Source organism: Protobothrops mucrosquamatus, unplaced genomic scaffold, assembly GCF_001527695.2.
Source record: "Protobothrops mucrosquamatus isolate PMUCROS unplaced genomic scaffold, P.Mucros_1.0 scaffold4175, whole genome shotgun sequence".
Taxonomy (NCBI): Eukaryota; Metazoa; Chordata; class Lepidosauria; order Squamata; family Viperidae; genus Protobothrops; species Protobothrops mucrosquamatus.
In genome coordinates, this window is record NW_015390100.1 from 1,780 (window position 1) to 65,028 (window position 63,249).

Sequence of the window (63,249 nt, forward strand, 5' to 3'; positions counted from 1 at the left end):
ACTGTGTTTGATCACACAAGATGGCCCTGGTTGATCCAAAAAGCAGACCCTGCACCTGCAGGGGGAAAAATGCTAGGAACAGTGGGGGGGGGAGGTAAGAGTGGGTGTGAGAAGTTCAAAAGTGCTTAGTTCATGTGTAACCCTATTGTACATCCTTTCTGTATCAATATTTATCACATATCATAGTCATACTCAATTAAACTGAGAAATGTTTTAAGTATTTCCACTGGAATATTAATGTTTCCTCCACTTCAATTCTTCTGAAGGCTCTCCCACGCTGCATGGACATGCATCTATTTCGAAGTCTGGTGAGTCAAACCGAATTTATTTTAGGCAAAGAAAACCACTTAATTGTTAAACATTTTGTCCAAATATTAGATTTCAGCTAGGCAACCGTACTCCCACACAATTTGTTAAATGCTTTTCTTCTCATGAACAACTTTTAAGCTGATGGAAATAAATTGGAAACCTTTATACATCATTCAAATTTTTCTTCAATAGTTCCTCCATTGAAATCTTGCTGCCTGATTAATAGAAAGCTCTATTACTTCCAATGTTGCTGCTGTATACTTTACCACTGGACTATGAGGCATCAGTTCAGTTTCACAAATCAAGGGCTGCACTCTTCAGGGACTCATGCAAAAGAATACTAGTTTGGTGGCTTTTAGCATAATCTTGAGCCCATTAGAACCAAGCTTTTTGCAACATTGTAATAGGGTTATGTAAATTGCTGAGAGACCATAGTATTTAGTGATACAAAAAGTAAAGTAAATTGTACAAATATTGCAAATCAGCATATGCATAAAAAGAAAAAAGTCAGAAACTTAATAGTGCTTTTTTAAAAAAGCTTTTGGTTAATTTCCCCCCCCTTTTATTGTGTGTTGTGGATATCATATATTCTCTCTCTCTCTCTCTCTCTCTCTCTCTCTCTCTCACACACACACACACACACACACACACACACACACACAACAGAGACTTTGATATTAAGTAATTTAAGACCAAAACTTTTATAGGTAGTCCTCGACTTACGACCACAATTGACCCAACATTTCCATTGCTAAGCAAGGCAGTTAAGTGAATTGCACCTTATGCCACGGTTGTTAAGTAAATCACTACAGTTGTGGTCGTTAAGTGAATCTGGCTTTCCCCACTGACTTTGCTTGTTAGAAGCCAGCTGGGAAGTGGTTGCAAGTGGTGATCACATGACACTGGGACAGGGCAACTGTCAGATACATGCCGGTTGCAAAGCACTCAAATTTTTGTCATGTGACCACGGGGATGGTGCAATAGTTGTAGATGTGAAAAACGGTCATAAGTCATTTTCTTCACTGCCATAACTTCGAATAAATGATTATAAATCGAGCATTACCTATACTGTATAACAAATACCTTAATGCAAGTCACGGTGTGTTCATTTTTATTTTTTCTTTTCCAATATTACATTTCAATGAAAAAGCCAAATAATTATAATGCTCATAACATCGATATCTTAAATTTTACCTTATATTTATATAATATCTACTTTTTCACTTTAATTTCCAGTTTTCAAGTTATCTAATTAATAGAATGTAAAAAAAATTGTAATCATTTAAATATCATTGTATTGAAATAATGTATCAAGACTTATAACACAATTTAAAAAATGGGAATAAAATAAACAATCATAAAGCATACATGTTAATGCCTGGGCCTAACTCAAAACATCATCAATATGCAGATATGATATCAACTCAGTTGGGAACATCCATGGACTCCAACTCGCTGCCATTCAAAAAAGAGGCACTTTGATTAGATGGGAACCCTGGGAAGGACTTGAGCACCACAGTCTGCTGGAGAAGCAGCAGTTGTGAAGGCAAACAGAAGAATAGATGCTAGATTTTATCTGGAAATATCCTTTCTTAAGCTGAAATTGTCAGAATGCTAAATTAACATCCAGAGACAAGTTTCTGTTGAGAGTAGATTAGAGGCGGGGGTATATGAACAGCCCTGCTTAATTGTTCTTGTAAATAAAAAATTGTTCAGTATAATTTCTTAATACACATGCAGAGTGTTGTAAAGATTTGCACTGATATTCTTCTTTCCTTGCACCCCCCCCCTTTTTTTTTGGTTAATAAAAGCTGTCCTTGCATCTAGCAACTCAATAAGAGCAAATCCTTTTAAGGTGAGAACTGATGATTTTAATTTACCTTACTTTTAAGTAAGATATTTTTGAGGTGCTGTAGGGGGGAAATGAGTTCTTAAATCTCTTGCTCCTGTAGGTATCCAGTAGCCAAAAAGATGCATTTATTCACTCACCCAATATTCTGGATAACCTGATCAGGCTGCCTAAGAAAAATCCCACGATGAATGGTCAAGGAGCTCCAAACAAGAAGAGTCCAATTATCAAACCGTTGATGCCCAAGCCCAAGTCAAAGCAGGTGATGTATTAGACCTTTATCATGTTTTATGGAAACAGAGCTTGGCAAATTTATTGTTCTCGGGTGTAGTAAGTCTTAGGAATGTAATGGAAGCAGAAGGACTATCCAAAGACTGATTGGCAGGAAAAAAGATAGGAAAGGGTGGGGCAGGATATTGGTATCAAATGGACTTCTCTTTTTTTCCTATCAAGTTGGAAAATAGCTGGTAGTAATATTAATTAAGTAGTAAAAGGAAATTTCCACTTGATGGCCACTTAGGAAATGTTTACAAGATGGTCCAGATTGGGGGGGGGGTGTTCCTTCTTTCCCTGTCCTGCAGTGGCTGAATAAGAAAGGTAGGCAAGAGGATGAAATAGACAATTTGTATATTTACACTTGGAAGTGGCCCAGACATGATGTTTAATAATTTTAACTTTGTTTAGATCACATAAAAGAATATTAGCGATGTACTATATATTACATATTTGGATTACTCTAAGTATATACAAGTACTCTTAATATACATACTCACACATACATACATATGTATATATGTTAGTATATATACAAGCTGGCAGGAATAGCCAATGCTCCAGAAGATAGGCTTAGATACAGGAGGATCTTGACAGACTTGAACATTGGGCGCTATCTAACAAAATGAAATTCAGTGGTGAAAAAAGTAAGGTTCTACATTTAGGCAAGAAAAAACAAATGCACAGGTATAATATGGTACTTCGCTCAACAGTAGCAACTGTGAGAGGGATCTCGGAGTCCTAGTGGACAATCACTTAAATATGAGCCAGCAGTGTGCTGCAGCTACCAAAAAAGCCAACACAGTGCTAGGCTGCATTAACAGAGGGATAGAATCAAGATCACGTGAAGTATTAATACCACTTTACAATGCCTTGGTAAGGCCACACTTGGAATACTGCATCCAGGTTTGGTCACCACGATGTAAAAAAGATGTTGAGACTCTAGAAAGAGTACAGAGAAGAGCAACAAAGATGATTAGGGGACTGGAGGCTAAAGCATATAAGGAATGGTTGCTGGAATTGGGTATGTCTAGTTTAACGAAGAGAAGGACGAGGGGGGACATGATATAGCAGTATTCCAATATCTCAGGGGCTGCCACAAAGAAGAGGGAGTCAAGCTATTCTCCAAAGCACCTGAAGACAGTACAAGAAGCATCGGATGGAAACTAACCAAAGAGAGAAGCAACCTAGAACTAAGGAGAAATTTCCTGACAGTTAGAACAATTAATCAGTGGAACAACCTGCCTCCAGAAGCTGTGAATGCTCCCAATGCTGGAAGTTTTTAAGAAGAGACTGGACAGCCATTTGTCTGAAATGGTATAGGGTTTCCTGCCTGAGCAGTGGGTTGGACTAGATGACCTCCAAGGTCCCTTCCAACTTTATTATATGCACCTCACAGGGTTGTTGTTGTGGGAAACAATAGGAAGAGGAAGGTGTGTTGGATATGTTTGCCACCTTGAGTTATATATAAAAATAATAAAGGTGGGATTTAAACAAACAATACGCTTCTCATCTGGAAGCTATTGAGAAATAAACTTTATGTATTTTTTTTCTAGTCAGAGGCTGCACTCTAAATAGTCGGCAATCAAGAAAATAGGTGGACCCAGAGCAAAAGTTACATCTGTTTTATTTTAAATTAAATTGGAATACAGTTAACATGCTTACTTTCCATTTAAATCATAGTTTGCTGCACTGCCTAAATCCTTATGTATTTCTTTATCTCATTATCTTCTTCCCTTGTAATTAATATTACTGCTTCCAAAACTATTGAGTAAATAATTACTGCAGAAATATTTTCCCTTAGAAGATGCTTACCAAAATTAGAGGTTCTTGCTCTGAGAAACTTAAGAGTATGAAATGCAATGTATAGAGAAACCATTTACGATGAATTACTGAAATACATATTTTATTGCTCAGTCTGCAGCAACTGCCTTTTTCCAACCCCGAGCACTTACTACTGAAAAGAAAGTCAGAGAAGAGAGAGAGGACAAAAATGACACGGTAGCCCCTGAACTTCAAAGTGTGACTGACAACAAAGACAATAAAAGGTCAGTGTGCCCAAAAGTCTTACACCGCTATTGTGAGGCGACTGACTTCTGGGAATAAAAATGTTCTCAGGTAGTATAAAGATTTTATTTCAAAATCTTTTCTTTTTTTTTAGGCCAAAGACTGGATTCCAGATATGGCTAGAAGAGAACAGAAGCAGTATTTTATCAGATAATCCCCATTTTGAAGAAACAGAAATAATAAAAGAAGGCATGGTTCGATACAGAATTCTCTCTGCTGAGGAAAGGATGGTAATGGAATCTTCTTCTGGAGGATTATGCCTTTGTTTACCATTTAGAAATGCATAAGTGGTCCTCAACTTACAACCATTTGTTTAACAACTGTTCAAAGTCACAATGCCACTGGAAGAAGTGACCTATAACTGCACCTTACACTTAACAACTGTTGCAGCGTCCCCACAGATTTTGTTGTTGTTAGTTGCGAAGTCGTGTCTGACCCATCGCGACCCCATGGACAACGTTCCTCCGGGCCTTCCTGTCCTCTACCATCTTCTGGAGTCCATTTAAGCTCACGCCTACTGCTTCAGTGACTCCATCCAGCCACCTCATTCTCTGCCCTCCCCTTCTTCTATTGCCCTCAGTCTTTCCTAGCATTAGGTTCTTCTCCAGTGAGTCCTTCCTTCTCATTAGGTGGCCAAAGTATTTGAGTTTCAACTTCAGGATCTGGCCTTCTAAAGAGCAGTCGGGGTTGATCTCTTCTAAGACTGACCGGTTTGAACGCCTTGCAGTCTAGGGGACTCGCAGGAGTCTTCTCCAGCACCATAGTTCAAAGGCCTCAATACCTGTTCAGAATTCGGCTGCTTGGCAACTAGCATGTATTTACGACAGCTGCAGCAGCCCTGGGCCGCATGGTTGCTCTTTGTGTCTTTCCCAGCCAGCCTCCTACAAGCAAGGCCAACGAGGAAGTCAGATTCATTGAACGATTGCGTGCTTCACTTGACCACTGCAATGATTTGCTTAACAGTTGTGGCAAAAAGGGTCATAAAAATCAGGCATGACTTATTAATTGCCTTGCTTAGAAACAGAAATCCTGGTCCCAAGTGTGGTTGTAAGTTGAGGACTGCATGAATTCCTTTTTTTCACTTTTACAAAGTGAATTTTACAAATAAAAAGCAGGAAATAGAGTGTAGTCTTTTTTTTTTTTTTTGCAGAGATATGTGAGGAGTTCCTCCCCTGGATGCATGCTTGACTAATAATCCATTTTGTATCTCTTGCCTCTTCTCCAAGAAGTTCTTTCCTCCTCTCCCATTGCAACCCTGCAATGATCCTATGGAGTAATTCAGCAAAGAGAGTGATTGGCCCCCCAAAAAATTCATTGAGATTTATGGCTGAATGAAGATTGAACATGATTATCTCTAGTACTACTTCGGTACCAACTTTGAAACCACACTCAGCTGAAGTACCTGGAACAGGATGCAGTGAAAATGTGCAGGGCCATTTCATGCCATTACTTTAGTGCCAGATCATTCAGCCACATGGGTCTTATTCTTTCTCTACCTGATTTCTGGGAAATTAAGAATAACTTTGTTACCCTTCTAAAGATTCAAAATTGACCAATTCCGGTATGGTTCCATTGCTAATGTCTTCAAAATTATTATTTGTTGTTCAGTCACTAAGTCATGTCTGACTCTTTGTGATCCTATGGATCATAGCACGCCAGTCTGTCCTATCTTCCACTAGCCTTTTGATACTGTTCATGGGGCTTTCTTGTCAAGGATACTGGAATAGGTTGCCATTTCCCTCTCCAGTGGACCACATTTTGTCAGACATCTCCACTATGACTTGTCCATCTTGGGTGGCCCTGCACGGCTTAGCTCACAGCTTCTTTGAGCTGCGCAAGCCTCTTCGCCACGACAAGGCAGTGAAGGGGCTTCAAAATTATAGTCTCCACTATACATATAGAAAGAGTACAGAGAAGAGCAACAAAGATGATTAGGGGACTGGAGGCTAAAGCATATAAGGAACGGTTGCAGGAATTGGGTATGTCTAGTTTAACAAAGAGAAGGACGAGGGGGGACATGATAGCAGTGTTCCAATATCTCAAGGGCTGCCACAAAGAAGAGGGAGTCAAGCTATTCTCCAAAGCATCTGAAGGCAGGACAAGAAGCAACAGGTGGAAACTAATCAAGGAGAGAAGCAACCTAGAACTAAGAAGAAACGTCCTGACAGTTAGAACAATTAACCAGTGGAACAACCTGCCTCCAGAAGCGGTGAATGCTCCAACACTGGAAGTTTTTAAGAAGAGACTGGACAGCCATTTGTCCGAAATGGTGTAGGGTTTCCTGCCTGAGCAGGGGGTTGGACTAGATGACCTCCAAGGTCCCTTCCAACTTTACTACTCTCTCTCTCTCTCTCTGTGTGTGTGTGTGTGTGTGTGTGTGTGTGTATAGGAGCTTAATATTTATGGGAAGGTCACATTAATTGATAATAATTTAGTAGCGATTGTAGAAGTCTTATTGTTTTGTTTTTGTTTCCATTAATGTAAGGTGTGGACTGAGAAAGCCAAAGGAAGAGAAACCAGTGATCCATCTGAAGGTAAAAAGCGAAAGCGCCCAGAGGATGTTAACAATAAAAAGCAAGAAAGCCAAGAACAAAACTCAGAAGAGGATGTGGGCTCTGCTAAAAAATCCAAATCATTTAATCAGTCTACCTTTGCAAAACTGTCAACATTTGCATATAAGCAGAAGTAAACAAATATTTTACTTGTCAACATTAGCCTGTAGTATTAAAACATTTCCAACAGATGGATAAAGACTGTTCCCCTAAGGAAATGTGCGTCTGTTTTGAACATTCAAGAAAAGGAAGTTTGTGGAAACATGGCAATGAAGATACGCAGAATACCTTGATTTAGGAGTGGAGGTTCAGCATACTCTGAAGCAAGCTGACGCGTTATGAAACTGTGAAATATTCTGTTGCTGTGCAAGTACATCCTTGATGGCTGTATAGCTTAGCTATATTGTGTTAGCTATATTTGCCTTTATATGTCTCAAGGTGTTACCATTGTAACCATTGGATGGGTTCCAACTGATGTACATTTGTGACCTGAAGCCAGATATTCTCTAAATTGCTCCTTTGGGTAGCGCATGCAAGTAGTGCTTTATAGGGCATTAAAGCAGAAGAGGGCAGGATGGAGCAAGGAGAGAAGGAAATATGAGCAAGGAGAGAAACTGTATGCTACCTTGACACCAAGTTGTGATTCCAGGTTGTTTTCTCCATTCCCTCCGTACCCACCATATAACAAGGATTGTTAATTTTTGTGCCTCATTGTCAACTGAACTTTATAATGGAGCCAGCTCATTATTCCCTTGCCATTCAAGTTAAATCCTCCAATGGTTTGTGTCATTCAACTTCCATTCTAGAAAAATCCATAAAGAATAGGTTTTAGTTACCTGGGTTCAGATTCCTGCCAGACTGATATCTGCCATATAATTCATATTTCACTCCCAGGCAGCATTGTATTCTGGAAGCTAAATCAAAACCCAGTTTGGGGAAGGATCCTAGTCCCTGGGCATTAAAGGGTATCCTTTAGTTCTGTGTAGTCAACAGAAAAAAACCCAGGCTCAGACTATTATGCCATTGTTCTCCAGATTTTAACAATGCTTTATTTTTATGTTAACTGCTGTTTTAAATAAAGCAAGAATTTTTTCTATTTTGAATGTTGAACACTTTGTTTCCATTTTCAACATCTTACACAGGTAATCCTCACATAGTGACTAGAATTGAGACGGGCAACTTCATTGCTAAGTGTTGTGGTTACTGGGGAGAAAATCATTTTCTAATAAGTGCAAAGGTTGCAATGGACTTACAATATTACTTTCCATTTGGTGGTTAGGTAGGTCAGCGCAGTCATTAAGAGAAGCATCACATGATGACAAGTTATGATTTTACTTCTGTATTCATTAGCTCTGCTTATCACAAGCCAGTTGGGAAGAACAACAATGGTGGTCGTGTGACACTGGGACACTGCGCCGGTTGTAAATGTGCTAGTTGTGAAATGCCCAAATGGCAACCATGCGACAGGGACACTGACAGTCATAAATGTGACGGATCAGTCGCAAATTTTTTTCCTACTGTTCCAACTTCAATGGTCATTAAACAAGTTGGTAAACAAGGACTACCTGTATTGCAACTGCTCCAGAAGTTAGTTTATATAATTTATTTATTTTTCCTACATTGCTAGAAGTAAGTGTACCTTTGTCATTTCTGAGGTCAGGAACAAGATAATAATTTTTCCCCAGAATAATTGTCACTGAAAAATTGCTTAGGTGGTATCCCTTTTCACACCAAGAAAACAGTTGCAAAAACTTTGATATCCCCAAATTCCTCCAAAGCCTTTTAAATCAGTCATATAATTGTCTTTACTTCCAGCTACCTGAGAAGGCTGAGAATACATTGAGAATGCTAGGAGCCAATCAGCGTTCTCTCCACCTGACCCACAGGATAGTATAAAAATACAGTTCAGTGAGTGGGCTGAGGCAAGATTTCAGTTCACTGCTTATATACATAGCAACCCTCATAGATAGATAGATAGATAATTTAATTTGTATACCGCCCTTCTCCCATAGGACTCAGGGCGGTTCACAGCATATTAAAAACAAATAATATACACAAAATACAAAAAATACAAAATACAAAAATACAGAAATACAAAAAATAAACCTCGATAAAAGCCGAATTAAAACCAAATATTACCAGCTGTGTTTCCGATTAAAATACTTTTAAAATTATCCCTACCTAAAATCCTCCCTAGGTCAGGCCCGCTTGCTGGAAAAACCATGTTGGACAAGTTTAAAAAAACAAATATGCATAGGTATAGAAACTGACTAGAAGGATTAACATGGGATTTAATGACAAGATTCTGCGCATCCCAGAGTTACTTAAGATTTGGGCCATATGAATTGTTAAATAAATAAGACTCTGTGAAATCTACAAGTTCAAGCAATGGAAGGCAAACTGAAGCAAGAGTGTTTATCAATTGGGAAACAGTCTGTCACCAAGCCTGTGTAGAGCATCCATTTTGCAATTTCGGCTATGCTACAATTGATTGGGAAGAACAAAAGATGGGCTGCACAGGGTGGAATACATGGAAATTTGGCAGTCCGTGTGCTGGATGAGTGAAAATGTCAGGTGAATGTGCTGCAATGCTCTCAAATCAATAGTTCCATGTGAACCACAATTATGGCACAGGGTTTTTGTTTTCTTGTTTTATTCTTGTTTTATTTAGATGTTTTATTTTGGTTAGATGATTGTTGTAAACTGCCCAGAGTTGCTCAATATTAGACAGTCAGATAAATCTTTTAAATAAATAAAGCTAAATGGGAAGCCTCAAATTTAACAAATATAAGTACAGAGCAAATAGCCTGCAGTAAAAGAGTTCAGCAACATACTGTATCTTCCTGTATTAGAAAAGCATTTTTGGATTTTTCAAGCAGGACTGGAAAGATTCCCTTAAAGTATTAGACACTAACAGCTAAGTCACAGTGGAGTACGTGTATTAATCAGTGCTTCATCTCAACAGAAGGCAGTTTTTGACTGATGCCCGAATCGCAATCAATACAGTTTTATGTGTTCCTTTTAAGAAGCAGTTTGTGAATATTCAGTTTATTCTTTTTTGCATCATTAAAACAGGAGATGCATATTTGGGCAAATGAACAATGAGTAGTAAACACGTAAAAAGATTTATTATTAGATTATCCTGCCTTTATTACTTTATAAGTAACTCAAGGCAGTGAATATACATAATACTCCTTCCTCTTCTTCTTTTTCTTAACAACAACTCTTGTTAGGTGGGTTTGGCTGAGAGAGAGAGCGACTGGCCCAAAATCACCCAATCAGCTTTTATGCCTAAGGTAGGATTAGAACTCACAATTTCCTGGTGATTGGCCCAATATCACCCAGCTAGCTTTCGTGTCTAAAGAGAAACTAGAATTGACAGTCTGCTGGTTTCTAGGCCAACATCTTAACCACTACACCACGCTGGTATAAGGCATTACCTTTAGCATAGATAAGTGAGAATATGGATTTCTGCCTGAGCCTTAATTGGTAGTACTGCCAATCCAGATAGGCTTTAAAGGTACAATGGAAATCAACACCTCTTTTTCTTCCTGCGTTAGCACTTCAGTCTAGTATTTTTGAATAGTGAAAGGCTCCAATCTTGTGGAACATCACTTTCACCTAATAGATAACATTTAACAGCAATTTTTGCTGGACTGAAGTAATCCAGGCATTTGTTATAAACTGTATTGAAGTATAAATCACTTCATCAATATCAAAATAATATGTCCAAATATAAACAAATAAGGAAATGCATGAACACAGCTATTTTGATCCATAAATTGAAAAGCAGGCCTTTCTTTTTCTTTCTTTTCTTTTCTCTTTATTCAGAGGAATTTTGAGAAGATGGTTGTTTTTAAAAAGCAGGAGACCTTTGACAGTTTAGTAAAACTGAGTACGCTCTATGTCAGAAATATTCAGTTTAAATTTCACCTGTACTGTAAATGGCTTGCTTAAGGCCTGCTGCAAATTCTCAATATAATATATCTCACCTTACGTGGCAATATAAAGGTTACTGGGATGACTGCAGATGAATACTTTCTGTTAAAGCGATATACAAGCATAAACATTTTTTGTAGCCAAGTGAAATATTCAGTTGGGAGTGGAATTCTGGTCTTAATTTTGGAAGTGGAATTCTGGTCGTAATTAAAACTATATCAATCAATATTCATGATCCTATTTTATTTTATTTTTGCATTTGTTAGTATACAAGCATTATTTTTCCAGATGAATCCAAGGAGAAAGATGTTCCATAGGGCAGGGACTACCACAGAAAAGGCATCCTTCCTGGGTCCTGTAAGATGGCAGCATTTATGGGAAGGGACTTAAGAATACCTGTCAGGGATACTTTAATTTGGATTTGATTATTGATGTTCTATTTTTAAAACTGCCTGTATTTAACAAATAGTTAATAGTCACTCAACAGTCCTCTGAATAGCATTTGATCATCAAGAATTTTCTTTCCTTGAAGCATTGAGATACACTGGACCTAGAAACAAAAGTATTTAACATTAGATAATGACCTTTGCTTTGGGTAAACATAGAACTCTGGCCATAGAGAAAGATATTATTGACCAACGCTAGAAGTGGCTTTAGCACTTACGGTTCCTGGAATGGGGAGGGCAGGACACCAGGGAGAGGGAAACTTCAGAATAAAGCAAAGCTCAATGTTTGGAGAAGTTCAATATTTGGGGACTGGAGCATTCTGTTTATTGATTAAACAAGGTTCAGTAATATTTGACCTTAAAGCAGCCGCTACTCAGAACCCAAGGTGAAAAATATATTACATCACAACATGCCAAGTTTCCCACAAGTGACTAAAGAAATGTAAATGCAGTCAAACTCATCGTTTGAACTGACCTAGTTAAAAGGAAAAAAGGGTAGTGTAGTTGTAGTACACCAGTTTGGTGTGGCAGTTAAGGTGCTGGCCTAGAAACCAGGAGGCTGTGATTTTCAGAGACATGAAAGTCTGCTGGGTGATTTGGGGCCACTCTTTCCCAGCCCAATCCACTTCACAGGGTCGTTATTGTGGGGACAATAGGAGAACAAAGAAGTGTTAAGTATGTTTGCTGCCTTGACTTACTTACAATATAAAACAATAAAGGTAGGGTAAAAATCTAATAAACAAGCCAATTAAATAAATACATTCGTAGGATATCAATTTTTTTAGCAAACACATATCTCAGTAAATGACCTGGGAATAATAAACACTGCAGCTTCACTGAATTAGTCATTGGGGTAGTGCTATTTGGGTAGAAGATGTACTAAGGGCTTCTACCAAATGTTTATTTCTAAATTTGTACCTACTATGCTACTAAAGCCTCACTGTGGCTACAGAAAACACAGTTATAAAAACAAGAAAGCAACTGAGAAAAATCAATTTTGATTTGGGGAAGATGGAAATAAAAAGGGTAAAAGTAATCAAACAGCTTTTAACTTCTAAGATCAGGCTGGATTTTGCTACTGTATGTTATCACTAATAAGAATCATGGGTAGGACAATATTAATTATTTCTATAACAGTTCCTGCTGTAGAACATTCTTTCTCTGCATTGTGAGGAAAGGACAGAGAGAACGTGCTTAATTTTAAAAAATGAGTTAAATTAGAATCCTACATATACTTCTCAGAAGAAAGCTAGTTGAAGCTGCAATTCTGATTGCCTTTCCCATTATTGGGCAAGTGCTGGTAAAATTAGAAGCAAAGCACCAGAGAACAAACCAGTCCCTCACAGTAAAAATGCCCAGGTGACAACTACTTCTCCCACTGACAATCTGTCATGATAGGAAGGCAGGAAAAAGAAATGTAAAATTTTAATTTGGGGAAGCTATATAGGCAGGGTTTGAATCCCAGGGTCTGAAGTAGTTGCTTTTCATCATGATAAAGGACTCCCCTAATATCTGCATTAGAAGTAGCTTATCAGAGATGTGGCTTTGAATCTCTAGCTCAGGGGTTCCTACCCAGGGGTGCTCACACCCCTGGGGGTGCGAGATGATATTCCAGGGGGTGCAAAAACGTGATTTTTCAAAACTATGGTGTATAGGCATAATTCATTGCCGTTATTTGACAGAAAATTAAAATTAATGAAAATAAGGCACATTTCAGCAATTATGTGTTTCCACCCCCTCCAAATGTTTGTAACTTAGTTCAGAGGTCTCCAACATTTCTCAGTTGGCGGACCGGAGGGAAAGGGAGGGGAAAGCATTTTATGCACACGCGCGTACGCACACACAAATGGGACCACAAGCACACGTAACGCAAATGGTGCAGTGCTAGCACCCACGTGACACTCGCTAGCACTGCCCCATTTTTGCCATGCGGGTGCTAGCACTGCCCTGTTTTTGCCACACGGTACCCCGTTTTCACCACATGGTTCCCTGATTTTGCCTTGGCAGCGGTGCGAGTGGGGGTAAGCACGCACACACATGTGTGTGCCATGGCTAGCCTGTTCTGCGGTCCACTGGCCAGCAGGCCATGGCCCGGTAGTGAGCCACAACCCATAGGTTGGGGACCCTTGACTTAGCTGATGTACACTAATGCCATAATCGTTATTTGTCTGTTGGTTTGCCTTCTCACCATAAAGTTTTACTTTCCTAATCCTTAAATCCATACAACTAGTCCCCAATTTACAACAATTCATTTAGTGATCATTCAAAGTTACAACAGCATTGAAAAAAGTGGCTTATGCTTGTTTTTCATGCTTACGACCATTGTAGCATACCGATGGTCACATGATCAAATTTCAGATGCTTGGCAATTGGTTCATCTTTATGACAGTTGCAGTTTCCCGGGGTCACGTGATCATGTTTTGAGACATTCTGCTCAGCAAAGCCAATGGGGAAGCCAGATTCACTTAACAACCATGTAACTGTGTAATTGCAGTGATTCACTTAACAGCTGTGGTAAGAAAGGTCCTAAAATGGAGCAAAAACTCACTTAACAAATTTCTTGCCTAACAATGGAAATTTTGGGCCTAATTATGGATGTAGGTCGAGGACTACCTGATCTCTGCTATCCTTGCCATCTATGTTTTTTTTTAAAAGGTCCATTTTGCTTTTTTTTCCTAGGGAAAAAAAATATGATAGTAGCAGTGCTGAGTTTTAAATGGAGAGTTTGGGGGGGTGGGTGATGGAGGGCAGTCAGCAAATAACTATACAGAGTTCCCCTCTGGCTTAGCACATTGGTAGTAATGAGTAGGACATCAAATAGCTTGTTCTTGTGATCATTGTTATCATTATTACTGTTGTTTCTTCCTTGCCAAAATAATTTAACCAGCCATAGATATTCTGACTGTAACCTGAGAGAGACTATTTACAATTTGGTTTTTAGCTCTTATTCTTATGTTATTCTTTTTTCTTTCTTAGCTGTTATTCCTTTTACTTCAGCTGCAGAATTACTGCAAACTTTCCTGAATCTCAAGCTGGCCCACTTGCTGCTATTTTCTTTTTTTCTTTTTTAATTCTATTAGTGACTCATTTCCTCACCAGCCTTGGGCACTCATATGCATTTGTGACATTTCATTGGCTCTGCCTTTTTGACAGCCTACAATTTCAGCTCTTCCGTGTGGCAGCCCATAATGCTGACCACCGATTGATGGGCAGGAGTTATAGAGGGAAGGATTCTCTACTGTTGTTTTTAAAGGTGTCATGATTTCTTTTAAGTTTGTATGGTGCTTCTGTGAAAAAGAAATATCCAGTCAGGCATCAAAATAAAGATTCAGCTGTGATGTTCTGATATATGAAACACTGGAAAAAGTTTTCAAAATTAAGTTCAGAGGAAGTATTCAGTGACATCTGTAGGGGAAATTTAAAAAAGGCAAGATAGTGATTGTGACAGTGTGACTGAAGCTCAGTGTTTTTGTAGGTGTATGTTCAAAAGTGGTGGGGCTTTGATCTTACTGCCACAACTATTAACTCAACTTTTTGAACCTTCCCACCCATCACTCATCTCCTGGATGCACAGAAAGTGTTCTACATTGGATTAAACTATTATCCACAGTTGATCCAATGACTCCTATTTGCTACAATGGCCAATTAGACATTTATGGCAAGCCCAACAATAGGACATGAGCCCAATTATGCGGTGTGGTTCTTGTTCAATAATAATAATAATAATAATAATAATAATAATAATAATAATAATAATAATAATAATAATAATAATAATAATAGTAGTAAAGTTGGAAGGGACCTTGAAGGTCATCTAGCCCAACCCCCTGCTCAGGCAGGAAACCCTATACCATTTCGGACAAATGGCTGTCCAGTCTCTTCTTAAAAACTTCCAGTGTTGGAGCATTCACCGCTTCTGGAGGCAGGTTGTTCCACTGGTTAATTGTTCTCGCTGTCAGGAAGTTTCTCCTTAGTTTTAGATTGCTTCTCTCCTTGATTAGTTTCCACCCGTTGATTCTTGTCCTGCCTCCAGGTGCTTTGGAAAATAGCTTGACTCCCTCTTCTTTATGGCAGCCTTTGATCATAGAAGTAAGTTAGCATCATCTTGAATATTGCCCACTCATTGTCTTATGCTCGCTATGAATTTTTGTTCTTTTTAAAACTATGTAAACTGATGATTATCATTTCTAATGGATACGGTGATTATAATAGCAATAGCAATAGCACTTATACACCACTTCACATTGCTTTACAGCCCTCTCTAAGCAGTTTTCAGAGTCAGCATACTGCCCCCAACAATCTGGGTCCTCATTTTACTGACTTTGGAAGGATGGAAGTCTGAGTCAAACTTGAGCGGGTGAGATTCAAACTGCAGGCAGCCGGCAGTCAGCAGAAGTAGCCTGCAGTACTGCATTCTAGCCACTGCGCCACCAGGGCTAATTCTCATAATGTGATCAGACATGATGGACAAAGAGAAGAACTAGAGGTGTCATGATATGTGACATATTTGAGAGGCCATCCTAAAGAGGGGGACAAAGCACTTGAGGTCAAGACAAGAAGTAACAGACTGAAATTATCAAAGAGAAATCCAACCAAAAATTAAGAAGAAATTTCCTTATCAGTGAGAACAATTAATCAGTGGAATGGCTTGCCTTGTGGGTGCTCAAACACTGGAGGATTTTAAGAAGAAATTGTCCGAAATAGTATAGGGCAGGGGTAGGCAACCTTGGCTCTTTTATGACTCGTGGACTTCAACTCCCAGAATTCCTGAACCAGCTATTCTGGGAGTTGAAGTCCACGAGTCATAAAAGAGCCAAGGTTGCCTACCCCTGGTAAAGGGTCTCCAGCAGGGGGTCAGAGTAGAAGATGTCCAAGGTCCCCTCCAACTCTGTTATTCTGTGTGCAAAAAACTAAGCCATCGCAGAAGAAATAAAGACCTTTAAGTTCCATCAAAATAGAAGTGACCAGGTGTCAAGTGAGGGTCTTGTGAGTGGTCTTGTGATGGGTCAAGTGTGAGTGTGTCAAGTGAGGGTCTTGTGATGGGTCAGATGTGGGTCATCAATTACAGTACACCTGAGTTACAGATATTCACCACTATTGCAGATTAGGATTTATTAGGATTTGCTTGGCTTATAATTTATGAACTTTAATGTGAGATAGTTAATAAGAAGTCATTACATTTCCATTCAGGCTAAGTGTCTAGTCAGATGGTCCTTGATGTATGACCATATTTTAAGCCCACAATTTTATGAGAGTTGTAAAGTGTGTTATCAGGTGACCATGTTGATTTTACAACCTTTTTTGCAGCTGTCGTTAAGCAAATGAAACTGGAAGCAAATGCCAGTTTCCAGCAAAAATGTCATAAATTACACTGCACATGACTGCAAATTACACTGCAAATGCAGGGTAAATTACACTGCAAATGCAGGGTAAATGCCAAGCACCCAAAATGCACGTGATCACGGAGGGGAGAAAGGACATCAGAACTTTGAATCCAGGTTGTAAATCCATTTAGGGGGAGTCTGTTGTAACTTCAAATGGCCACTAAGCAACCAGTCAAGGAATACTTGCATTCTCACAGGATGAAATTTGGGTGCCTGAATCATCAGGAAAGAGTATGTGATAAAAGTAGAATAGTAATTGACACACTCTCCTCAGCCGAAAGAATTTTTTTTTCAAAAAAATAAATACGTAAGTAAACAACTGGTGCTATTTTACAAATAAAAGAATTGTTTTTAGTATGTTCATTGTTCTAATATAGGTAAATAAGTTTATCTCAGTACACATTACACATGCATTTCTTTCTATCTGTAACCAGACTGGAGGAACAGAAAGTGTAAGGGCAACTTTTTACAAGGAGATTGCAATTAAATGGCAATTTCCAGGTTAAGGTTTGGCTAAAGCACTTTAAAAAAAAATGCTATGCCCCCACTCAATCTTGACTCCTGACAACTGCCTGGACAAATCCCTGCAGATTTTGAAAGTAGTTTCAATCAATCAATCAATCAATCAATCAATCAACCAACCAACCAACCAACCAACCAACCAACCAACCAACCAACCAACCAACCAACCAACCAACCAACCAACCAACCAACCAACCAACCAACCAATCAATTCTTGTTACAGACCACATTTGAAGTAGTTTACCATTGCTTTCTTCTTCCTAAGATGCTGGGGGGGGGGGGAGAGAGACTGCCCAAAGTCACTCAGCTGGTTTTGTGTCTAGGGCAGGATTAGAATTCATGATCTCATGGTTTTTAATGCTTTAGCCACCACACCAAAGTGACCTTCGTTGGTTAGACTTCTGCTTAGTACCTATTTTATAAATGTTTAAATTGTAAGTCAGTTCTATAATCGCCACTGAAACATTTTCAAGAAGCTTTTAGTATAACGTGGTATAAAATCGAGCTAAATAGTAATGACATGATGTTTCTCAGTGACTCTTTGTCAACCTGGAGAACAATTGAGGGTTCTGTGAAGTTCTTTTCTCTTGTAACTTATGTAAAAATTATGTATATACTGAGGGATGCTCATTCAATCTACACTTGGCTCCAAACTTGAGAAGAGAGCAGCTAAGGTATTAAAAACAGGATTAACGGTCAGAAGGGTCCAAAATGAATAAATGGAATGATAAATGTAATGTTTTGCAATGTACATTATAGGTGTGCAATGAGTGACATCTGAATTTACAGCCACATAGGAGAAAAACGATGGACAGGATGAAGGAAAATCCTCAAGCGTCCTGGGGCAGAAGCCAGAAGAGCAAAGTCCAAATTTTGCCAGTGTATGAGGTGGCATAACTAATGCTTCCGTTTACCCATTCCGCTAAACTACAAACACAAAGTGGCTTAGGCCAGTGTTGTAACATAACAACACGGTCCCAAGGTTTGAGTAATCATTTAAGTACTTTCCCAGAAGGAAAGTGCTCGGTGGTCATGCTTTCCTATAACTCAGCCAATCTAAAGCAGCTCCTCCGCCGGCCGCGGCTGAGAACGGGGCGTCTCCTTCTCCCGGCCACCGGCGACCTCTCGCAACAGGAGAAGCGCTCGCCAAGCTTACGCGGCCTGCGGCTTCCGGCGCTCGGGCCTCTGAGAGGCTGCCGGGCGGGGTGACGCACGGGCAGAAGTGCCCAATGAAAGAGGCGCGCCGTGCCCGGGACCGAAACCGGGCGATGTATAAAGTGGGGCGCGCCGCTTGGAAAGAAGGAGCGAGAGGGTGGAGCGCATTGCGAGGGTCTCTGTGGGGCGGCGACGGCGGCCTTTTTCTTTTCCTGCTTGTCGGGGTGGGGGAAGCCTTTTGGCCGGGCACCACGCGGCAGACACGGAGGTCGGCCGGTGATTTTTAGAGGCGATTTCTTTAGTTATCAGTTCTCACTTCGGCCGCGGGACCCCGTGAGAGGAGCCAGACGTTTCCTTTGGCTCCAGGCTGGGCGCACGAGCTGTCAGGAAACGCCTCTCGCCCCTCCCTATTGCCGGTATAGTTTCTTGGGGAGTGGGTGAGCCCACTTTCAACTTCTAGCGGGGTCCGCATCTAGTCTCTGCTCCCTTTCCAGCGTGCCCAGGAGTCTCTGAGGAGCACCGGCTCTCCAGGGCTGGGCGCCGTCCTGGACCAAATGGAGAAAAGGAAGCCGCGGGCCGCGGTGGAGCAGTCCCTGCGAACCGCCAGCTGCAATGGGTACGCGCTGGCAGAGAAGCCGCCGCCCCTTCAGCGGAGTCGCTCGGGAGAAGCGCCGTCCCGTAGCTGGAAGACCGCGGCTGGCGGGCATCCCTTAGAGAGCTGGAAGGAAGAGCGGACCCGCAGCGAAGAGGACAACGAAATGAACTTGCCCGGCCTGGCCGCCGCTTACACCACCATCCTGAGTGCCTTGGGCGAGGACCCGCAGCGCCAGGGGCTGCTCAAGACGCCCTGGAGGGCGGCCACGGCCATGCAGTACTTCACCAAAGGCTATCAGGAGACCATTACAGGTGGGGTCCGGGCGGGGGGGGGGGGCGCGCGCGCGCGACCCGTGGCTTTTTAAGGCTCGTAAAGCATTGAAATGGGGAATCTTCACAACAATCCTGTGGGGTAGACCAGTTATTACAGATTATCCAGGAGGAGCTGGTATAACAGTAGGGCTCAAGTGAATGATCACAGTTTCTGGAGCCCTGCTTACATTTAAGGTATACATAGTGTTAAGAAGTTTAACGGCTTTCCTTGTAAGGCAGGTAGTGCCTACAGTTTGTCTGTTGGAGATAACGGATGAGAGAGAAGTGAGAATCAAAGTCTCGAGTACACAAAGGCTTGTTGGAGGCTGGTGCACCCAGCTTCCTTCCATTGAAATCCACATGACTTAAAAGATTTTTTTTTCCTTTCAATCTAGCTCGGGGTAGTCAACCTTGGCTCTTTTATGACTCGTGGACTTCAACTCCCAGAATTCCTGAGCCAGCACAGCTGGCTCAGGAATTCTGGGAGTTGAAGTCCACGAGTCATAAAAGAGCCAAGGTTGACTACCCCTGATCTAGATGGCCTGTTAACTTTTTTGTAGTCTTTTACAAAGCTGAAAGAGGTGGGGCCATGCCACCAGGATGCTTTCACCCAATTGCTTCATAAATAATAGTTAAAGGTGCTGGATTAGGAGCAGGCAGACAAGTTAGAGTTCTCATCCTCTGGTAGGCAGAGAAGCCAGCTGAGTGATTTTGGGCTGGTTGTTTGCTCTGAGCCCGAGACTGGAAAGTTAAGAAATATTGGGACTTACGCATAGCAAATCCCTTCTGAAAATCTTGCCAAGAAAATTGCATGGATCTGCCCATGTGGGTCACTAGGTGTTGATATCCACTCTCGCCAACAACAAGGGCTGGAGTTGTACCAGCAGGATCCTCTCCTTCAGTTGCATCGTAAGTAATAAGACTGCCCTGCTTTTTCATAATCCTGACCAATACAGCAGTACTGAAGGCCTGGGTGGCATCTTGCCCTAGGGCCTAGTCCAAAGTATGGTTTGCTTGTTTATGGCTTAGTACTGAATGATCTTGGTCCCTGTGATTTGCAAATCATTGTTCAGGGGTTAGCATGTTGCACAGGAGGAAGGAATATTATGTATGTTTGCCACCTTGAGTTACTTTTGAAGTAATAAAGGTAGGATAAAAATCTGATAAATAAACTATGCTTTGCCAAATAAACATTAAGCATGATTAAACAAAACATGGCTTACTGCCTAATACGAACATAGCCAAAACATTCATAATACTGGATACTTTACAAAAATAGCATTAATGCTTTCAAATATACTGAGATGATGGAAGTCATACTCCAGTACAAAAGGAGGAATATCAATTGTAGAATATCAATTTATTACTATCTTTAATCACTCTGTAATTATTTCCTTTTCTCTCACATGATTTAGATTTAAACTTAGGTCTAGATTTAGATCCTGTCTTTCCTGCAGGAATGGACAATGTCTGATGTATTCCTATTTTTTTCTCCACAACAGCAACCTGATGAAGTAGGTTGGGCCAATTCTTTCTCAGCTCAGCCAGTCAGTGAGTTTCCATGACTGAGGGTCAACCTGAATCTCCATCACTTTGGCCATAGGCCACTAGCTTAATCACTCCACCACACTGCCTCCTCAAGAATGAAACAAAAGTCCTCCTAGCTTAGCAAATATGCCTTTACATATTTAGTGAACAAACACTAAAACTCTTTTTCTATGTGACTGGAGGCAAGAAATTTATGTTCTGAGCTAAAATTTCCATCAATCTAATGGTTACAATATATCCAGACCCTAGAAAAGAGAATCTACCTGTCATCTATTCTAGTTTTTCTCAGCTTTGGCAACTTTATGATTTGTAGTCTTCAACTCCCAGAATTCCCCAGCCAGCATTTTGTTTTATCCTATTAGGTTGACAAGATTGGGATCCCTCTCCTGTAACCAACAGTTTTGAGGCAGAAACTCTAAAAGGAAATTTCTCAACATGCTACTATAACTTTCACCACTGATTAATTGCAGTGCATAGTGATATGAAGAGCTGGAAAATCACGAAGTCAAAGACTTTTTCCCTGGCTTTGTTATCTCTGTCTCGGTCATTTTCACAATCCTTGTGGGAGAGTTGGGACATAGCATTAACTCTACATAAAAGATTGCAGTTGATGTATCCATTTCAGGATTGACTGTCCTAGATCAAATATGGACTTTGTGCTGCTGATTTTTTTTGGGGGGGGGATGTGGTGTTTTTCCATATAAAAGAATGACTGAGTATTTTTTTAATACTCCCATGTAATTAGCACATCAACAAAATGAGAATGAGGTGGCCAGTTTCTGTCCAGCAATTCATGTGATCAGAAGCTGTTGAAGACATAAAAATGAGCAAGATGTTTCTGCAATATTATGGAGCTTTACCAGGTTGAAATCATTTAGATGAAACTTTCCCTGTTGTATCTTTATGTAGCAGACGTCTTGCAATTGTTTTGTAGGAACAATGTGAAGATAGATTTTCCCATTCTGCAGTCCAGGCTCATTGGACTTAACAGCCTCCATCACATTCAATCATTGAGATTTGGTTCACAGGAATTGTGGGAGTTGCAGTTCAACAGGCCTGAAGGATGGTTTCATTCCAACTTACCTACATTTTCTTTAAAGTTCATATGCAGTAGCTGGTACAGTAGTGTGTCTTATGTAGCACTGCATTGTTATGTAGCATTTAGGAGGAGTAAGTTTTGATTCAAGCACTATAACAACAATATGAAGATAAATATGGGAATCTATTGGAGTGGGTGGCCATCATAAATTTAATAAATCCTGAGACAAAATAAAGTGACTATGGGCATCACTTCCTTACAGCCAATATCCCTATGTGATACTTTCATGTGTGTTTAATAAACTCCTGTCATCCCAGCCAGAATAAAGAAAATAGGAATTATAATCTATCTGGTGGGTTCCAAGTTGGAAAAGGTTTGTTAAAGTCAGGAAAATTTTAGGAAGCCAAATGAAAATGATCTTAATTGCAATATTCTTTTTTTTATTATGCAGTTTTCTGAACTTTATGAGGTGGCGGGCAGGGAATCATGCTGATATCATATTCCATTTGTAATTTTTCTATATAATTGTGTCTTCTTTTTCCTTACTGAAAAAGAATGTAGTTAAGGAGGCAAAAGTGGAAAGCCTGTGAAATACCAGGTAGCAATATCATATTTGGGCTGAAAATACCCGAATGACATCTAGATGACAATAAAGAGTTAGTCTTCTGGATCTCTTTGCCTCTAAATAATGATTATAAAGAACAGGTTTAGTAGCCCTAACATCAGTTGCCAACTCTCTAGAAAGAGCCTATTTTGTTCAGAATTGTGTTTCTCTGGTGTTAAGTGAACAATGGGTTAATGTTTTCTACACAAAAAGCCAATATGAACATATCCCAACTATGCCAATGACTCATGAGATCTTGCTAACTGGTTACTTATGTACCATCAAATTATCAACCACATAGATAAGACCTGACTTCCATGATTCCACAAGACAAATAGTGGAGGAAGGGCTAAAGATATAGGGAACTTCTTTAAACATTCAGACTATTAGCAGATGTTTTGTAAAAATAACCAGTTGTGAACCCTACTTTTCAAGGTTTTATGGTGCTTACCAAGCTGTACTTGTTCAGGCTGACTCAAGGACACAAATGCTGATGTATGGTCAATCCAACACACGTGAATGTTTCCTAAAATTGGAAGGGGAACGTAAACTCTTGTTCTGATCAGATCTGTTCCAGCACAGTGGACAGGGGCAGCTCTCACCCTGAAGAGAAAAGGCTGATGCCCCTGAAGCAGGGAAGGAAGCAAGACTTTCAATGATGCACCATTGTGATCAAGTCTATACATCTTACAGCTTATCATCCTCTTTTTCTTTTTTCTTCCACCTTTCCCACCATTATGGACTTCTCAGTGTAGCTAATTTTTCACTCAATGTGTTCAAAATATGATTGTTTGAGCCTGGCCATTTGTGTACCAAGTGAGAACTCTAGATTGATTTTTGTTGTTGTTGTTGTTGGCTATCATGGTCTTCTCCAAGAGTCTTCTCCAACACCAAGGCTCAGACACGACAGTACTCTATCCCTTTTCTTCAAAGTCTAACTTATTTGATGTGTCTCTCTGCCAATTTACTGTGCTTCTCTGAAGGGAAGATGACCCTGCATTTATTAAATCCCCCCCAAAAAATTGAACAAAATACAATTTGAACAAAAAAAAAAGTGCAATATATTGCTTCCCTACCCTGTCACCTAACCCAGTTCTAACAAATTAATCCTGGGGAATCTTTTTCATCCCCAAATGTCCATGTATGTATTTTTTAAAAAAATCTTATAATATTCAGAAAAAAAGAAATATAACAAAATTGCTAGATCTAAGGGGAAAAAGAAATAATTAAATTATATTCACACTACCAATAGCACTTAGACTTATATACCACTTCACAGTGCTTTACAGCCCTCTCTAAGTGGTTTACAGCATACTACAAAACTATGAATGAAACCTAACCAATAAGAAATACATTAATCAACCATATTGAAGAGTATTAGTCAGACTTTTTCTTGCATTGATATGAAACAAGTAAGGAAAGTAAGCAAATCTTATCAATGCATGATTTAACTTTGGGTTCAAGGTAAAGCCATTTTTTTGAGTGATAGTCCATATACAATAAATCCAGAGTTCTTTATACATCATTAAATTTCACATTTTTCATATATATTTCAGCAGGACATTAACATCTTTCAACATTATTTCTTTTTCCAATTTCATATTAACTTATTTGCATGTATTACTCCAAAATAGGGCAACCATTTCCAAAACATGTATCAATGTCTCCTCCACCATTTACATTTCCAACATACTAAAGTTGTCAGCCAGTCTTTAAACATCCTTTGAGGTGTTCAATATAATTTTAAAAACCCAATATTTTGTTGGGTTAAATGCATTTTAAAGACCAGAGACACATATTTAACATTTTTAAAAAACCTTAAGACGTTGTTTTGCTAAAATAGGATATTCTAGTTCTTTGCATACTTAGAATGTATTGCATACAAATCATATAGTCAAAATATATTTGAACTGTATACATATAATCATTCCGTTATTTTAGGAATAATGTGACACGTACTTGAATTTTATATATGTATGTGTGTGTGCTATGTGTATGTATTTCTCTCTTCCCCCAAAAAATGATAGGCCAGGACAACAAAAAGGATTTGAACTGAATTAATACAGTAATAATTGTTTCAAAATAATTACCTGTATAATAAAGTGTCTCATTTATACAAGTAATTGAGCTCCTCTCTGCTAATACACCAATCATTTTTTTAAAAACACAGACACAGACACACAAAAAATTTCCATTGAGGAAAATGTTAGGAAGGAGGTAGGATATGGGGAAAGACTGAGTAGAATGTTCTCTGGGAAGAGAAGATAAAGTATATAATGAACCTGGATGGAGATGAGGTTTAGGGAAGAGACAGCTGGACAGAGTCTGCTGGCTGAGTTCACAGAACACGCTACACAAGTTAATATTTGGTTTCCCTAACATACTGAACAATAAGTTCACATTAGCTGAGTCTAGTTGTGTGAATCTAGCAGCCAAACAGCTTCTTCCTCATAGACTATTTCACTCCCAGTCTGTATCAAGTTTATTAACTTATCTTGTAGTGTTATTGCAATATTATAACTGGCTATCAAGGGAAATACGCTGAACACTGAAAAGCACTATACAATGGTTAAGCTTTATTAACTCCAAATCTTTTCTGAACGTGTAAAATGTTATCAACCTCACTACAAGCCTTTGTGCTATCCTTTCACATAACTCCATCACTTGGAATACTAAACACACTTGGAATACTGCATCCAGTTTTGGTCCCCACGATGTAAAAAAGATGCTGAGACTCTAGAAAGAGTATAGAGAAGAGCAACAAGGATGATTAGGGGACTGGAGGCTAAAACATATAAGGAACGGTTGCAGGAATTGGGTATGTCTAGTTTAATGAAGAGAAGGACGAGAGGGGACATGATAGCAGTGTTCCAATATCTCAGGGGTTGCCACAAAGAAGAGGGAGTCAAGCTATTCTCCAAGGCGCCTGAAGGCAGGACGAGAAGCAACGGGTAGAAACTGATCAAGGAGAGAAGCAACTTAGAACTAAGGAGAAACTTCCTGACAGTTAGAACAATTAATCAGTGGAACAACCTGCCTCCAGAAGCGGTGAATGCTCCAACACTGGAAGTTTTTAAGCAGAGACTGGACAGCCATTTGTCTGAAATGGTGTAGGGTTCCTGCCTGAGCAGGGGGTTGGACTCGATGACCTCCAAGGTCCCTTCCAACTTTCTTCTTCTTCTTCTTCTTCTTCTTCTTCTTCTTCTTCTTCTTCTTCTTCTTCTTCTTCTTCTTCTTCTTCTTCTTCTTCTTCTTCTTCTTCTTCTTCTTCTTCTTCTTCTTCTTCTTCTTCTTCTTCTTCTTCTTCTTCTTCTTCTTCTTCTTCTTCTTCTTCTTCTTTTTCTTTTTCTTCTTCTTCTTCTTCTTCTNTCCTCCTCCTCCTCCTCCTCCTCCTCCTCCTTCTTCTTCTTCTTCTTCTTCCCTGAGCCCAATATCTATTTCTGAAGAGTTGATTTTTAAATCCAAAGTGGGCCTGCCCTTGTAGCAGCCCAAGAGTGCAAAAGGGGTCATGTTTGTCCTTGAAACTCAAGAGGAGAGCAAGAGAGAGAGATAAATTTGCAAGGCTTTTCCATCTTCAGATGGCAAATTCAGAGAAGTGGAGGCTGAGGTTTACTGGCTTACCATGCTCTAGAAAATGGTGAAACCATCACCAGAGTCAGCCAAGGATCCTTTTCTTTTAAGTTTTTTTAAATGTTCATGCTAAGAGTTGGATTATTATATCAAATTGGAATTCTATAAAGCAATTTTCTCCCATGAGCATCCAACTAATCTCTTAAAATGGGGATTTTTCAAAGCTCTGCCTAGCTCCATTGAGCTGTTGTCTCTTCCGAAAAATTACTAGTGACCTATTAAGCTGAGCAACTCTGCCTCGCCTTCCACTCAGTCATGGATAAGTCACTGATCTTTGCCACCTGTATCTCCTACTTTCAGGACTTTCTAAAGCAGGGGTTCTCAACCTTGGCAACTTTAAGACTTGTGGACTTCAACTCCCAGAATTCCTCAGCCAGCAAAGCTGGCTGAGGAATTCTGGGAGTTTAAGTCCACAAGTCTTAAAGTTGCCAAGGTTGAGAACCCCTGTTCTAAAGCATCTACCGGCTACAGTCATTGTATGGGTGGCAGGCTGTTTTCAGTACAGTATGTTGGTTTATAAAGTTTGCAAGGCTGCCATTGTCTCTTGTTTAATGGCTGTTTTTGTGCCAAATGTTTTGCATAGTTTTAAAATAGCTTGATCTGAATCCATTTTAAAAGTGGCAAAATTAGGCTAAGGTTCCCCCCCCCCCGCAGTTTCAGTCTGAATTTTCCTTGGTAACATAGTATGTGTTAAATTATACCTTTTTTTTTTCATTGCTGTTGGTGATGAAATTACTAGATATTTTCCAAACAATTGATTCCACTTGGGCGAGAAGAGACAATATGTGTTTGCAGACCTTGTTAGTGTTGGAAAATTACTGTGGGTAATTTCCGATTTGGTTTCCACCCAGCACACTCCCAGTCATACTCTGTATCCGGATCAGAGCAAACAAGCAGAGCCATTCCTTTCAGTTAGCAAAAATATTGGTTGGTTTGTAGTTCTTAAACAGCAATAAACATTTTAAAAAGCCCCAGTTAACTGGCAAAATGGGATGAAGGGCAGGGAAAGGCAGAGAGACTGAAAGACATGAACAATGGACAATAATTTACATTTTTACCTCTACCAAAATGCACAAAACTTTCTAAATCAGAAAGACTGTGTAATTAGCAGGAACAACTCAAAGGGAGTAGCTTTTAGTTATTCCGCCCTTAACCATTTTATGTACATAACAATAACACAATAGAGATGGAAAGATCCTTCTTCCATTCTGCATCATTAAGGATGGCAGGGATGTATCTGACAATTAGAGATTGTGATTAAAGAGCCAAATTTTGTGGTTCTTGTCTCTCTTAGAAATAATGTTTTCACAGGTGCTGCAACTTGGACCTGTTGTCACTTAAAACATTTTGTTTTATTTAGGTTGTTTCCATGTTTATTCTGCCATGTTTTCACCTTATTTTATCTGCCTTATGGGGCCTCTGATAAGTACTAATACATTTTTGCTCTTAATGCTTCCCTCTCCTACCAAATGTGGTGAAGTTGTAATGAAAGAGCAAAAAAGATGATTAGGGGACTGGAGGCTATAACATATAAGGAATGGTTGCTGGAATTGGGTCTGTCTAGTTTAATGAAGAGAAGGACAAGAGGTGACATGATTGCAGTGTTCCAATATCTCAGGGGTTGCCACAAAGAAGAGGGAATCAAGCTATTCTCCAAAGTACTTGAAGGCAAGACAAGAAGCAACGGATGGAAACTAAGCCATAATGTTTTTTGGGCATGCCCTACTATATGAACACAACTGCATTTTGTTAACTTGGAATCGCCTGTTGAGTGAAAACCCAACCAATTTGATTCTCTTTGGATGAATTCTGTGTCCCACAAGCCCTCTTTGGCATACTAAGTACATTTCTTACTTCTATAGTTTAAGCAGAGACAATCAAAAGGCATTATTAAGCAGTAAAGCCTTCTTACGAAAGTGTACCAATCTAATAGTGACAACAAAGCAGGTACAAGTGAATGGTTATTCCAGTTTTAACCCTAGGCCCTATGAACATAAGACAGAGAAATAAAGACTAGAGATATCAGGATATCAGACAAACTTTCCTCTGTTCTGCTCTAGTAAAGAAGCCATTTGGTAGATATGGATGATGTATCCAATGAAAGGAAAGAAAGAAATGAGCTGTTGTCAACTGCCCAGCAGTTGGTGCCTAAAGTGATCATCTTAGTCTGTTAATTGATGGGGCTGACTCCAACAGTCAAGAGTTTTGTGGCACTTTAAAGACTGGTAATTTTAGTTCCTGAGCATTGAAATAAATTTGGTAGCCTTTAATATGCTACAGGTCTCTCTGTTCTTTAAAAAGGTCATGATTCTGTTTATTCCAGGAATGAAGTAAATTCTCAGTTGCTCAGAGACCATTAAATATGTCTTCTATATTTTGTTGACCTGCCTTTTGAGTATCAAATCAACGGTGCTTTCTGAGAGGTTGCCCAAGTGACATTAAAGCCATGCAAACAGTTTCTATAGCAACAGGCTCCCTTATCTTTGACGCAGTCTGTGTTTCCCTTCATTTAGGTTTTATCTTTTCTTTCTTTCTTTCTTTCTTGCTGTGATTCTTGCTTTTATCCAGCATAACTTCCCTTGACTATGATTAATCATGTTCCACCATCAGCATCTTCTACACCTTTCAACTCAAAAGGACAGAAACCTGATATGATTTCTGGGTGTGGAGATTCCACATCCCTTTAATTATGGGTTAAAAGAGATTGTGCCCATACAAGATTTAAACTTGGATTTAAAAAAATCAGCCTAGAACTTGGGATTCTTAAAAAAGTTTTTTTGTGGCTTAGGAGCAATCCGTTGGCCTAGATGTGACACCTGTTTTGTCATATATGCAACGTCTTCTACTTGTCTATCAGACTTAGAGATATACATAAGTAAATCTCCTGTGAGTCAATTTGTGCCTACAGAGAAATAAAATTATAAATTTGAATTGTAAAATAAATTATAAATATAGCTTAACTGCAATTAAAGGCAAAAGACTAAATCTGTGATAATTTGGTCAATCATAAATTTATGTAAGATGAGCCCAATTTTCTTTAATGACAGTAGCAACAATATACAAAATGATCATCTTCCTAGACCAACATCTGTTCAGATCATATTGGTAGAAATGGCAAAAGAAAATTAAGTAATCATATAGAGACACAAACCTTGCTGACGGAAAGTCAGCTTGATTCTGCAAAATAAATCCTGCCCTGCCAATTTCCTATTATTATTTTTTTTGAGAATGTCAGCTGGCACCTGGATGGAGAAGATCCCATTGATCATATGGACTTGGGTTTTCTGGAAGATGTTCATTAAGTTCTTCCTCAAGGATCTTGAGTAAATATAATAGTTGTGGTATGAGAAACTTTTGTCTTTCTATGGATGGCACTCTGGTTAAAATAGAAAGCAATGCATACATGGGCAATTTTATGGGAAATATGAAGCAATTTGTCTGAAAGTTGTGTTTGGACCAGTGCTTTTTAATTTGTTCATACATGTTCTTGATTTAGGGATAAGCAGTAAGCTTGGAATTATTGTTCATAATATTAGGAAGGTGATGATGTAGTGTATAACAGCTGTGAAAGGGCCTTTTTGTGTTGAGGATTATTAGGAAAGGAATTGAAAATAAAAATGCCAACACTATAATGTCCCTTTACAAGTTTGAGAAGATGCATTTGGAGTGCTACCTACAGTTCTGTTCACCAGATTTGAAAAAGAATATGGAACAACTGAAGAAAAGCACCTCAAAGGATAGAAAGATTGAAACACCTTGTAAAAAAAAGGTGGAATGTTTGTAATTCTTTAGCTTAGAAAATGACAATGGAGAGAATTTTTTCTTCCTCCCTTAAATCAAAGGACCAGGGGTTCTTTGACGCTGATGGGAAGGTACCCTAAAGGAGACCAAACAAACCCATCTTATTACTGTGGAATTTATTACCAAAAGATGTGGAGATGGTTGCTAATTTGGAGGGCTTTGAAATGAGGGTGGATAAATTCTTGGAAGGCTGATTCATCTAGAGTTTTAATTCTTTGATTCAATGTTATCTTGAGGTTGGGGGCAGAATAATGGGGGAAAGATATGTCTCAGTCTCCTCCTTCAGCACACCAGAGGCATCTGCATGGCCATTGTGAAAAATAAATTGTTGGGACTGGTCTTGTCCTGGCCAGCAGTGTTATATTTTTATGTTGTTTATCCTCACAAAAACTACTATATGAGGTAGGCTGGAGAGAGAATGATTAGCCCAAAGATACCTAGAGAACTTTGCAGGTAAGTAGGGACTTGATGTGGATCTCCTTAGAACAAGCTCAACATGAATACCTTAACTACCTATGCCACACAGGGTCCTATATCATTTTTTGGGTGATTTGAAATGTTTTTACTGTTTTGTTTTTTACAATATAGATGAATATCAACTCTTTTTAAAATTTGGTATAGAGACTCATAGCAAAGGGTAATGGAACTGCTCTGCTGACTTCTACTCAGAAGTGTAAAGCTAATTGAATTCAGTGGGATTAATGCTCATGGAAGTGTGTTATAGTTGTAGCAGCTGTGATCCTAAATATCAGCCTTCCTCCTACCAAATGCTGCATAATCATCCAGCCAACATAGATAAGAAAACTGCCTGGATGTAGTCAACCAGGAGTCAAACCTGACTTAAGGGGGTATTTACTATTTAGGGACAAAATGTTTTATTATCTAAAGCCTATGAAACTTTTCCATGGTAGCCTCATTCTTGAAACAAAGCCTTTGGCATGCCTAATGTGCCCCTTGCATTGACAACTTTGTCTTTTCTTCATAGTTGAAAGAGGCATTTACAAAAACCTAGAAATGTGACATTACAGTGAGAATAAATAGGTGAATACAGATTGCATTATTCTGGGAAGCAAATCTAAAAATTAGTAGAGCTACTTGGTGGGTTGGGTGAGCTGATCGAAATAATTCCACCTTACATGTGCCATTGGAATAATAGATGCATATCCTAGACTAGATTTTTTTTTTAATCCCAAGAAACCAGATTATTGCTGGGTGGCATGCAACCCACGACTTGAATGGCGTCTCTCCTGAGATTAGTGGTTGCCTCACACCTTCTGTTGCCTGGGCTGAACTTAGGAGGGGAACTTGTTAATACACAGAGATTTTGGTGGAGGCAAATGAATTATGGGAAGGGAAGTGCTGAAAAGCCAACTGAGTCACAGCTGCTCTTCTGAGCCTTTTTGTTGGAACAATATTTTATTTTTCCTCTCCCCCCCCTTCCACATCCCCTATTTACATGCCTGGGTTCCTTAAGACCCTGCCAATGATGGACAGTACGTAACAAAACAGTAGTGTGCCTCTAAACTCCGGTTGTCAGGGATACCTACGTCTGTCTGGCAGCACACAGGAAATTAAAACCACCCCTGATAGCATATCTCGCCTGGCCTAAAGGGCAGTTCATTGGTATATGTGCCTGTGTTCATAACTGGAAGGGATGCATCTCAGCAGAAGCTAGAAAAGGGAAAGTGGCTGGCATGGATGTTGATTTTTTATTTTATTTTAGCTTTTTGGTCACCTGAAGATGAGAAGGGAGGTTTTCATGGCATCAAATCCCTTGTCTTTATTCAGATCAATTTTTGAAAATATCTAAAAGTGTGAAAAAAATATAACATGAGATTAAGTTACACTTTTATTTATAGTCTTCCTTTCTATTCCCTTTTCTTTTTTATCCCAACTGCCTTCCCATAATTCATTTGCCTCCACCAAAATCTCTGTGTATTAACAAGTTCTCCTCCTAAGTTCAGCCCAGGCAACAGAATGTATGAGGCAACCAGGAGAAATGCCGTTCAAGTCTTGGGTTACATGCAACCCAGCAATTATCTGGGTTCTTGGGATTAAAAAAAATATGATTACCATATTAACCAGTTTTCCAGGTTGCTGTTTGTATCAGTTTCCACAATAAACTTGTGAGATAGGTTATGATTGTTCACATTTTTAATAGAAGAGAATGGATACAGAGATATCTTTACATTACAGTCAACAGATTGCAAAGTTAAATTTAATGATCCATGTGTTAAGTCTGGGTTCACATACTAAGCCATTTAGTTATTAGTTTGGACCAAATGAATTTCATACGATCTCAGTCATTATAACTTAACCTGAAATTATGGTTAACCGTGGTTTTCTTTGCACGTGGTTTGACTAACTCCAGGGCCAGTTTGGCTACTATAAATTAAATCTAGACACTTTAGAATTTGAGAATAAAAGCAGCCAGTTCAAAGACTAAATCCTGCACCAGTTGGGAAAAATATTTCTGCTACAGAATTACTGATGCATAGGATATGTATCATCATAAGGTCTTGCTCTTAAAAACAAATATACCGGTAAATATAAAATGGCAAATTTATTTTATTAGATGCATACAGTGTTTTTTAAATGTTTCTATATACATATGACCTGAAATGTGACCTATTCTCCACACAAGTCTTGAAACTGGATGAAGAGACCCAAGTAAACCAATAAGTCAATAAACATTGTTCATTTATTTATTGAGGAAAATGATACAAAGCTACATATTTGTGGACATATATATATACAGAAATGTTGGATATTCAAAAAGGTTTACAAATTTAAGCAAGACTGTAAAACTGTGTATGTTTGTGTATATCCCACCACAATTTGGAGGTGGTAGAATTTTAAAGAAGCTGGTCCAAGGAAATGGAAATGTCTGAAACGTAGTTAAATTTGCAGATAAGACAAACTAGATGTTCTATGTGTAAAAGAACAAACCATCTTGCATCACCAATATTATTTTTTTTTAAAAACAATAACAATAAGAAAACAATGGAAGAACATTTAAACTGCCCAGGATATTGTATCACTGATGCTCAAGTGTCACTGTGAACAAGGGAGCTTCAAAGCAGCTTTAAACAGTCATTGGGGATAAGAATGAATGAGTACCACTTCAAAACTGCTCTGAGAATGTTGGTTCTCCGTAATGTAACCAACATTGTAATGTGGATGATGAATTTGTACTTTATATTTTAAATTTTGTTGATTTCCCATGTTTAATGTACACCGCTTTGAAATCCAGTTTTTGGATAATGGTGTAATTTATACATTCAAATAAAGCAACGTAGAAGGAAAGCAGCAAGTAATAGTTACATTGTATGTGCCTGTCTTGATTTCAGATGTACTCAATGATGCCATATTTGATGAAGACCACGATGAGATGGTGATTGTGAAGGATATAGATATGTTTTCAATGTGTGAGCATCACCTGGTTCCATTTATTGGAAAGGTAAACTTTTAATTTCTTTTTCTCTGCTATAAAGTAGTATCAATAAGCCAATCATTGTTAAATGCTTGATTTGATTTAAAACTATGTGGGACAACTTTTGCAAATAATCAAAAATGTTTTTAAAGAAAATACATGTTGCGTACAGAGCAACCAAGCCAGATGTTAGGCCATCAAACAAGGTATAAAATGCAAGGTGCGTAAAAGAAGCCCAACTGTTAACATCACAAGCTGATGTTTCAAACTGCAGCTTTTGGGGAGTCATGAATAGGCAACCCAGTCCATAATTTATTTGTTGCTATTCAATTTTTAAATATGTTTCAGATATATTTATATGAAATAAATATCTTTATTTTATAAAGGAACAGGTGTTCACAGTATTTAGTGCATCATCTCTCCAAATACCCTAATCAGTTGTCAAAGCTCTGTACCGTGACTGAAATGACGTCAAAGGATTATTTACTACTCCATTCAGGCAGTAAAACGTTTTAAGCATATATGCTACACAGTTTAATAAATAGAGAATCCCACTTAAAACCAAGAATGGATATGTAATGCTTCTTTCCTTTGTCCATTTGTTATGTCTGGGTTTTTGTAGAATAAATGCAGATCGAGTGTTTTGTGTTTTGGTCATTTTGATTGTATCCTGTGAGTCAAAGAAGGGGGAGTCACAGCTGTTGAGAACAAAGGCTGAATGAATTAGTTAAAAAAATTGATGTCACTTTGTTTGCTCCTCTGGAACAGTCATTTTATAGATCATTACTCAGTGCTAATAGCTACCCTCGTCTTTGCTTTATCTCAGTATCTGCTCTTCTCATTCAACTTCGCATTTAACTGCCTGCCTGCCTATTCAGTGCAAGTGGGAAGATTTAGTAATGCTGGATTTCTTTTGTTCTTTCAACAAGTAAAAATAAAGTAGAATTGGAGCTGGAAGAATCACATGATCTGGCACTAAAATAATGGCAATCCAATCATATTTATTTTCTTAATAAAGAAAAGTACAGTGATCATAAACAATAATTCCAAACTGATAGAACGATACTTTTATTGAACTGATTGAAGTGGGAATGAGAGCTGCATATGGCAGGAATAACTTAAAATGGATGGATGGATTTTTTTATTTTTCAGATTTTGGCTTGCATGTTCGTAGCAAAGCCAGCCCATAATCATTTACAATTTTAATTTGCCTATAATACTTTTAGTTAAAATAAGCAAACATATGAATCATGTAGCAAAATAAATGTTACAATAAAATGTTCCATCATAATATTAAAACAGCTTTTAGTACATGATGTAATATGGGCTTAAGCAAGTAAAAACCAGCTTATGAAAGTAAATTTTCAGGTTGTATTTCAAAGACATCAGAGAGTGTGAAAGACTAACCTACGGGGAGAGAATTCCATGGCACTGGATCGGATACAACTTAGATGATTCCAGCTCACTCTTGGTGGATGGGAATAACTCCCAGTTGGTGATATTGGAAATGTTAAAAGAAGTATTTTGAAACTGAGCCAGGGTGATTTTATTTTCTTCCAGGGAGAGACACTACATAGAAGCCAGGCCACCGGGCAAGGCATGATGCTGCTGCTGAAATGCTGAAATGTGTTCAGTGATGCCATTGTGCAAATGCTGACCTTATATATTTGTGTCCCTTATTTATTTATTTGATTACATAAGTGGGGTCCTTGGTGCTCTCTGAATTTGATTGTTTTTTGCAGACATTTCATTACCAAATTAGGTAACATTGTCAGTGCTAGTAGTGAGTGTGATTTGCTCTTATTTTATATATTAACTAGCGGCTGCTCTAGTATACTGTATAAAATGAGAGCAAACCCCCACTTCCTACTAACACATTGCCTAGTATGGTAATATAGCATCTGCAAGAAAACAACCAATCTCAGAGGGGACCAAGGCCCCTACAGTTCAAATCTGAGCTACAAATATTCTCTTCTCTTGATTAGATAAGTTGCAGCATTTCCATGGAAAATTTATGCATCTGTTGTTGTTTGCTCTTGATACTTACAATGGCACTGCCTTCTGGCCCCACTGTAACTTCCAAGTATCCTTCAGAAGCATATTTCACACAAAAGTGCATTACAATAATGTAATCTATTCAGGAGGTAACCAATGCTTGGATTATAAAGGCCTATCAAAACAGGGGCAAAGCTGGTAAATGCCCCTCACCGCCACACTTACCTGAGCACTCAGAGGGAATGTAGAGTTGACAACCCCCCCACCCCCCACCCCATTTGTGTGTCTGGGGAGTGCAACTCTGTCCAGGGCAGGCAAAAATCCTTTGTGATCAGCCACCATCAACACTGGTCAGCAATCCTTGAAAAGTAAGTTCAATAACATGGGTGTGGCTTAGTTAAGAGGTGTGTTTGTATAAGAAAACAAGAAGAGATACTGCCATAAATGAATGGGTGCTGAATGAACATGGATTAAATATAAAAGTAGTAAGAAATACAAAAATATATTGAATGAATTTGATCACAAAGCAGATATATGAAAAAAAAACTGAATTTGCTAAGAGGAAAGAAAAGACTATAGTTGGATGGAACTGAGGAAAACCTGAATAAGAGCGAAGTGAGAAATGTAAAGAACAAAGGGGAAGACTGGTAGTCCTTGCTTAACAATAGTAATGCCACACTAAGTGACAAGGTTGTAAAACGCAATGTCATGTGACCGCACTGACTTACAACTGCAGTTATGCTTTGGGTAAATTCGGCTATTGGGTGAATCCCATGCAGTCACAGTGTCCTGAGTTGACATGATCACAATTTGTACCTTCTGTTGTCTTCCCTGATGACTTTGCTTGTCATAAGCCTGCAATGAAGGTCACAAATGACGATCACATGACAGTGGGACACTGCGACCATCGTAATTGCAAGTCGGTTGCCAAGCGCCTAAATCATGTGAACGCAGGGATGTTGCAACAGCCACGACTACAAGTCTCCTTGTTCAGCACTGGCATGACTTCAAACGGTTGCTGAATGAGTGGTCATTGAATGAGGATTACCTGTATATGAATGTGGGTATGGAGTGTGATGGAAACAAGGATGTTTTGTGAGTCTAGATGTGTGAGGCTAGAGGTATTGTGAATGATGCTGATATAAATTAGATTTCCTTTCCTCTTTTCTTCTTGCTTTAGCTTCTTTTTCTTACCACTTCTTAATCTTTTTCTGCAATTTGCATAATGTTTACCTTTAAAAGTATTAGATTAGCATGTATTTATATATGTATACAGGAAATTTTGTGGAATGCAAGCTTTAGAATTTCAACTAATCTTCGTCAGAGAAGCTGGCTAGAAAAAAGGAAGAGGGAAAGAAAAATGTAACTGATGTCAGAGTCCAGTCTGTATTTGAGTACATTATTAGAAGGGAGTCCTTTCAAACACGCAAACTGAATCTTATCTGGTGCAGAATAATGTTATGTTATGTGCTATGTTATGTTATATATTACGTTACATATGATGTCATGTTATTGTTATGTCATGTTTTATGTTATGTTATTCTATGCTAGGGGCTGTCCTAAAATTTCCTGAAAAGAAAAAATACAAATAAATGTATTGCTTCTATGCATTTTGGATATACTGATATGTTCATTTTAATTTAATTCAGGTTTAAAAAGGTTTACAGGTTCAGGTTTATAAAGACCTGAAGCTTCAGGAAATTGACAAATGAGAAACAAGGGTGGATTGAAATCAAAGTCCAAGTTGCTTGTTGGACTCTATAGGCATTTAGTGAATGAGTGGGACATGTTGAGGTCAAGGCTTTCTGACATCCACAGCAAACTCTCCAAGCACAATGTCCACCTTTCTTTAGCAAGAGCCCTGTCAGTTTGCTTCTTGTTCTGATCACCTTGCACTAGTCTGGATTTCTCTCCTAATAGTTTCTGACATTTCATTTCAAAGCCTTTGTATAATACCCCTGGTGGCACGCCTTGCGGGCAGAGATCTCTGTATTAAATTTGATCATCACAGACATAAACTTTGACTTCTTCTGGGTCACAAGAGACCTATTTGAAAATGCCCTTGGCCTGTTGCAGCACAGTAAGAACAGTTTTTCTACTTACCTTTACTTTCTCCATTTCTCCTCTCCATTCCTTTCAAAGGGGAATCCTTTCAAATCCATGTAGCCTAGCTAGGCAAAATTCTGAATGCTGACACTGTGTGATAGAATCGACTCAGAGTCCCTTCCCCACTTGTTACTAAAAGTACTGATTAAAAAGTATTTACTTTCAAACCAGGAGAAGCTAGTTGTTAAATGGTCAAGGGCCACCTTGGATGGAACAGTGATAGGTCAAGCTTTTTGGAGGAGAGTTTTGGAGACTGGCTTTAAAAATTATGCTTGGCTTATTTTATAGTTTCCTCTATAGCAATAGGATAGGATAGGATAGGATAGGATAGGATAGGATAGGATAGGATAGGATAGGATAGAATAGAATAGAATAGAATAGAATAGAATAGAATAGAATAGAATAGAGCTGGAAGGGACCTTGGAGGTCTTCTAATCCAGCCTCCCGCTCAAGCAGGAGAACCTATACCATCTCAGACAAGTGACTATCCAGTCTTTTCTTAAAAACCTCCAGTGATGGAGCGCCCACGATTTCCACTGGTTAATTGTCCTCACTGTTAGGAAGTTTCTCCTTAATTCCAGGTTATTTTGATCAGTTTCCAACCATTGTTTCTTGTCCTGCCCTCTGGTGCTTTGGAGAATAATTTGACCCCCTCTTCTTTGTGGCAGCCCCTCAAATACTGCTATCATGTCACCCCTATTTCTTCTTTTCTTTAGACTAGCCAAACCCAAGTCCTGCAGCTGTTCCTCATATATTTTAGTCTCCAGGCCTTTGATCATCTTAGTTGCTTTTCTCTGAACTTTTTCCAAATTCTCAACAACTTTTTTATAGTATGGTGACCAAAATTGGTTGCAGTATTCCAGGTGTAGTCTCACTAGTGTTTTATAAAGCAGTACTAATACTTCACATGATCTTGATTCTATGCCTCTGTTTATATAACCCAGGATTGTATTAGCTTTTTGGGCCACTGCTGCACACTGCTGGCTCATAGTCAAGTGATCGTCCACTAGGACTCCAAGGTCCCTCTCACAGTTACTGTTTTTGAGCCAGGTCTCATCTAATATGTACTTATATCTTTGATTTTTCCTGCCTAAATGTAAAACTTTGCTTTTCTCCACATTAAAACTAATTTTGTTGGATAGGGCCCATTGTTCAAGTTTGTCAAGATCTTTTTGAATCCTGAGCTTGTCTTCTGGGGTGTTGGCTATTCCTGCCAGTTTAATGTCATCTGCAAATTTGATGAGTTCCCCTTCTATTCCCTCATCTAAGTCATTTATGAAGATATTGAAGAGTACTGGGCCTAAGACGGAGCCTTGTGGTACCCCACTGCTTACTTCTCTCATGTGGATGTAGTACCATTGAGGACTACTCTTTGAGTACGGTTTGTCAGCCAGCTACAAATCCATCTGGTAGTGATGTTGTCTATTCCACCTTTTTCTAGCTTACCAAGCAGTAGATTGTGGTCTACTTTGTCAAATGCCTTACTGAAATATACGTATACTATATACTAAGTATACTATGTTTTGATGGACTTCCAGCCTTAAAAATGCCAGGAAACCATGTTTCACTTCTTTGTAATTATAATCAGAAAGGATTTCAGCAAGGGATAACTCCCTCCAGCAAAGTTTAGTTTAGAAGCTAAACAGGCTTGGGACTGGTTAATATTTGGAAGGGAGATTACTGGGGAATTCCACGTGTCCATTTAGGTACCTGGAGTCAAGCTCCAAAGTTAAGAGTTAGAAAACTTTGAAGGCCAGATGCAAAGGGACTTTTGAGGGCCACATAGTCTAAAACCTCAAGACATTCATCATTGACTTGAATTGATGTTGTCCTTTCTCTGTTGCATTTCATTTTCTGTAAGATCTTTAGTGTATACTGTTATCTCCTAGTTTTCCTCTGTAGGGAAAATTAAATTCTGTGAATGGCTTTTTCCGTCTCTTAAATGAATACAATAAGAAATATTTGTGAACGTATTAAATGAAGCATTGTCTGAAGACACTTCCATGGTCATGAAATGCTGTTATCTTCCCACCAAAGTGGTACTTATTAGTAATTATCTTACTGTGTTCCCCTTATTGGATGGTAATGTTTTATTTCCTTTACTTTCCAGTGGGATATGTCAGTTCTGCGATGTTACTCTTATAGGGTTGCCAGGTCTGCTTCCAAAAAATAGCGGACAAGCGGGGGGGGGGGTTTAAGTAGTTAAAAAAAGTAGACTGTACAGCTTTAGATTACGTACCATTTCATCATAAAGCTTTTGAATAAAAAAATGTCCACTATTTTGTGAAAAAAAATAGTGAATATAATGTGAAAAAAGTGGACTGTCCACTCAAATAGTGGACACCTGGCAACCCTATACTCTTATTATGCTGAGTGAGATATTGGTCTTAAAGTCCTAGTCCTACAGTGCTAGACTTAGAATTTATTGTTCATGTCTTTTCACATAGTCTGTTTTTTCCAGAAAATCCTGGTATTGTTCCAAAGAATGTTTTATAACACAGACTGTGCCAACCTTCTCTGCCAACTGAAGTAATTTTGATTTCTAGGCATCTTATTTCTCTTTTTTAGGATCACAAAGGCAGTCTCACTGGCAGTCAACTTAAAAGAAATATACATAATTTATAGGCTAGATTTCTTTAAATTGAATGACCCCAAAACTGAACTATGAAACACATTCTCTTCACTTTCCCTCCCTCATTAGATGAAATTTAACATCCCTACTTCTCTACATTCTAAATACATGATATGGCTTTTCTATATATATATATGTTGATGTTTAATTTTTAATATTTACCAGCTAATTAGAGAAACCTTTGTCCTTTTTTTCCTAAGCCAACTAATGACTTTTATGGAGTGCTAGACAGTGATTTTATACTGGAACTCTTTAATTGGGGCTTCAATTCCCAAATTCCTTAGCAATTGTGGGAGTCCAGACCTAGACACGAAGAAACATGGATTAGACAAGTGTATTATGGTTTGAGATTAACCCTTTCAACATCATCTTTCCCAGACCCGTCCTGCAAAAAAGCCATAGAAATTCAATAAGCGTAATCAGGAATCTAGTTTTATTCTTGTGCTAAATAGCTCAAAGTTGTTATATTTTTTACTGGGTAGAATGGAAAACATATACCAAACCCAAATGTCTTCAGCTTTTTTAGCCTTAAGATTTGGGCTATAATTCCTATTATCCATGAAAAGCATAGAGAATGGGGGTTAGTCTCTCAAACTTGCAGGACATTAGATATGAGAAAATTGGAGCAATATGACTTAAAACCAGCCAAAATTGCTCTGGAGAGTTAATTCTGGCTGTAGAAATCAACAAATCCTTGTGCTCATATATGACCAGTGCTTTGAGCAACTGAGTTATCTCTGAAATCCTTTGCCATGTAGCCAGATGGAGAGAATCACCTCTAAGCCAGGGGTGTCAAACTGCCGGCCTGCAGGCCGGATGCATCATAGCGAAACCGCGCCCACCCCATTGCCGGCAATGAAAAAAAAGTCGCGATATGTTGCAACACGTCATGTGACGTTGCGAGTTTGACACCCCGGCCCTAAGCCATCGGTGAGCATCATTTGTTATCCAGGGCTGCAGGATTAAAGGGTCACATCATATAGCAGATAGGGCAAAAGTATTAGGGCCACAGCCCGAAATGGATAAGGCCATCCATTTTCCTCTTTTTGGCATACTCTTCTTTCTCTCTTATTTTAGACATCTTTTTTTTCCTTGGGTGGCTGAGCAATGGAACAGATTGTTCTTGTTAGAAGTCTAAACAGAGACCAAAGTTTGCAGGTGGTTGTAAGGTCAGAAGCTACCCACTTCTGCCTTCAGCCATCTCTTTGCTTCATTTATTGTTCTTGAGATTGTTTGCCTTCTGCATTTCCCATTTTTGCATCCTGTTTTTATCAGATTTGCTAATACGTCCATAAATATAGTGAACTACTAAAGAAAGCATTTTTCCTGAGCTGCCAGCTCAGATGCGCCTCATTTAATCATGTGACAGGAAGTGTATAGTAATGTATCCCTCTTATTTTTGATTTAGCAGATTTTCAACAAATTGATTTCATGTTAGAAAATCTTTCCGTACTTTCACTGCTATCTATAGGACTTATGTAGCCATTCTTGGTTTTTTCAGTAAGCTTAATAAATACTAAACTGTGAAAGATTTCTGATTGCATCTTCTATTCTTTACAGGAAAGAAAGGAAAAAAGAGGGAAGTGAGTTCACAAGCATGTTGGTTTTCTCTTTATCCTTGACACTTTAAGACTTATGCAACTGCATGACTGTTTGCTTCACTCACTTACCAATTTTTAAAAAGTCAATTTCTGGGTCATGTCTGACATGGCATGGGCGCACATGCATGAATCTCCCAGGTCAATGAGTCCTGAGCTTTGTTTAATGACTTGTTCTCCTTCTGCCTAGGTGCATATAGGTTACCTTCCCAACAAACAAGTCCTTGGGCTCAGCAAGCTTGCAAGGTAAGAAAAACAAGTGGTGTGAGTTATTTAACTGCAGATAACCAAAGTTAAACTAGTATGGCATGGTTAAAAGCACTGGGCTGAAGAGCGGGAGGTGGTGAGTTTTAATCCTGCCTTAGGCACAAAGCCAGCTGGGTGACTTTGGGACAGTCACTTGTTTTAGCCCTAAGATAAAGATAATGGCGACAGCAACTCACTTCCAATGATGTTGCCCCCCAAAGTGCATGGTTTGTTCATATAGTCACCGGGAGTCTAGACTGGCTTGAAGGAGATAAAGATATAGAGATATAGAGGTAGAAATAAAATAAGGGAAATGACTCCCAGATTCATCTATATGCAAAATGTTGAGCAAGTTAATGCAGTTGTTCTTTACGTTCCAGTAAGCTCACCAGAAGAGAGGTTGAAGGGTCATAATGTAAAAGAGAGTGAGGAGGGATGGTGTTTTGGACCATCAGTGGCTGAAGATAGTTGATAGAGATGCTAAAAAAACCAAATCAAAATGGGTTCTGGGGAAGTGAAGAGCTGTAATTGTGGGGGTTTCAGATTTCAGCTCTATTAGAATTGTGAATTGAGGGCCAATACCTTTAAGGGCCACACATGGGAAAGCCCAACTCTTGTGTTTGATTCCCAAGATTGATAATAAAGTGCAAGTGGATACATTGCTGTTTTACCCTGGAGAAGAGGAATCCCTTCACCACATAGAGAAGCTTTGGATAGTCCCCCAGGCAGAAAATCCTTGGTTAGCACCTAGTTAAGGAAGAATCCCTGTGGGCGGGGGAGGGGGAGAGGTACATAAGAAGAATTTCATTCTTAAACTCCCTTCCAAAATGGGTATTGGTTCCATTTAATTTTGCAATATGGCCCTTAATATGCTACACAATACTGATGTGTCTTCAAGCCAATGGTGATCTATATATATATACAGTATCTGCCTAGATAGCCCATGCCAGTAGATGAAAATGATCGGAGTAATAATCATTAAAGAGTCAGTTTGATGCAGTGGTTAAAGGCTGCAGGCTAGAAACTGGTGGCTGTGAGTTCTGCTTCTGCCTTACACATAAAAATCAACTGTGTGATTTTGGGCCAATGACTATGATTTCATATCAGAGGTACCAGATATTTGAGGTTCATTAGAGGTACCAGAGCCTTACTAGTCTGTATGAAAATCCTTGAGAGAGTAACTTGTTTAAAGCCTTGGAAATGGTAGAGATAGAACTTTAACCCATCTATCCCAGATCTGATTTTTAACTTGGTCTGGGTAAACAGCTCCAGCTTACTTAGTTTGGTAATGAAACGTCTGCAAGGAAACCACCAAGCTCAGAGAGCACTAAAGACCCCACAGTCCAGCTGTATTGGTCCAGATATCTAAAATGGAGCTAAACTAACCATGCCTTCTTTTACCTTCTTGCTAAATATGTCATGATTAACACAAGCAGGAAGAGTTCTAATTAAAAAAANCAGGGATCAAGAACTATACAAGCATAAGCATTTCTTTTTTTCTTTTTGGAAATATTTATCTGTCTCATAAATATCACATAGCTTGGAGGCAAAACTACATTTTAATAGGAAAAAATGCCATTTTATTGGAAAATTAACTTCCCTAATGTTAACTACAAGACCTTAACTACAAGACCTATTTTTTCCCCATAACTATGATAGTTGGGTTGAGAGAAAGTGGCTGGTTCAAGGTCACACAGTGAGGTTTTGTGGCTGAAATGAACTACAACTGGGTCTCTTAGCTCCTAGTCCAACACCTTAACTACAAAGCCACCCTTAGATACAAATCCACCATTATAGAGTGAGCAGATTGTATACCTAGGTGGGTGATCAAGGAGGGAATAGGAACCCATTTGCTACAATTGCAAGAAACTTGGCAAGGGATTTTGCAGGTTCATTTTGCTGGTTGTGCATCTCCCGTCTCCTCTGATAAGATACAGACTTCTTCTGCAGAAGAAAAAGGGGCAGATTTAAGGACAATCTCAGATTCCTTTCTCAGATTGCAGCATAGAAAGGCCATTCTACAAGAGGCTAATCGATCTTATTTTTCCCCTATCCCTGTACACAATCATTTTGCATTAATAAGAAAAACAGAGGTTTCATTGTGACTTCCTCATAATCCCCATCTATTTGGAACCCAGATTTAATGTTCCAGTTGGATTCCTTGGGGGTGACAGTTTTTTACTCTTGAATAACAAGTTCTGGCCATCATAGATGCTGCAAGAAGCAAGTGCTTAGTGGCATTTCACTAAGCAACTATAGGTAGTCCTCAACTTATGACCAACATTGAGCCCAAAATTTATGTTCCTAAGTGAGACATTTGTTAAATGAGTTTTACCTCATTTTACAACCTTTCTTGCCATAGTTGTTAAGTGAATCACTTCAGTTGTTAAGTTAGTAACATGGTTGTTAAGTGAATCTGGATTCCCTATTGACTTTGCTTGTCAGAAGGTCACAAAAGGTGATCACCTGACCCCGGGACACTGCAGCCGTCGTAAATATGAGTTAGTTGACAAGCATCCGAATTTTGATCATGTAACCATGGGGATGCTGCAACAACAGTAAGTATGAAAAAAGGGTCGCAAGTCACTTTTTTTTAGTGCCATTGTAACTTCGCATGTCACTGAGTGAACTATTGTAAATCGAGGACTACCTGTAGATACTGTGCAAAGTTCAGATAACTGAAAATGAAACTAGGTGAGAAGCCGGTATAGGTAAATCTATCACTGAGTGTCTGTATATAGGTTACGCCTACAATTATTTTCATTTTAAACAATTGGGGATGATGCGATTGAGGAAGTGAAACTAGGGGAGGTAACACTTAACTTTTCCCAGCAATCTTTCCGCTAGCTAAAGTCCCTCTTTTGGCCCTGTTGAAAGAAAAGTCTTCATCGTGGTTCAGTCCAAGCTGGGAATAAACATGGTGACTGCTTTAGGAAGAAGGTTGCAGTTTATTGAGGAGATCCAGACAGAAAGATGGTTCTGGCAGAAAAGAGAGAAAAAAAGGGCTGAGCACATGTAGGGAGTGGGTTTTTATACCCTCTGGAGCCTTTTGTTTGGAGTTGCTTCCTGTTCCTGTTTTGAGGCTTTGTATTTCCTGTGTCATGTATTTTGACCTGTGTCTGGGTGTGCCCTTTGGCATATGTGGGTTAATCCTATTATGTCCTGTCTTAGACTTTGGGTGGGGTATGTAGATTGTAGGTGTCTTTGTCTTCTTAATCTTCTAGCTGGGGCTTCCAATCTTCCTGGATGGTTTACATCTGCATTTGTACAGAGCTAGTTTCTGCTTGGGGGAGGGAGACCTGGGGCTATTAAGAAAACTGGGCATGCTTTTCTGCCTCTTTAAGATCCTTTGAGGAAATATATTTTTCTGCCCTTTTAATATTTCCTTCTCTGTGGGGGGGGGGCTGACTTCCCACAGCCCCATACAGAAAAGTGTTTATGCACCTTTGAGATATGGAGGTACATTTTCCAGTCCAGGGCAACTAGTGGCTTTGAGGATAGTATGGAAATTTGGTTAGGAAACACCTGTTCAGAGAATGTTAAATATCCCCTTTCCCAGCTCTGGCCTTCTGGCTGTTTTATCATTCCCCTCCTGTTGCTTTAAGCCAGAAGTGTCAAACTGCCAGCCCACGGGCCAGATGCATCATAGTGAAACTGTGCCCACACCATTGCCAGCAATGGCAAAAAAAGTTGTGATACGTCGCGACACGTCACATGACGTTACGAGTTTGACACCCCTACTTTAAGCTAAACAGTCTATTATTTGATTAAAGTAAAAGTTGGCAGGAGAGAATGCATACAAACTATATGTAAAGGGGTGGGTTTGCACGACACTAGAAGTTAGGTTAAAATGAGGTTGGGTAATTTGTGACCCTGGGATTATAACCATTGTCGCAACATGCTGAATAAACCAAACTAGCAAGCCAAGCCATAGTGTGGTTTATCTGGGCAATACTGGTAATATGATATGTGATTACAGGAACGGTATTTTATTAACCCAGAGTTAAGAGTTTAGGATATTGCATGAACTCTTATCTCTGGGGCGATAATTGTGAAACAGACTGAAAGCGCACTGGATTTATATATGTAAATTTGCACTTCATGTAGTTCAGCAGCATTTCCATCTTGAACTTTGCTTTCTTCTCTTGCACGGAGTAGCAGAAGGAGGAGGGCACACAGGGAACTAGATGGCTCTTAGTAGGAACCAATCTGCTAAACCTGGATAGCTTCCTCTCCCCCACATCTTGTTTTTTGATTGAGGAAATGGTAATGAAAAGAGCAAAGATCATATTAGGAGGAAATGAGCAGCACATTCTACCAAGCCTTTATAGGACTGATGCAAGTTTATTTTTATTGATTTATTTCTCTATCAAATTGCATGCCACCAATTTCATTTTTATTCAGGGTTGTCGCATCCTCAGAGTGAAATTGTAGAGCTCACAAAATCATGAGAAAGGAACTAGAGTACCCCCCCCCCTCTGAAGGAGTATGACATTCTTTGGTGATTTTAAAGCTTCCAGCAAATTAAAGTGCAGTTGTACAACAATGACAGCAGCAATCATAATAATTAATAGTGCTTATTAAATTTATATGCTGCCTGACTCCCAGTCACTCTGAGCAGTTTACAAATTTGTGAACTTGTAAAAATTTGTAAAACATGTTAGAGGCATGTGCAAATTGCATATGGAGAAAAGGGATATATGGAGAAACATGTTATCAGGAAAAGAAATTCTCCTCATTTTTTCTATCAGTTGTTTTTGGAATCAGCTCTGGAACTTCTTTCCAAACAAAGAGGATTTTGGACAAATTATTAGAAAAAATGCTGTTCTTAGACTTACAGAATGATGAGGTAGCCAAGCAATATGTGTGAATGTCCCATTTTACATGAAACAATCCTCTCCTCAGTTGCTTACTGCCTCTCAACTTACTGTGTGGATTATGAGGAATTCCTTTTCTGGTTGTTTTCAGTAGAACTGCTGAGATGAAGTCCTATTTCTTGAGAATTTTTCTGCCCATAAATTAAATAGACAATTTCAAAAAGCCATATCTCCCCAAAGACTGGAAGATATGGAAGAATTGTTGGGTTGGTTGGCAGAATTGACTGACAGCATATTTGGAGGAAGCAAAACAGTAATATAAATAAATATATGAAATTGACTACTACAAATTGGGGTGACAGCTGGTGATTTTGGCTGCATCTGCGTTAGCTCAGGGAACTAACTCTGGTTAGTTTAATTAGTTTAATTGTCAACTCATTGACAATTAAATTCCATAGACATGCTTGATCCCCACCTGCAAGGTCAGGCAGTTCATTTATTAATCTACCTACCACTTCCTGATTGTTGTTGTTATTTTTCTGTAGCTTAAAAAAAGTCTACAATAAACACAACAGACAAAATGTCCAGCTGGATATCCCTTTTATATTATGAACAAGATGAAGTTCTTAGATATGCATTCAATTATTTAATATTTTATGCTTAAAGTAGTGATTGTGTTATAAAAATGACATCAGTTTGACTTGAACGATGCTACGATGCCCTTTTACAAATGGTAAATCAATGCAAATCATACAATTTTGGATTTGATGAACATTAGGAAGTAATGAACCATTAAAGGAGTTTATTGTATTGAGAAAAAAAAACACAGTAACCCAAACAAGCTAGTGAGCTATACACATGGACTTCGGTTAACAGAATCTTCTTCTTCTTGAGCCTTAATCCTGTTTTGTTTTTTACTTTTTGTAATGTGGGCAGAGTTGGTGAAAAGGCTACTGGAGTTGTTGGAAGACTGCAGTCATTGTCCATCTTGGCGTTTGTATTAGCTATCTGTATCTGTCCTTGGTAGAACGGTAGCAATAAGGGTTCCTAGATCACACTATGGTTATATATATATATATATATAATAGAAAGAATGAGCTACAATGCACAGTTATCACCATATTGTTAAGATGATCTTGGACTGTATTGGCTGATCCAACCAGGCTGCCTTTAGGTAGTCCTTGACTTATGATAATTGAGAATGAAACATCCATCATTAAGCAATAAGGTTTTAAGTGAGTTGCACTATTGTTAAGCAAACCATACAGTTGTTAAACAAATCCAGCTATCCTTATTGATCCATAATCCAGCTTGTCCACCCCAAGGATAAAACAACCAGACACAAACTGAGCAGCGTGGTATATACAGTACAGTGCACTACTCAGGTGATCCTGATGAAACAGATAAGCCTCCAGCGGCTTCAACGACTTGCTAAAAGAATGCAAATAACCAGCTGTCTGCAAGGAGTATAAATCCTGCCATTCCCCACCATCCAATCAGAGCTGAAGAAGCTTCTTGGATGAGAAGCGAAACGTTGCCAAAGAAAAACAAGAAAATCCAGTTGCCTCGTGAAAAAAGCACCTTTGGGACTACCCTTACTGACTTTGCTTGCTGGTAACCCTTGGCAAGGTTGGAAGTGGTGATCAAATGACCCCAGAATGTTGCAACCATTGTAAACACATGCCTGTTGCGAAGCACTTGAATTTTGATCATGTGATCTGTTGAAGGTCTGTTGCTTCTTACATCAATGGAAACCTTCCGGCACTCTGACATTTGTGATTCGCTTACCTCACATCTATTGACTTACACAAGGGCTGCTTGTGTAATAATTGGCATCTTTTATCTGCCTGTGTTAGTAAATGTTGAAAACATTATATGGTGCCTCATCCATCTTAATTTGTTTTTCATGGGGGGGTAGATTTATTTGAAACCTGTTATCAGCCTTTTGTTTTTGATGGCATTGGCAGGACAAATCAGTGGATTAGTATTGCTAGGGTGGCCCCCCAATTATCTCTAAATTGTAGCAGCAGAGCAAGGACTTTAATCTTGATTTGTCATTCACATCTGATGATTTTCTTTCTGTCTGTGAATCATGGCAAGCATCATTTTCTTTCCCTGCCTTACAAATCAATACATTGCTGAAGTTAAATGGTAAAGGATGTTGAATTTCTGTGAGGAGCTGCTTCTTATGTTATATCAGTGGAGGAGGCTAGACCCTTGCATAGAAAGAAGGTTTGTACTTATTCTGTTGCCAAAAAAGTAGAAACTTTATCTCTAAACTGAGAAGATAAGATTTGCATTCAATTTGCATTTAGAAACTATTGCTTTGATTTTATTAGCAATATGTCTTACCAAACTGAGAAAAACATGTTGAAATAATCTTGCACCTTGTGCTCAGCTGCAGTCTAGGGATTGCGACCTATTGATAAGCAATTTTGTTAACTTTTCTCAAGATAATTTGGACAGCGCACCCTTGAAATTGAGGACCATCTTGTATAAAGTTTGACAGATGGCCATCCAGATTTTGTCGCTTTTGGTATTTCATTAAATGTTATTAATCTTTATACATCAGTAGCTTTTTGCAAGAATGTGCTTTTTCTTGGTGTGATGAAACTCAAGAATGAAATACAAGAATTGAAGAGTATAAGTTATAGAATAGGAACAGACCAGAGAGTGACACTGTGTGCAAAGAAGTGTACATAGGTATTGAGGTCCCGAAGTATTTCAATAGGGACAAACGCGAAGCGCTTAATTAATCCGGGGCATAAAATAGGTTGGTGGAGATTTTATTCAGTTACATGTGAAAGGCATCTGAGTAACTTCACACTTCATAAGCATTACACAAGCTAATAGTGTGACCCAGCTGCAAAAGAAGCAGAAGCAACACTAGGCTACATCAACAAATATAATATCAAGATGAAGAGAAGTTATTATTTTTATCTATTCAGTATTAGTAAGTCTGCTTCTAGAATATTGTATTCAGTTCTGGATGCTGTATTTTAGAAAGGATATTGATAAACTGGAATGTATCCAGAGGGCAGCAACTATGGTAAGAAAAACTTATGGGAATGTTTGGAAGCATTGGGTATATTTAGCACAGAGAAGGGAAGACTGTAGGGAGCCATGATATCCGTAATGGGTATCTTCCTAACATCTAAAGGGCTGTAGAAAATAGGACAGCATTATTCTGAGAAATTTCTACCACCAAGCAACTGAAGCCTGGTGGCAACTAGTTGGTAGAAATCTAGAGCAAAGCAGTTTTCTCTCCAAACCCAGTTGTTAAGAACTGCTTTTTTGAAAGCCTTGTTTTGCTAGATTGGCAAGTAAGCTAGAAGAGATTGCTCCAGAAGTAAACTTGGCCAACCCACTAAGGAGCACTTCTTACTATGGCTGTTGGCCAAACATAATCTGCCAGATCAAGAAAGCCAATTGTATTTACTGTATTTCACAGGCGGACTGAAGCATGACCTTAATTCTTCTATTACAAGAATCAGGGCTTAGAAGAGCTTATGTCTGGGAGCGTCACATCCCATGTTGAGACTTGCATGGCCAGTTCTGTCATTCTGTCTCAGGAATACTTTATTATTAGATCCCTTGTGCTAAAATTTCTCATGACAACGATAGTGTAGTTTGCAAATTTTCAAAAAAGTGTGAAAATTAGCACAACAGCATCCTGCCCATGCCATTTGTTTAAGCAGTTAACCGTGAAAAGGATTGCTTATATATCTTCCTGTTTTTTGGATCACCCCAGGATCTCTCTGTGCAAAGGCCTGGTTGCCAACAGGCAAATGCAGGCTGGATTCTGGCAGATCAAAGAGGCTGAATTGGTGATTGGAGTGGCCTCGTAGAGATTTCCATCTTAAGAAGTACATTTCAAAACTACAGGGCCAGAACATCTATTGAATACTGTTATAGAGCAGAATAGGGGGCTCATCCTGTGTTGCTAAACCCTGCAAGTGATACAGTGATGAAAGAAGATGCTAGAAAAGTGAAGGGTTACATCCCTGAATTAAAATATATTGTCGAAGACCAGGGCTTCCTTAACCTGGATAAATTACCCAAAATTGAGTAAATGTATTTTTCTTTTCCTTTTGGGTAATGATACACAAATCCATACCCATCACAACAGGGACATATAAATTGACTTAAAGATTGCCATGTGTGCTAAAATATATTCAAAATACTTCCCAATTATTCCTATTAAGACAAAAAAAATGAACTTATCAATAGTAATTTCTTGAAATGACATAAAGATCCCTCAGTGATATTGTTTTTATAATTCAGAGAGTCCTCTAGTTGCAACCATTCGTACAGTATCCATTTGAAGTTCCGACAGTGCTTGAAGGAAGGGACTTACAACTGGTCCTCAAAGTTCAATAAGGTTTTATTATATGTGGGTTTGGGTAATAAAAGAAAACGATTGGGAAGTACCTTCCTAGACATATCATTGTTTCCAGAGTAATCTTAATTGAATGCATTTTTTTCTTCTAGGATTGTGGAAATATATAGTAGACGATTACAAGGCAAGTAACAACCTTTGGTGCTTCACCCAGTGAAATGTATGTTTTGCCATTCTAGTAGAATTTGTCATGCAATATCAAAAGACTATTAATCACCTGTGGCAATAAAAATAGAAGGCATGAATGTGCTGTGGAACAATTTATTATATCTCATTACACAGGAAGTTCCGTAGTCATGGAGTTCATTTGTTCGTTCGTTCGTTCGTTCATTTGTTCGTTCGTTCGTTCGTTCATTCATTCATTCAGCCATCTATTTCAAGAAGTTACTTTGGACAGCAAACAATAACAAAGAGAATAAGAACCATGATAGATTATCAGCATGTTCATCAGTGAGAAGCATTTAGCCTACCCTACTTTCTGTTTGGAAGGATTTGTAAATATACATTATCTACAGAAATATATATTTTGACTTGATAATATGGCCAGCCAATAAATATGTTCCTCTGCATTTCATAATCCATAATTATACAAGCAGAGTAAACTCTGATGGGGAGACCTGAACAGAAGCCTGCTGCCCCACCTCTCACCACAAGGTGGCTCTGCATCCTCCAGGTCCAGTATCTTCTTCTGCTTAGCATTGCAGGGCCCCCTGTCTCCAGATGTAGGTAGTCCTTAGCTTACGACCGATCCCTTAACAACTGTTTGGCATTACGACAGACGTGGAATGGATGCTTTATGGCCCGTAAAGCACTTCTGGCTGTTGTAAGATGTGCCACCACCATCCACCCAATCATGTGACCACATTGCAGGTGCTTGGCTCACCTTTATAACTGGCTGCAGTGTGCCATGGTCACACGCCGACAACTCTAATGCCTACTTGGAGGAATGGGTTTGCACTTACAGCAATGGATTCACTTAACAACCACAGTGAAGCGCTTAATGACTGCAGCATAAAATTGAGTCTTGTGTGTAGGTGCCTCAACTTACTACCGTCACGTACGACTTTAAAGCCTGTCCCGGTTGCAGTTGTAAGTCAAGGACTGGGCTGTGGTTTCGCATAGGCAGAAGTCAGCACCTGCTTTTCCAAGGAGCCGGTGGAAAAGACTTGCTTCCTATCTGGACTCTGATGGATTTCCTTCCATTAAGGAGACTTCCAGCACTTTCTTCATCAGTAGACTTTGTGGGCCGTGAAAATATGATTAAAACTTACAATTTTTAATGAGCTGTGGCTTTAAGAAACTCTCTCCTGAACAGCATATTCATTTTTCTTCTTCTCCTTTTCATTGCAGTTCAGGAGCGCCTTACAAAACAAATTGCTGTTGCCATCACAGAAGCCTTGCAGCCTGCTGGAGTTGGGGTGGTGATTGAGGCAACGTAAGTTGATGGAAATTTTGTGATGTGTCGAAAGAATGAAGGAATTCAAGTGGTGGGGGGAGGGGGAGGGAGGGAGGGAGGGAGAAAGAGAGAGAGAGAGAGAGAGAGAGAGAGAGAGCGCATTCGCTGTTCAATTTCTTTACAGATAGTTCTTGACTTACAACCATTTGTTTAGTGACGGGTCTAAGTTACAACGACATGAAAAAGTAACTGCTTTTCACACATCTGTTGCAATTTCACCACAGTCATGTGATCAAAATTTGGATGCTTGTCAACTGGCATGTATTTATGATAGTTGCAGTGTTCCAGAGTCATGTGATCACCTTTTGTGACCTTCTGACAAACATAGTCAATGGGGAAGGCAGATTCACTTAACAAGCATGTTACTAATTTAACAACTGCAATGATTCACTAAACAACTGTGACAAGAAAGGTTGTAAAACGGGGCACAACTCAATTGTCTTGCTTAGCAACTGAAATTTTGGGCTCAATTGTTGGCTTAAGTTGAGGACTACATATAATTCTCTCTATATATACTTATCTCTCTCTCTGTCTCTATCAATCATCGATCTATCTATCTATCTATCTATCTATCTATCTATCTATCTATCTATCTATCTATCTATCTATCTATCATCTATCATCTATATCATCTATCAGTATATAGTTTCCTCACCTCAATTAATGCCATGGTTCAGTCATCAGCAAAAGAGTGCATGAGAGTGAAAATATGGGGGGCTTGATTTTTTTTAAAAAAAAAGATTGGCAAGCCATTATACTAAAATTAAGATCAGATTGGATTTCAATTGTACAGCTAAGCGTTTCCATCCTACTCCTGCTGTTTTTTGCAGCAGAAAGAGACAGGCTATTTTCTTTCAGCAAAAATATTTCTATTGGATTTTTCCCCCCTGTCTTTCCTTCCTGCAGGCACATGTGTATGGTGATGCGAGGGGTTCAGAAAATGAACAGTAAGACTGTAACCAGCACCATGCTTGGAGTATTCAGAGAAGACCCAAAGACTCGTGAAGAATTTTTGGCCCTCATCCGTAGCTAAAACCGTGCCATCTATCTTCCTTCCTGGACTGTCTTCTCTAGCATTGATGTTGATTCTTTTGCTGTTTGTGTTGGTCCTTCTCTTTTTGAAAAAGTAACAGTCACTTTAACATTTCTGAAGTTCTACTGTGCTGGTGGTAAGATCAACATGTACTTTCTTTGTTCATATGGTTCCTTATGTCATTGGACCATAAAGATCCTGGAAATATTTTCTCAATCTATGTTATGTGACTGTTTTAAGGCAAATATGCAGTGGCTATGTGTTTTTGTGTGGGCTTAGTCGGGTTGTTCTTGTCAAAGTCATCTGAAGTGTTTGAAGGACATATCCCCACTGAGACAGAGAAACCCTTTGCCCTAATGTCCAGCAAATTTCTCCATTCATTTCCAAGGTCAAGAAAGATGGACAAAGGAATCAGAGGCTTTTTCATAGTCTAGAGGTTAAAGAGAGGGCACTACTTCCTTACTACCTGATCTTTTCTTTTACAGAGAATGATTGAGCCATACTTTCATCCCCCCAAATTAAGGGGTTGATCATTCATTCATTCATTCATTCATTCATTCATTCATTCATTCATTCATTCATTCATTCATTCCTGTCCCTTGTTTAAGAGCAACTTGTACCACCACTTCTTCAGCCCTCTGTTTTGTACTTCTGTTGCAGCTAGCCCAATTCTTCACTTTTGCAATCTCTTTTACTTCTTTCAAATGAGTTTGGCCCCACCATTTCCTCAGGTGGATGAGCTTCTGTTGCCTTTGCTCAGATGTCTCTCCAATCCCAGGCAAGTAGAAGTCAACTCCTTCTATCAATTTCCAATGATGAAATGAGAATTATGGGCCTTCTCAGAGAGGGAAGGAAAATCTGGACATGGTTAGATTATTGTGTTCATTACTGATATAATAGGATTTTTTTGTTCTGAAAGACCCAGAGTCTGAAATCTTGAGATACTCATGTTAATCTCATCATAATGCAGGAAACTGGGTAGCAACTGCTTTTCTTGGAAAGGAGTTGTTTAAACAAAAGAGATTTGGCAAAAACTCTGGCACTGAAGAGAAAAAAATAAGTCATAGGTTTGCCTGGAGTTTATTTCACTAATGGGACAAGATACAAAACAAATTCCTTTTGAGGCAATGGGAGCAGAACTACAGGTGTGAACAAACCCAGCCCTCCTGCATAAACTGGGTCTACGTTTCCAGGCTTGTTAGGAATTCTGGGAATTATAGTTTCAACACATTTGGAAGACAAGATGGGCTGTCCTCAGGCGTCCAGTACTGATTACATTTTGATAGGATTGGAGCATGGTATTTTTCACTTATATGAAACTGATTTAGATGTTCTCTTTAGTAAACTATAGTAAATTTTTATCACATGATTTCTGTTCAATGAAGGCTATGATTATACTCTGGACACTATAACATGGTTTATATTCTATATTGCACTATTTTCAAGACTTGCATTCAAGTAAGAACGATTTAAGTTACTTCTTGGATGTCAGCCCTACATTGTTTACAACGTGGTGCCAATTTCAGACCTCCTCCAGCCTGAGATTCTGCATCTTTGCTATAACAAGCCTTGACAGGAACATTTTGAACAGAATCAGTTTTCAAACTAATATGAAATAAAGAATATCTGGAGGCTGTATTTAGCAGCCAATTCCTTATTTGTCTTCAGTTTTTCTATTTGTCTTTTTACTGTATCCTGTTCAGAAGTGAGTTTGTAAGCTAAAACTATGTGGAGGAGAACACAAGGATCTCTGGTAAAATACAGAGTTTTGCCTTCCTGATCCCCTCCTGGGTACTGGATAATATTATAGACTCTGTTTCCTTGGCAGAGTTAGCAACTGCTCTCTCCTCCTGTGGCCCTTGGCAAGTTCCCATCATCGGGAGGGGAAAGCAGACGTTTAGATTACGAAGCAGACAGTCTGCACAGCTCTAGTGGGTTCTGGTTGTTTGTGTGAAGGACTTTGAAGGATCTGCCTCAACTCAGTTCTGCCCATAAAAATGCCAAAATGCTCAGCTGAATTCAGCCTTACCAAATCAACATCCAGAATTTCATGTTCTTAGACAACTTGCATAATGTAATTTGCTCAGTCATAGTAGGAGAGAAGGAGCTGTGCGTGGCACAGAGCTCCTTATTTCCAGATATTTTGTTCATTGTCCCTTTGGGGTTTGGTTTCATCCACTGCTTAGTTTGCAAGTATTTCTTTGTTGCATTAACTCAAATTCTCCTGGAGCCGACTTCAACATGCAGTTCTTAAATGGGTTACTGTTGGATCCATGGCAGGATACCCAGATATAGCATGCAGAAACTCCAGCCAATGATGCCTTTCTAACAAATGCTGCCTTCTAGGGAATTGGGCAGTATTTCACTTCCACACTTCAATTTTAGGCATCTTTCTAACCCAGGATGGGCAACCTACAGTTGCAGACACCTGATTTCTGTTTATGATTCTCGGAGCTTCCTGGCCATGATGGTTAAATGTGAAGGCCAAGTCTCCTGCAGTTTGATACAGGATACATGAAAACTGCTACTATACAAGCTCTAAAATAGGCGATATTGCTATAACCACACCCCCATCCACCTCACTCTTACATGATATAGACCCACTCTCTTTTTGCTCCTACGCCCCATCTCAGTCATAAATGCAATATTGGACAGCAGAGTTGTCCACTTCTGAAATAGGTATTTAGTTCTTGTTTTGAGCAGTTTCTTCCTTCGCCCTACAGTCCTCAGCAGACGAGAGATTGAGAAAGGCTCACACATGGGAGTTGTGAGCATAGTTTCTACAAATATGTTTTGTGGTGTCCAAAGTAGGTCAAGCTCTCTTCCCTCTTGTGTAACTGGAATGTCATGAAAAGCTGCTTACTGGAACTGATCTCAATAATTGCCTTCTGAATGGAAAACGTATTAAGAAAGTTTTACAACCACTCTAATTAGACAAAGATGGGATCAGACCCACGCCTACTTTATGTGAGATGCTCATTTCACTTTGTCCATTGGGCAAAGCTGCCTTTTTAGCTGGACCTGGTTGAAATAAGAATGAGGCGCTGCTGTCTTGCCATTTTGATTGTTGGCTTTTTGGATTAGCTACCATGGAAAGCAAGGATGAAGCAGCAGCATTGGTGGAGGAGGCGTGAGTCAAAAACTGCATGATGGCAGATGTAGTATCACAATCCAAACCTTGCTGCTTTTGCATATGGATCGGTACATTCACGTACAAAATGGCAAAGACCTTGCAGATGTTGTCACCAGTGGTCACTGCTGGGAAGGTGGACAGAATTTTGCAACATTGGCAGAACCAATATTTAAGGATTTTTTTGGGGGGGGGAATTGGCTGATGGGAGGGGGGTTGAGGCCAATGCAGAGGTTTAAATTATCCCTTGCATCCTTTGAAACTATGATTATCTTAGAATCCAGCCAATGTCCCTATTTTGGAGAAAGCTTTAAAAGGCAAAACGGATGCTGTAAGACTTTCCTTCTTAATTTGCCAATTCCCCCAAATCATGAAAAAAAATCCACCATAGACTCTGGTGAGGTTACATCATTAACCAAATTCCCTATGGTCACCAGTGATGGTAGGACATTAGAGCATAATTCCCAGGTTGCCCATCCTTGGACTAGGCCGATGCTTTGGATTAATCCAACAAAGGCTCTGTTTAATTTTCTTGCGGATCAGTCCCAGGAATATGTAGAGATTTGCAGAAATTTTCACCAATTTTCTTTGTTTTGCCTTTCTTCCAACAACCACATCTGGGTTTTCCTCATTTTATTATCTGGGAGATTAAAAGCAACTTCCCGGCTTGACTAAAGTTTTGAGCCTAAACATCTCTGATTTGTACACTACGTCCCTCTAGTCTAGGTTATTTTACAAATTGCACTCTAATGTCTCAAAAGCCTAAAATTGCCCTGTGAAAGTTGGGAGAAAGTGACTTGATCAGTCTGAAAAGTTCAAGTCATTGCACCTGTGCTTGAAACAGGAAGAGGAAATAGCTGTATCCAACTAGGGGTAGGCAACCTCGGCTCTTTTATGACTCGTGGACTTCAACTCCCAGAATCCCTGAGGCAGCATAGCTGGCTCAGGAATTCTGGGAGTTGAAATCCACGAGTCATAAAAGAGCCGAGGTTGCCTACCCCTGAACTAGTCTCTCCCTCCCTCCCTCTCTCTCTCTCTCTCCATCAATCCTTCCGACATACCTCTTAACTGGTACCTGGATGCATCCTTAATACCACTATTTCCTCTCTTGCATAGTTTGAAAGTGCATGAGGGATGTAAAGAAGTCGATTTCCATTCCTTTTCCTGGAAGAAAGGAAATTCCAAGTGGCTTGTTCTCTTTGTGGCCTTAATGTATTGAGATCCTTTGGCTCAGTGAATCTTATTTATAATTTTTGTGAAGTCTCTCTTGTCCCTTACTGTCCTCATACTGCCAAACTTATGTATGTTCATGTAAGTATGTGTTTATCCAAATATGTATATGTACATGTATGTAAATCATATGCAATTTGCTGTTGTGTCCCTTCAAATTCTGGCCTATTTATAGTATTAAAATGCAGTGTTGATCACTTTCAAAGATAGTCCTCTGTGTAATTTGTGAACGCATTGCTCTCTTTTACTTGCTGAATACTGTGGCACATGGGTTTTGTGGCCAGACTGGTGTGGTGTGGTGGTGTGGGTCAGCAGAAGGAGAGAAGGCAACATGGGGAGTGAGGGGTCCTTGGTGCATGCTGAGTTTGGTTGTTTTGTAGACGTTTCAGTACCCAAACTAGATAACATCATCAGTGCTAGTAAGAAATGGGTTTTGTTCTCAGTTTATATTTAGTGACTTACCCTTCAGTGTTGGTGGGGACGGTCTTGAGGTTCTTTGATCAACACTGACTGAGCAAGCCACTAGAATGTAAAGTAAGAGCAAACTCCTCAGTTGCTGGAGGAGGTTGCTGGTTTGAGCCATAAAGGAGAGAGAGGAAGAAGTACAGAGAAACGTGTTTGAGTCTGTGCTGCTTTGAGGTATGGAGGTAAAAAGTGTATTTGGAGATACCTGGGTGGGTGACTGGCAAGAGACTGCTGGTGTACGCTAGTGTTGGGTGGAGATTCCCAGTCTCAGAGGAAGAAGAAATCAGCTGGAGGCTTCCTTGGGAGGAGGGCAGTGAAGACCCAGACATGCTTCACCCCAAATCCAAGACAGATGGGGATGGAGAGAGGCCTGCAATTGGACACTTGGAGCATTTGGGGAAGCCCAAGAGGGAGGTGCTGCACACAAGATCCTAGCAGAGGGACACGTGCAAAAGGGTTGAAGCCCACACTGGACTCAGCCAGACTCTAGCAGAGAGAGATGGAGAAGAAGAAAGGGGGGACTTAGTAGCTTTGCTAGCAAGGACTGTGTGGAAAGAGAGCTACAGAAAAGTAGAAACTGAAAAGTGTGGACACTGCTGGACTTAGTTCTGAAAATATAGATGAATATAGTAAAGAACCCCCCCCCTTCCAAAAGACTATCTCTGTCAATCTCTGTGAAGCCATTGTCCTATTTAACAATACCCTCATAGAATTGTAAAAGAACCCGCAGTCATAATATGACAAATATGTAACAACTTGTAGTTAAAACTATTTGAGAATTTTATACCCCTCCATTCAGCTTTGGAGGCAGCTGAGCCCTACTCTGCAGTGCAAAGTACAAGTTAGAAGAAATCTTCCACTTTAGAACAGCGGGAAATTCTCTGCCACACGCTGGTGGGAATTAGATGAATAAAGAGATTATCACAGGTTTATTCCCAGATCATATGATGAGGTTGGGCTTTTAAGATTTCTCCGCCTTGCTCCTTGGGTCAATGTAAATCCATGCCAGTTTATCCTAAGGCGATGGATTTTAGGGGGTGGGGAGTGGGACGGCACTTATATTTTCAAAACAGAATCATCTTTTCCTTTGTATTTGAAGTGAGTGAATCCACATTTTTCCCTTTTTTTTGTTCATTCGAGAGGACTGCTCCCCAGTTTTCAAAAGCAGCAAAATGCAGCATTTTAAAAACCAAAAGGCAATGTCAATATTAATCTCCTCAAACAACACAGCCTGGCTTAGCTATCTAATACTCTTGAAATTACATCTATCACCTTCTTCGTTCAGCTTTATTGAATCCTTAAATGAACTAAAATGTTAACCTTTAATTCTGGCAGGAGGAGCACATGTCTTTGGAGGGCTCACCCCCTATCCCGGCCATTTGTATCCGTCCTTCACAGCAAAAGGATGCTTAGGATCTCCCTGCCTTGAGCCTTGTAACAGTCTTATTGTTTATTTATATTTTATTTAAGAAAATGTATATAATATTGCAACTCAGGCTCGGTGATTCCTGGCAGGAAAAAACCCCAATGCAGGTAGTCCTTGACTTGTAACCATTTGTTTTGTGACTAAAGTTACAATGGCATTGAAAAAAGTGACTTCTGACCATTTTTCAAACTTTTGACCAGTGGTCGAGTGATCAAAATTTGGATGCTTGGCAAATGGCATGCATTTATGACGGTTGCAGTGTCCCTGGGTCATGGGATCACCTTTTGCAACCTTCTGACAAGCAAAGTCAATGGGGAAGCTGGATTCACTTAACCTTGTTACTAATCTAACACTTGGAGCAATTCACTTAACTGTGGCAAGAAAATTTGTAAAACTGGGCAAAACTCATGCTTAGCAACAGAAATTTTGGGCTCAGTTGTAATTGTAAGTCAAGGATTACCTGTATAACCAAAGCATCAGCCATGGGGAGGGAGTAGAGAGATGTGTGTGTGTGTGTAGGAGTGGTGGTGGTGGAACTGAAACACTGGTGCAGGATGAGATTAACTCTTTACCTTCTGTGTCATTTTAGTCACTGAAATTGCTTCATCATCAAACTAATCTTTCCCTATTGGGGGGAAGCCATACTGTATAGCAGGGGTCCTCAATTCCAAGTCTGCAGACTGGCACTGGGCCACATAAGTGAGCTAAGCCCCATCCGTGCACGTGCAGGATGCAAGCAGCACACAAAACAATCCCCCCCCCCTCCAGCTCCTGCTGTATAGCATATTAGCCAATTGATTCCTCTAAATACTCTTTGCACCAGGGCTTTTGGGAAAGGGTGAATTTAAAGTAGAAACTGACCTTGATAAATTAGCATTAGCTCCATTTCCAGCAGTGCAGCTTTTAATTTTCTGCAGATGTTCTTTCTCTGACACTCTTATTAGAGCTTAAAAAGGAAAGAGGAACATCAATGACATGTCATAACTAGTTCATAAATTTTAATCTGAGTTGCTTCAGGACCTCATTATAAGTGTCTGCCAAGGCTGGAAATGCAACTTGCCTTCTCTTTTGGGTTCTCTGGTGAATGTGAGAGAAAGAAGCAGCTTTCAGGATGAAAGAAGCCCCTTGCCTCTCATTTGCTGATCTGCAACCATAGACCACACTGGCATGGAGCAAATGATATTTTATATTCTGCCTTTCCTCCAGGAGTTCAGAGTTCAGACTATTCCCCCTTCCAATGTTTCCCTACCATAACCCTCCTGTTTTGATTGGATTGAGATGCCAAGTTTTGATTGGATTGAGGTTCACCCAAGGAACTTTCATGGTTGAGGATGGACTTTCACTCTGGATTATTCCAGTCTTCTATTCCAGACATGCTTCTCATAATAGCCATGCTAGCCATTTAGGTATCTTCCGGTATATGTATTTCAGAAATCTCCTTGGAGTATTTACCTGACAAGGAAAAAGCTTCTGCTAATGGAACCACCAGAAAGAGGGATGGTTGATGTCATTGGATGTGTTTAAGGACAAGTTACACAGTTCTTCTTGTTTGAGATGCTTGAATTTGAATTCCTGCACTGAACAGGGGATTGAACTCTCTGGCCTAAATTATTTCCAGTGCTATGATTTTATATATGAAGTATTCCCTTCTGTATGTATTGTGGAAACAGAGATCCTCATGTTGCTGGTATTTGGCTCTGAGATGTGTTCTTCATCTGTGGATGTCTGAGGAGCTCATGCTATCTTCAGTTAGGGAATATTTGGGCCACCAAATTGATATTTAGCTCAGGACCCTTTTTCCTGTTTTATACTATAGCAGGGGTGTCAAACTCAATTTCATTGAGGGCTGCATCAGCATTGCAGTTGCCCTCGGGGGGCCGGGGGGCTGTGGCCAGGATGGATGCAGCCTACTGGGTGGGCATGGATGGAGTGGGTGTGGCATACTGGGTGGGCATGGCCAGCTCTACATCGTTCGCGTCAAGGGTGCCTGTGGGGGCCTGGGCAGGAGTGGGACAGATCTGAGGGTCTCTGGCAGAAGGGGGTGGAACCGGGGCAAGCGCCAAGGCATGGTCCATTTCTTCATTCCTCACAAAGGGCAACACCTCCCCAGCATGCACCCAGGGGGCAGGGCCCACAAGGCGGGCTGGTTCCTCGATGTTTCTAGACGGCCTTGTGGAGCTAAGACTGAATGCATTTCAGCATAGATGGCCACCACAAAATTGTACATTGGCTCTCGGCCGGCCTGGGCCAGGGCCAAGGCAGTGGGGGCCATTCCCTCACTGTTTCCAGGATGGCTTCGCAGGCCGCATGAAACCACTTCGTGGGCCACATCCGGCCCCCAGGCCTTGTGTTTGACATGTCTGTATTATAGCATTAGCTTGCTGTGAAAAGGTTAATTACTGTATACTCATGAGCTTTTGTTTTATTTTTTATGTCAGCTCTGGAGTTTAGGAAGAGTTACATCCGCCTATCTGGAAGAGAAGCTAGTTTAGAAGTGGGACAAGGGTCAACTTGGTTTTCTCAACCACTGAAGAGGTTCCTTTGATCTTTTGCTGGGTGTGTATTTGACAGATCCACCCCACCTCCCTTTGCTCTTTCGTAAGAGCACTGACGCTTTTGCCTACCCAGCAAACTGTTATTTTGAAAGCTCCTGCTTCCAGCGTCACAAACCTTCTGATCTCACCAGCTGAGGATTTGATGAACATCTGACTGCAATTTGAATGGTCTGGGGAGACATATCCATGTTTCAGGCAGGAACTGACCTCAAAAGTACCCCAATGGCTGCACCATACTGGCAAGGAGAATGGTTCCAGGGTGTATATTACTGCCCCCCTTTCAAGCAAAGTAGAGCACCGAGGCCCAAAATACAGCACCTATTAATCTTCCACCATGGACAATTTCCAGTAGGATAGTTCTGCTAGCCTTTTACAGCAAATCCAAGAGCACCCTCTGTCTGATCGACATGGACCCCAGACCATTTCCACACAAGCTTAGGCAATAATCAGTTTGCACCTGCTGCCTCTCTTGTCTGAAAGATATCAATATTTATTTATTTAAAACATTTATTATTATTATTATTTATTACATTTATATCCCGCCCTTCTCCTTACGGACTCAGGGCGGCTAACAATCAGATAAAATACAAAAATACAGTACACATTTAAAATTAATTAAAAAGAAATATTTAAATCTGATCCGATTAAAAGTGATTAAAACCCCTTTAAAATCCCTTAGGCCAGTCCCGCAAGCTGGAACAACC

General features: G+C 39.5%; 2 protein-coding genes across 2 annotated transcripts in view; both read left to right on the forward strand.

The window, feature by feature from the left end:
• The window catches only part of LOC107298665 (WD repeat and HMG-box DNA-binding protein 1), a gene marked incomplete at its 5' end in the record, with an annotated part of 9,847 nt that extends 1,753 nt beyond the window's left edge, over positions 1 to 8,094 (forward strand). Inside the window, 6 exons of the mRNA XM_015828041.1 lie at positions 267 to 308; positions 2,121 to 2,164; positions 2,262 to 2,420; positions 4,349 to 4,479; positions 4,593 to 4,728; positions 6,984 to 8,094. Coding sequence (XP_015683527.1) covers positions 267 to 308; positions 2,121 to 2,164; positions 2,262 to 2,420; positions 4,349 to 4,479; positions 4,593 to 4,728; positions 6,984 to 7,187 — 716 coding nt within the window. The remainder of the gene's footprint in view (positions 1 to 266; positions 309 to 2,120; positions 2,165 to 2,261; positions 2,421 to 4,348; positions 4,480 to 4,592; positions 4,729 to 6,983) is intronic.
• Positions 8,095 to 19,050: 10,956 nt separating this feature from the next.
• Positions 19,051 to 53,895, forward strand: GCH1 (GTP cyclohydrolase 1). The gene is made up of 6 exons (XM_015828042.1): positions 19,051 to 19,402; positions 33,375 to 33,484; positions 41,979 to 42,034; positions 51,343 to 51,374; positions 52,601 to 52,685; positions 53,613 to 53,895. The coding sequence occupies exons 1-6, from the start codon at positions 19,051 to 19,053 to the stop codon at positions 53,737 to 53,739; spliced, it is 762 nt and encodes a 253-aa protein (XP_015683528.1). The 3' UTR covers positions 53,740 to 53,895.
• Positions 53,896 to 63,249: the final 9,354 nt, after the last annotated feature.

What these genes read in the sequence shown, in the direction of transcription:
- GCH1 (XM_015828042.1), top strand. Translation starts at nt 19,051, where the DNA reads ATGGAGAAAAGGAAGCCGCGGGCCGCGGTGGAGCAGTCCCTGCGAACC. An exon ending in CTATCAGGAGACCATTACAG is followed by an intron (nt 19,403 to 33,374) that starts GTGGGGTCCGGG and finishes TCTTGATTTCAG; the next exon opens with ATGTACTCAATGATGCCATA. An exon ending in GGGGTGGTGATTGAGGCAAC is followed by an intron (nt 52,686 to 53,612) that starts GTAAGTTGATGG and finishes TCCTTCCTGCAG; the next exon opens with GCACATGTGTATGGTGATGC.